This window comes from Anopheles coluzzii, chromosome 3 (assembly GCF_943734685.1).
Source record: "Anopheles coluzzii chromosome 3, AcolN3, whole genome shotgun sequence".
NCBI lineage: Eukaryota > Metazoa > Arthropoda > Insecta > Diptera > Culicidae > Anopheles > Anopheles coluzzii.
In genome coordinates this window covers 80,665,520-80,737,608 of record NC_064671.1, presented here as the reverse complement: position 1 = coordinate 80,737,608, position 72,089 = coordinate 80,665,520, and the positions used below count along the sequence as shown (strand labels likewise).

General features: G+C 46.4%; 1 protein-coding gene across 1 annotated transcript; it reads right to left on the bottom strand.

Moving 5' to 3' along the window:
- Positions 1-15,743: 15,743 nt before the first annotated feature.
- LOC120957066 (protein commissureless 2 homolog) lies at positions 15,744-70,824 on the bottom strand. Its single transcript, XM_040379017.2, has 2 exons — positions 69,223-70,824; positions 15,744-18,841 (listed from the first exon to the last, which is right to left on the bottom strand). The coding sequence occupies exons 1-2, from the start codon at positions 69,770-69,772 to the stop codon at positions 18,171-18,173; spliced, it is 1,221 nt and encodes a 406-aa protein (XP_040234951.2). The 5' UTR covers positions 69,773-70,824; the 3' UTR covers positions 15,744-18,170.
- Between the last annotated feature and the right edge of the window lie 1,265 nt (positions 70,825-72,089).

Genomic DNA, 72,089 nt, shown 5'->3' with positions numbered 1-72,089 from the left:
CGATTAATTCCAGCCAGGCAAGATTTAACGATCGACGGATTAGAATCGTTTTCTTCGCCTCCATCCCGTTTTATCCCATCTGTAAGGATGTCTGAACCGTACTTTTTTTTAACCGTCTTCATCCCAGTTACGGGAATTGTCTGTCGCGGCGAGAATTGACGAGTAACGCGCGAGGGCGAATGCTGCTGGTATGATCACGTTTCTGTAGAGACTCTGCGATTTGATTGGTTTTTCCGAGTTCCGAGCTGATGCACATCGTACAAACATCCTATTACTTCCGGAAGATGCGGGCTTTGAGCGACCTAAAGCTCCCCTTCCTGTCGATTTGTGCCATCGCTTCGTTTTTCAATAACGTTCCAATGGAACGTTGTTCAAGGAAGGAAGAGGATTTTTTTCTATTTGTTAAACTCCAACTCGATTCATAGGCAAACACTCTCGAAGCAATTCACTTCCGTGCGAAATGGTGGTGCATCTCTGCCGTGGAAATTGATTCGAAAAAATTAAATAAATCTCTCCCATCGAGCAATCCTTCCCGTTTCTTTTTTTGGTGAAGGAAATGACACCCCGATCTCAAGCCTGTCACTCGCTCGTCGTGCGAGATCCAGCGAGAAGCATTAGCAATCTGATACCTCCGCTCGGATAAGGATTTTGTAGTTGAAGAGCATGCAAGCTTCATTGAAATGGTATGACTCATCGACAACGACGTCTTCTTGCAAACAATGTACCCTTTCGGTGGAAATCGCGTTACCTTTAAAAGGAACGCCACATAGATCACGAATAGTGTGGCAGGTGAAGGCACACGGTTCACTTTCCTAGCGGGCAGACGAAAAGGTCGCTTGTTGATAGGAGGGGAAAAAGGCGAAGCAAAAGAACACGAAGAAAGTCACTCAGTGATATTAATGTAATAAAATTTTGCATAACAAAACACAAACGACTTCCCCTCTGCGGTGGCGACGGCGTTCTCGACAGTTTTCCCTCATATTACCGTACACACAAACACACATAAACTCAACGCGACTCAGCCACTAAATTGCATCACAGGAGGGTGCTACGGGAGGAGGACACAGGAGTGTATCAGAGGTGACGCGTTGTCTTCGTTGCCCTCGGTACACACATGCACACGTGTAGCCGTTACGCCGCATAAAATAAGAGTAAACAGTTGTGAGCAGCAGCATTTATTGCACTTGCCGCATGTCGGTGAAGGTGTCATGGAATGGGGACTAAATAAAGGGCATTTTCAGTACGGTGATGGGTGTAGTTGTAAGTGCAATTATGTCGTGTGTAAACCTGCAAGCCACTAGAAGCTCATAAGGTCATAAGGCGCTATCCATAAATAGCGTAACATTTGCAGGGAGCATGAGCAATATCTTTCAGCATTACGATTTGTCTTGATTTGGCTGATTCGGCGTTACAGGGTTTTCCAAATCAATTTCAAATGTGCTCATCATAATTCACGGTCTCAAAGATGTTTTCCAACAGCTGTCAAATGGTGTATTCGCATCATAATAAAGTTTTAGTTCTTACACATAATTTTCAACACATCACTAAGAACTGTTAAGTTATAAGGAAGAACTGAACAATTATTGTGATGGAATTACAACATTTGACAGTTGTTTAAACATCTCCCTATAAATGAAAAATCTTGTAGACATTGGAAATTGATTCGGAAAACTCTATAAGTAATTTATAGACGACCCTTACATACAATTTAAACAGGTTTAAATTACCAGCTAAACGAATAAATTACGAAAAAGTATTTAGCCTTACTGGTAATCTAGACAATTTGGTAGTTTAAAGAGTGTATAAGCTTTTTCGGAAGCAAAACTGTAATTCCTACTATTTTCACTGATATTTCAACTTGTGAAATCAAGCACTAGTATTGGAATTGTGTATCAACCCGGATACTAGTAGCCGCAGGATCTTCTTCTTCTTCTTCTATTTGGTGTAACCGTCCTACGCAGACATACATGCAGGTTTGTACAGATTTTCTAGACTTAATTCATTACCACGCAGCCGGATATAGTCAATCCTTGCTACGGGGGGACGGTCCATTCTAGACTTGAGCCCATGACGGGCATGTTCGAGTTGACGACTGTACAGTATCGGACATTAAGATAGGACCCTTTTTTTCAATGCACCGTGCACTTGTTTTACCACGTTACTTGTGTTTGTGTGTGTGTATGTGTGTATGTGTGTGTGTATGTGTGTGTGTGTGTGTGTGTGAGTGTGTGTGTGTGTATGTGTGTGTGTGTGTGCATGTGTGTGTGTGTGTAGTAGTAGAAAGAGAGTGTGCTTTTTAATGTGTATTGTGTCTGAAAAACATAGCTTGCCATGATGTCATATTGCGTTGAAATTATTCTTATTATGTGTGTTATCATGTGAAACATTGTGCGTTTACACTTGGATAAAAACTAAAGTTTGCATCGACAGCAGCGCTTGTTCCTCGGACGAAAACGCAGGTGTGCTGTTTCATGAATGTGAATGCGACACCGGTGCGAAATGGACACGCGCACAATAGCAATGAACTCGGCATTCCCTCACAGGTGTTTCTCCAGTGCACGCCATTGAAAGGCCTTCGTGCATCTCTGCGTTGCACGTTGTGTGCGAATGGTAAACTTTGTGCGTGTATTGAGCTGGCGCGCAGTTATTCTTTTCAATGGGCGTTTTGTTTCATGAGCGCGGCAGTATTCTTTTCTCGATTTTGAAGGGAAGACGCTTATTCGCGTACTCGTTGATAGTTTTTATCCATGCGATGTTTTCGCTGCTCCAAAACGATGTAATGCATCGCGTATAGAAGTATAACGCAGGCAGAGCACGGGATCAGCCGTGTCCAAGTTTTTAACCAGCGCGTTCTTGACGGTCCAAGCAAGCAATATTAGTAACAATAGGTCGAGGTAAACGATGTACCGATTATCAGCGCCATATGTAAAAGCGAATGGCTGCTGCTGGCATTAAGCGCAAAAGGATCGAGTTCGTAATGGAACGATCGCGCACTTTTGTGGCAAACGCGCTTCGGACAACCGAAACGTGCTTAGAGAACTGAAACGCGCTTGGACAACCGAAACGCGCAAGTCAACCGGACGTCCTCAGAAGACCACGGCGAAAGAAGACCGTAACATTGTTAATATATCGAAAACACACTGATCGCGAGGGCGGTGGTCCTGCTTATCACACCAAAAACCTAACCCAAAACACAAAAAAACTACTTACAAATCTATCCGAAACGACCTACTTGTGAAACAAACACACACATCAATACACATTCAAACATACATCCACACACACACACACACATGCACACACACATACACACACACACACACACACACACACACACACACACACACACACACACACACACACACACAAACACACATACACACACACACACACACACAAACACATACAAACCACACATAAACTTGGCCCAACGGGTGCACGGTGCGTTAAAAAACCAATGCCCTATCTTTCTGTCCGATACTGTACCACGGTACCGCCCTCAAGGGGCCGTAGGACCTAAGGCAGGTGATTAAAAAATACATATTATTATTATGATTACTAGTATTATGATGATATGATGATGATCATGAAGAATTCCTACTGGAAATCACATAATAATATAAAAAGGGGTCGATACGATAACAAAGCTCTACCGATGCCAGAGATAACGTAGCACATCACATCACAGAAGTAAAACGTCTTACCGGGGTTTCCAAGTCACTTTCGAATGTGCACATAATTATTCACCGCATCCAAGAAGTTTTTCAACAGCTGTCAAATGGTTTATTTGTTTCAAAATTAAATTTCAGTTTCAACACATGATTTTCAACACACCACAAAGAACTGTCAAACTCATTTCAGCTTGAGTCGTGTTGAAAATCATGCTGAATAAATTAAAAAAATTATGATGGAAATGAAATATCAGATTGATGTGGATTAACATCTTGCACGCGGTGAATAATAATGTTTTAATTCAAAAGTAACTTGGAAATCCCTTTAATAAACTTTTTTATAATATGATGATCTACCAAAAAACCTCACACACACTAAGATACACTTTATAACAATAATCACAAAAAATAATTAAATTTATTGTTATTGCCCTTAACACAATACCAAGCACTGTCCAACGCACCATGGCTCTCCTCTACTCTTACAATGTGCGAGATAGAATATATGGACAGAAGCTAACGAATGAGATGCACCCGGTCCTCGTTCCTCGTACCTCGGTTTGATAGTTTTTCTCTCCAAGCACACACGCACACACACACATCCTCGGAGTGATGCAATTTTCATCATTTCATTTTACCGAACCTGCCTTGTTACACCATTCGTTAACCATACACAGTGCTCCTCCCCGTTCGGGTACAATTCCTTCATGTGCAGGCGCGGTTGCGAAGGAAGTGGAGGTGAAAAATCGCTACAAGCATTCTCACGCCCAACACGCACCGGGCACACGGACCGGGAGCCGGTCGATGGGTTTTCCGCTTGCGTTATTTAAAAAGGGATCAAGCCACATTATTCTCACTTGCGTTTGAGAAGCATGAAATAGAATAATAAAAAAGGAACGCACACACACACACCATCCTCAGGGTCCTTTCTGTTCTGTCGGACTGACGGCCACACGCGCGTACAAACACACACACACACACACACAGAAGGACCCCTTTTTTAGTGCTTTAGTCGCGGCACTGGTTCTGTGGCAGGCCGAACAAAATAAAACCCTGGGCAAACTTCGTCATCGAAGCGAAACCCGACGAGCCATCGAACTTCCAGCAGTAGCAACAAAAAAAAAACCCACCAGTACGGGAAAACCCCATCCCACCTTCGAAAGGTGAAATGATGCGGAAGGGCTTTATATTTTCCGTAGATGCAATTTTCCAGCCCAGAGGGAAAATGTGTTTGGTGCGCAAACGGTGAACGGGCATCAACGGCACCCTTTGGCACAGAAGAACTTCTTCTTCGTTACCGAGCCCGCCACGCGAAGGGAGAAAAAACCTGTGCTTACTTCGATGAGCAAGAGAAAAAAAAAAACGCACGCGCAAACCTTCACACTACCTTACCCTCCCGTTTGGTGTGCGGCGTCGTAGTGTACCCCCGTTGCGTACCACCGTTATTGTGTGACGAAAGTGATCTACAGTTTTTTTGTTGGGGGGGGGGATTAAATTGCGCGACGGCATTTTCCCGGGCGGTGGCGGGATGCGGTATTCGGTGGCATTTCGGTTCGGGCTGTTTGTTTGTTTAATTTTTTAACCAACGGGGTTGTTCGATGCTGCTTCGAATTGCGAAGGGTAATTTTGCTGCTCTGGTCCCCTTGCTCCGTTATGCGGGACGCAATTGGGAGGGTGAGTGATGCAATTTCTTCCCGGCGAGTTCCTTAGCAGCGTAGTGAGGGAACGGACGGAATTGTTACGGACGGAAAGCCCTTGTACCGCTTGGGTTTTGGAAAATATCATTCACCCTCTATGGTATGAATGGCTGATTTTCGCGCGCGACGGCACTTTAGGGAATTTCCGTGCGCGCTGTGTCAGCATTTCCCCCTAATTCGGTGCTGCCACGTCATGCCATGCCATGTGGAGGGGTGAGATTCCGCCGGTACAGGTTGGACGCCTGTTTTTCATTCCGTTGCCTGTGTGCAAATCTTTCCCAATGGTGTTGAAAATTCACCTGAATCATGAGGGGTTTTTTCGCTTGGTGGTTGGTGGTGGTGTGCCTGCTTGCCTGGAGTCAGTCCCCCATCGAAAGTCAATGATATGAGTAATTTGGGGTAGGCTTTAGGTGGAAGCACTTTCCTACTGTACCTTCGCCCCCAGTGCACGCAGTGCCGGTGACACAAGTGGCGCTATCGATGTCTTTGGACAGAACACACTCCTCCCTCTATTGACTCCACTCAAACAGAATAAGTAGATTCGGCACCCATTCTGCTGCTGCTTGTTGTGTATTGTGTAAGGAATTCTATTGTCAATAATCATGATAATCGGCCTCTGGCTAGGTAGAGCGGCAGATGGAAATCTGATTTTCGCTGGAAACGATTCTGATACTCGGTAGCTACTTGTTAAGCAGAAGTAGGAACTGCCGCTGACATGGAGATACCGCTGCGAAAAATGTATATTTGTGCCAATATAAAAAGGCTTTTTTTATGCACGACTAAAAAGTTTTAGAGAAATCTTCTTTTCTGGTTATTCGTAGAAGGATGTTACCATTGGAGCTAACGGACCCAATGAATCCGTTTCGTGCGAAATGTTGTTCGTTTCAGGCGGCAAGTTCCCCGAATTTGTCATTGGTCGTTATTAGTTACATTCTTGCTATTCGCTTTTTATAACTATTTTTTTACATTTGTACAGAAACTGGATCTTTTGCTGTTTCACGTCTTTTCTAACTCTTCGTTTGATTTGACAAAATGCACATTGTAGACATTGATCTGCTGTACAATTGCATTCCTTTTTATTGCGCACAACAAGTATCAAGTACCGAAGAAGTGGTCAAAACCGCAATCAACGTTTTGTGCAGAGGAAATTCAAAAGTTAAATTCAAGATAAATGGTTAGAAGCAATCATGAAGCATGAGAATTCTAATTTCTGTGTGTTGGAACATTGTTTCTGCGCATTGGAGAGAACCCAAAAGATGGTTTCATATGAATTGTTAAAAGCCAATTTGAATGGAAAAGGAATATAATGTTAGGATTCTTGCAACCGTTTTCGCAAAAAATCATGAAGTTTGAGGGACGCTTAAGATTGCCGGATTTAAAACGAGTAAAGATTCTTCAAATCTTTGTGGAGTTATATAAGAGCTCTAAGTAAGATGTGTTTTAGAAATAGAAACTAGAAAACTACCACGTAAACCAAAAGTGTATAATAAATGGTTATAAGGTCTGCTATAAGGTCTGATATAAGCCGTCTGCTGAACATCTGAACATTCGGGATCTGCATATCTCGGGATTTATAGAGGCAATGTTATGTCGTGAAAGGTATATTTATTAATCCTGAAGATCACAATACTAAGAAAAGTATGTTTTTTTACATCGTTAATGCTATTCCTTTTCATGTTTTATGCCCAAAAAAGAAATCCAGTAGCATAAAGTGCATGATTGGATGTTGTAGTCGTTGTAGTTGTAGGACTCATAGGGTTATTCCAAAAAAGATATAAACCAAAGATCAACCCGATAAGAAGTTTAAAGTATTACAGTGAGTTAGGGTCGATTTAACCGATTTAGCACGATCCAGGTAATGTTGTAAGAATTATTCTGCAAGCAGGAAAGGGGAAACTAACACCCTTAGGTAATCACAGGTCAGCTACTTGGGAAGACTATTACTCTAGTGAGTCCTGGCCCATGTGTGAATCGTCGTCTTCAATGTTTGTAATCTTGTATAAAATGCTAAAAATACTTTATCTTTACACATAACTACAGAGATGTTATATTACAATACACTAGGAACTATTTTTGAATTCTACTCATTTTTTACATTTCACTCTTATCGATCTTACTTCAAGTTTGAGAACACACACATAATAGTGCTCCAAATCAATGCATTCTTTGACAATTCTCTAGATTTGTACACAGTATGCAAAGCCTGCTTAGCCTAGTAAGTTGTTTACAAAACCTGGAAGACTTTTCGTTAGAGCTCATGAATTTTCTAGGAATTATTGTATAAAACAAGTGTTTGGAAATATTCTAACCTGATGCTCAGAACTGATTTACTTATTGCTGGTTGAACTATGTACCTCTGTACGGACTAAAACTTATATTTTAATTATATTATGATTATATTCAGCCTGCAGTCGAAAATAAAAACAATTGCTGCAAAACTGCCCGTAAGTTCCCGTAAACAATGAACTCACTACCATCAGACAAAGTTAATTAAAACTAACTTTCCACTTACCAAACACACGCAGGCACACACACACCTAGCCACTGCGTTTGCTTGTGGGTAAAATGTCAACATTATGCTTATTTCCTAGCGTCTTGCTGCGCTTGCTGTCGCCTTGCCGAGTTCCTGCCCCGTGTACAAACACCAAAAAACTCCAACCCAGTGATGCGCATCGTTCCGGAATTTACAAAACTCTCCGTCCGTCGGTAACTTTCCAATCGTAATTTCCTTTGTATCACCGACCGACGGGCATGCCAGCAGGAGCAAGTTGTGTGCTTCTTGTTATTATTACCTTTTTTTCTGTTGTTACAATTGGTAGGAACCCCCGGACAACCTTCACACACCCCCAGCAGCGAATGAAAAACTCATCTACTAAAACGGCCTGGCAAAAACCCATCGAGCGAATTGGCCATTCTCTCGCACACCCGCCGCCTACCATCTATACCAATTTAAATGAACGGTGTATGTGCGGGACAGTTGCCTAGACAGAAGAGGGGAGATCAACGGGAGTCACAGTCCCCTTTTTGTCAGATTTTATTCCCCCCTCTCAGTCTGCTTTTTTGTGTAGGGAAGATGACGAAGATAAACCTACACTATTTCATCTCATAATCAAAGAAATAAAATTTAATCGTAAAGTAAACACACCGGGGAATCCGGTGTAAGTGTGTGGCAAGGCAAGGGGGAGAGTAACTTCTCCAGCAAAACGATTCAGTAGGGGCCCTCTGGGATGGTTCAAACACCGATGGGGGAGGGAGACCCATTCCCCGGAATGTGAGTTGGGGGATGGGATGTTTTCCCTTGGGGGAAAAGCAGGAGGAAAGACACGATGTGCGATAAACATGGAACATGGATGCTCATCACGCAATGAATGTACGTACTTCCAGCGCGCTGGGGTTGGTTGTGTTGAGCCGGAAAAGTACATTTTATTGGTGTGAATATTGGGACGCCCTTTTTGCTGGCCTAGGAGTTGTCGTATTCTAACCAAGTGGAATAGGAGCTAGGGAGGCCCCTGCATTGCCACATTGGGTTGGGCTGGGGCAAACACCCTCATCACGACTTTAATAGATACAACCCTATCAATCTAGTAGCCGAGTAGTCGCCCCCTTGCTTCGGTAGCGTTTCCCGGTTGCCAAAGCAATGAGGAGGAGCAGGTTTTCTTCACACCTTATTAATCAGCAACCCCTGCAGTGGAAGAGCCCGAGATGACAGACTGCTTCGATTGCTGGATGAGCTAGCAGTAGCCACCCAGGAGTGGGGCCCGCGTTTGCTGGCATCAGTTTTAATCGGTCCCTCTTTTTTAACCCACAGCACAGCAACGGAAGTTAATCCATCCGCCAGCGGCGGATGTTTCGAGTGACAGAAGCGGAGACTTACATAAATTACCCAAATTTAGTACAACGCACGGCTCACGGTGCAGGATATCCTTTCTAAAAACGGACACCTAATGAAACGCTGCTTCTCTCCCCCACCCGTCGGTCGGTGAGGGACTCCCTGTGGTGACGAGCAACTGCAAACCGATAAACATCCGGAGCTGCTAAGCCATGGCGTAACAACAGCACACGTTGAATGTAGAAAAACGGCCAGAAAAATGGGGAAAACTCTCTCCAGCACCAAAAACATCCAGCTAGCTCGCAGCGCGCTGCCAATGTCCTTTCGGCTCACACTCTGTCGCCAGCGTTCTGCTGTGGAGCGCCCGTGCCAGCGCATCGTTCGGGACGGGGAGCGTTGAGGCGCCGCACCAGACGCAGACGTTTGCAAGGCAAAAGTTTTCCGTTTTCCGCACCGCTGGTGTGTAATAATCGTTCAACGAGCCATCGGAAAATTCGATGCCTGAACGCTTTACGGGATGGCGCCTCGCAAACCCATTTTGCACAGACCAAGTCCTGTGTGGCTGGTGGGCTGGCTAGGAGATATGGAGTGGAAAGCTTCGTGGAGTTTTTGTTTTCTGTTGATTGGTCGGGGGGATTCTGTGTAACTGGCGCGTGGCGCGCGTTCCACAATTAAAGTCTTCCCCGGGAGTAGACTCAGCATTATTTTTGTGCCGATAAGCAGGACGTTCAATATACGGGAGGAAGGCAAAGCGAGAGAGAAGTACAGGGAGGTGTGGGAAATTAATCAACTTGAGCTGTTGGGGGGAAAAGTTTTCGCTTCCTCGCCCGGGCTGAATGGGAAATGGCATGGTCCAGCCTGATGATTTAAGCGACGCATCCAATAACCGGCCATGGTTGCCTCAGGGGGTTTTTCCATGAATGAGTTAGAAGAGAGAGAGAGAAAGAGGGCGTTATATTTTGGGGTACAATTTGAATTCATAAGCTGATGTAAACCACGGTGGGCATGATTCCTTTTTGTCCATAAACAATTAAATCCGCACATAGCTGGGGGGTATAGTTTTGCTTGATTTCACACTTTAATTGGACGGATTTTAACGGGCTAAACAGTTAATAAATGCCTCAGGTTTTGTTCGGCACAATCGGCAGTTGGGGCGAATCATGCTCGCAGGTCAATCGTATGAATAATTCAACTTTAGATCTCAGATGTTGATGATAAAGGGATTCGGCCTGTTGAAACATTGAAGAACAGCCACACAATCGTATGCTCAATAAATGATACATTTAACTTGTACAGTTGTTTTTGTATGCATATCTGTATGGATGGGTAAAGATGGCATACATTTGGAGTCGACTCCAAATCGACTTTGAACTTGGAATCGTCCAGAATCGCCCAGAATCGCCCAGAATCGTCCAGAGTCGTCCAGAGTCGTCCAGAGTCGACCTGGACGGAACTAGTGGTTCAAATTTTTGCCGGAGTCGGAATCGGACTAACAATAGCCGAAGTTGGTGCTCCAGAGAGCACAACACTAATACATATCTCAACCGGTTCCTGAGCTAGACTTATAATTTAGATACCATTCGGTAGATTATCTACCTGAGCATTTTTTAATTGAAGATCATTATCCTTTGCACACTCAGCAAATCAGATCAAACACCTCACACCAAGTAAATCTATAAATTGTTACCACTAGCAATAACATTTGATTAAGACAAAAACACATTCCAAAACCAAATGTACGAAACCCACAACTTATTTTGAGTATAAATAAAACCAATGCCGTTCATGGCAGGTCAAATACGTTCGGACTGTCAAGAGAAGACAATGGCCTTCCTACATCAATCGATTTCTCATTTAACGAGTTTAGTTATGTCCCCCAACCCAAGGCAAGACCTCTAAACTACACCATCTCAAGTAAGGAAAGCCTCTTAAAGGTTTCTATGATCGCCTGGACGCTCAAGTGTCGAAGGTCCGTTTCGAACAAAGTTTACTTTCACCTCGGCTCATTATTTATATACATTTTTTTTATAGAGACTTTGAGCCGATTGGCCTCGTTTGCCTCTTTATATCCGTTGATTAATTCTAAAACACAAAATATAACCTCATGTCATGGCTCTCATGTCAGCAAAACACTGACCTACCGCGACGTGTACGCACGATCATCACATTACATGGCGACCGTATCCAAATTCAAACTTACTACAATATTTTAACAATTTCAATCTACATTTTCTTAGTTTTTTTTTTTGTAATTTTACTTACAATTTTACTTACAACTATGTCCATTGTTATCATTCCGTCAAGAAACTAAATTCCAATCATGTAAAACAATACATCCTTGCTTGAAAAGAAAAAATCCTCATTGTGTGAAGATATTTTCGCCACACACAATAAGTTGCTGAATTAATAAATATATTATGTAATATTCGGTACTTTCGAACCATCTTTAGAACCATAAACTAATTTCATAAATATATGGCGAAATTGTGTACAAAGAGGCAAGCTGATGAACTGGGTTGATGATTACATTTACTTTTACATTTACAGCATAAAAAAGTCTGATTGAATTCTCATCACATCCGAACTCATCTCGCAAAACATAGTTCCATTTAAGCCTTTTTTACACCGAAGCTTGCCTACTTCAAGGCAACAAGAGCATATGAGATTCCAGCCAGAGGTTTTAGCCCGAAAGGATACATCGGCAACGCATTCGTTTACATGGAATCCGTTGAATGTTTACGTGCTGTTGTAAATGTGAATGAAACAGTAATTAAACCAGATACTTCGTGTATTAATTTCCAGCTAAAACTTCTCCCGTTGCATTACTGAAAAATGCCAGAGTTACAAAAACGATCCGTAAAGTTGATTAATTCCGAAAACAACCTCCACACCCTTATAGCTCCAGAGATTCAGTAGTTCCAGTGATTCAGTAGCGATCGATGCACTGGAACCAACAACCATCAAAAAAAAGCTATAAATCGGATGGAAAATAATAAACAAAAACAATGCGCAAACTTACCTCCCGGCCATGCTGCCGGCGCTGCCGTGCTCAATTGTTACCAATCATTGCGCCATCAATAGCCTTGCACAAAAACAAACCAACCGGTGGTACTAATAATTTACCCAACACGGTTGGCGAAACTTCCCGGAACTTCCTGTAGCAATCTGTCCTCAGCGAAACTTTTTGCCACTCGTTTTCCGTCCATCCTCGTGCGCCCATTTTCTTCCGCAGTATAGAGTGGGAATGGGTAGCGGTGGAGGCTTCAGCTGAGAGATTGGCAAATTGTTTGTGTTTTTGTTTTTGGTTGTTTGGTGCAAAAGTTTTGCTCTAATTGCTACGCTTTAGCAGGAGAGTGGCAGCGCTGGTCCGATAAACACACTGGCACCGCTCTCCCATGCCATGCAACTCCTGTAAGTGACCTTTGGCACGGTGCTAGTGATGGGTAAAGTTGGCAAAAATCCGGAGTCGACTCCGATCCGACTCCGATAAATTCGGAATCGACTCCGGAAGGTAGGTCCGCGCTGCAATATGCGGAGTCGTTCGGAATCGTCCGGAGTCGTACGGAGTCGCCCGGAGTCGCCCGGAGTCGCCCGGAGTCGGAGTCATTCGGAGTCATCCGGAGTCGTTCGGAGTCGTCCGGAGTCGTCCGGAGTCGCCCGGAGTCGGAGTCGTCCGGAGTCGTTCGGGTTCGTTCGGAGTCGTCCGGAGTCGTTCGGAGTCGTTCGGAGTTGTCCGGAGTCGTCCGGAGTCGTTCGGAGTCGGAGTCGTTCGGAGTCGTTCGGAGTCGTTCGGAGTCGTCGACTCCGGACGACTCCGGTCGACTCCGGACGACTCCGAACGACTCCGACTCCGGGCGGATCTAGTGGTTCCATTTTGCCGGAGTTGGAATCGAACTAACAATAGTCGGAGTCGGATCGGAGCCGTGGGTGCGCTCCATACAGCACATCACTACACGGTGCAAAAGTTTCAATATTGTGGCCATTTTATGACAAACTCAACTAGGAAGCTGTCGGAGTTCGTCTCCGCGTTAGAACCGTGGGAGTGTGTAGCTTTGGAGTGGGGACGAAAAAAAAAAGAACGATGGGATCACTTTCATTCAAGTTCGGTTCCCACACACGCTGATGAATAGAGGTGTACGGTCATACACACGATCGGAATCGGTGTGTGCCCTTGGCCACGGCCACGGGTCCTCACATTTGGGATATGCTAATAGAATATTTTTCTTCTTGAGCACGTACTCGTCCCATTGTCCTAAGTAAATAACTCCGTTTTCCCGGACCGCAATCAAAGCAGCACATGTTTTCGGTTTCGGTGGTTTCGCTCCTCGAAGGAGATCGAGGGGGCAGAGGTTTTATTGACGGGGTTGTGGAGAAGTATGGGTTGTATGGGTGAAGTTTCTAAACCGCAGCCCTAAGCTTGATGGGTGGGTTTCGGTTTGAGTTTGAGGTCTCAATTCTATGGGGTGTGCCCAAAAGTTCGGTTGTGATTGGAGTTGGAATCCCCAAAAGCGATGTGCTTTTTTATAGTAGTGTGCTGATAGATTGGACCAATGGTTTACCGAGGTTATCTTACTTTCTAATGTTTTTGGTCAATTGTTTTGTATTATTGTGAACCAACAAATTACACAACATTAAACATTAATTAAACTTTAATACCAAAAGCTGTTGTTTTACAGGGTTTTATACCTAATTTCGCAAGCGGAGCAACGTTGAACGCAACTGCAGCATTTAACAAGACAAGCGCATCAGTTGTTTTCAGAACGTCATAATGCTTAAGAAAACCTTCGCACTTGATATCACAAGTGCGGTACAAAATATTCCAGTGTTGCGGATTCAAGTAAGTATTCAACTACATTTATTTAAATGCTTTCAAGTCAATTGAGAGCTTGCAAAATCGGTTGTTTACAAGTTTTAGAGGAAAAAACAACAATACTTTTTCACGTAAATTCACATTTATAAGGGACGAACACCTTACAATTACTTTCCCATTACTTTAGCATTACTTTGAACACGTTTATAGGCGGTGGTAAAATGATTGCTTTAAGCCGCAAAACCCTTTGTGATATTGTGTACTGTGCTTGTGATATCAAATGCGAAGGTTGTCTTGATCGTGATGACGTTCCGAAAACAACTGATGCGCTTGTCTTGTCAATTGCTGTAGTTACGTTTAATGTTGCTAAGCTTGCGAAATAAAGTAAAAACTCATGTTTTTACAATAAAAAGTCTATAATATTCAGTCAAAATAAAATTAAAAATGTGATAAACGAAAAACATAGAAGATATGAAAAACATAAATCGCAATATTGTAATATTAAAAAAGAAATAAATAATACAGTAGAACGTCGTTTATCCGGGCAGCTCGGGACCGAGCGGTGGCCGGTTAATCGATTTCCACGGATAATGGTCCAAGAAATGTCAAATTCATAATTTTTTTTTAAAATTCACTGGTTTTACTAGAAATTCACATCAAAATAATCGATTAATCACCAGTAGAATATTTTTTGAATCAATAACAATAGATTTAAAATTGTCTTTTATCAAAAATGAAGTTAAAAAGTATCACTAGACACTAGATTGCTGCACAACAAATGTTTTTGCTAACCGGTTCATCGCAGAAAATGTTCGCCAACTGTCAAATTCATGCGCACGGTTAAGCCGCCCGCCAGTTAATCCGTCCCTGGAAAATCGACGTTCTACTGTAGTTCAAATTAAACAATAATCAGTATAGATAAAACTGCTTCTTTGCTGTGCGCCTTGAAGTATGGAATTTAAGTATTATTTTACTTTGTATAGTTTTTAACATGTTTTGCTAAAGTATAAATACAAGTAACGAATCTAATCAGTTTGTTTTTATACATGACATAATATCAACCTTTTACCTCCCAAACACAATCAACCAGACAGACAGACAGAGAAGACTACAATTAAAAAGGTAAAGAAAAGCAAGGATATGAAAAAGATTAAAAAACAACAACGATGTAACAAGAAAAGAGTGTGAAAAGAAGTAAATGAGTAAGTGAATAAGTTCATTGAAAAAAGAGTAAAGTAGATTACATAGAAGTAGAATAAAAATAATTAAACCAAAATAATATTGAATGCCATACAACTAGAAAACACAAAAGAGTATAACATGTAACATGTAATAACATGTATGTTCGATCTGAACGGTTACATTAAATGCTCAAAATAATTACGTCACCTAACAAACACCATCTTTAAAAAAAATAAAATAAAAACCATTTCTTTAAACAAGTAAAAAAGGCACAACTTTTTGCGCTCACCTAACACACACAATACACACACGCCCGAAAAAGTCGCCCTTTTCTAGGTGTGAGTTGGATGGGAGGGGTGGGAAGTGAGGGTGAGCTCATGTGTTGGTGTGCTATAAAAACACTCCACAATTTTGACCCTTTTTCCCCCCTCTTTTTTTTTTGGCCACCAGCCGCAGCGACCGGTGGCCAACGAGTGGCTAACAACCGTGAGGATAAATATGACCAATAAACTACGGCAACCGGTCAATTGTGGGAAAACAGAGAGCAAACAACAAAAAAAACGAAAAAACACAGTACGAAATGGGTTGCTTGGACGAAACGCTCGGCTGTAAAAAAGAGCGACCCGTACCGTTGATTTTTCCTATTCAACCGTATCCTAGGTCCTGGCTGGGCAATGGCTGAACCCGTGGCTGAATGAGAGAAAGAAAGAGAGAGGTAATGGTGTGGTCCTGTGTGGTCAACAGTGAGAACAGTTTTTCATTTTCAACAACCCGCTAAATGCTGCCTTTGAAATGGATACAACATCCTACTTCAGCACAGTCGCTTGGGAGACGGCGATGCAGCCAGACACAGACAGGTCGGGCAAGGATTAGAACAATGTGTGTGTGTGTGTCTGTATAAGCTTAGGTTGGTTTTAGTACAGCCATGTACACACACACACACAATCATTGCTCATAAAATTTATTACCATCACCGCTCTCCGATAAAACGGGTACGATAAAAACCACGCTCGGCAACCAAAGCGAGAGACACTAACGGTGGTGTTAGCGTTTTCCACCAGGGGACGGCGGGCGGGGAGTGAAAAGTGGAAAGCTCTTAAAAGCTTACAGCTTTTTGTTGCCCTCTATCCAAGGAAGTTGCTGCCGTGTTTTTTTGGTTTTCACAGCCGACTGTAAAACGAATCTGCCGACGTGCCCCACAGCAAGGGGCGGAGATTTGTTGCACCACCGCAACCTATTTGCTTAAAAGTTACCTCAATTTTCCACATTGCCGCTCCCCCCTCCCCCATATGCCTTGCCAGGTCCAGGGGTTTTAATGGGCTACGGTTATTGCATGATAATAATAAAGCAAACGTTGTGTACACGCTCTTAACACCCCACACCTCATTTACACACGATCGCCGAATAGAGCCGAACTCCGTAGAAACCCCCCTTTTACACTCCGGCCACTTCGGAGGGAGGAAAACTAAACCTAGCACCAAAAACTAGAGTAACGAGCTAATTTCTTTCCACGATAGAAACACATCAGCATACCGAAGAGGAAGCCACAAACAACAACATACACTCACACATTTTACATAAAATTTGCATCCAATTTTCACTCGCGCAAAACACAATTTATTATATTGAGCTTCCACTTTCCATTTTACACGCTTCCGAAACAGGGTGGGGAGGTTTTTTGTTCCCCCTCAAGAAGGTAACACGTACAAAAAAGTTGTCCAATTTGGGGTGTTCCTTTTTTCCTTTTTTGTTACAATTATTTCTCCAGTAATGGTCTAATAAATTGAAAACCCGTTTACGTCCTTCCCCCCCGAACTATCGTTACCAATTACTAACACATCGTTCTACACAGTCTAATAAAAATGTATCTGCCCGGGGGAACGAGTCTTCGAGTTTCTGGTACATCTCCTCCTAGAACGTGCAGTCTGTTCCGCAGCATAGGGTCTTTTATCTTGCAATAATATATTTAAAAACAGAATGCGTGTGTGTGTGTGGTTGTGTGGGAATTGTTCGAAATGTTCTACACAAAAAAAACTGCAACACAATCTTCTTTGATTTTAATTTTTGTTTTTGTAAATATATGTATATCTATGCATCTAATCTGGCGGTGACTGTTATAACCTTGCTACAATCTCTATACTATATTGATATACATCCCTATCGCACTGGGAATTACACACACACACACCTACACGCTGATCCGAATGGAAATGTGTACAAGTGTAAGAAGTCTGGGTCTCTCTCTTGTCAAGACCTCGCGTCCGTTTCTTAAACCATTCTCAATCGTCTGACTCGTGTTGGGTCCTTTTGCTAAATGCGATATCGATACTAATAGTACCGTGTACATGCGGGAACTGACTGGAAGTCAATTTCGTGCAATGAAAAAGGAGCCTTCAGAGTGTGCGTGTGTGTGTACGGTTGGTACGGTGCTCCTACTTCACGTGTGGTACCTGACTACTGACAGGACCTACCGGGACACTGACTATCAACTTCAACATCGTTTTAACTACATCTAATTGGTCTCCTACGTGCTAAGGGAAAAGATGCAAACTTAGATTGATGGCATTGGAGAATTGGATGCGATTGTTGGGGAACTTCTTCTCCACGATCGAGCAGAAGAGTCGTTTCGCTGTCACTAACCTCATCTGTCAAAGGCCTTTTTTAAGCCGCATGAACACGATACTGTAAGACTCTGAAAACAGGAGTACACTCTTCTGGAAAGACTAAGCCGAACTCATTGCTCACAGCTCTCCCGTTGCGCATCAACTCTGCCTACATCTCTCTCCGCTCAACATCCGATGGAGCACCCACCAAAGTTTACGTTTACTATCTATATAAATTAATCGTTAATAACACAGTCAGTGATTTGTAATCATCTCGAGCGTTTGCGTTTTGCTGCACCGTTTTGTATCTATCCCTTTAGTATCCTAGTCCACTCGCGCAGTGTACCGCATGGTGGCTAGCCGCAGCCGTTCGGTTCTTCAACTGCGAGCCCCCCCGGCCGCCGGTCGCTCGTGCTCGATCGTGTACTGGCAAATGCTCGCACTAGCCGGCTTCTTCTGCGGCAACCGGACCGTGGTGGTGACCATCGGGACCACCGGAGCGTGTTGGGCCGGCAGCTCTACCACCATACTGCCAACGACCACTCCACCGACGCCGGCCGCGCCTGTAGACGAGGCGGTCGAGATGGTGGAGATTTGACTCTTGTACGGTGGTGGCGGTGGCAGTGGCTGCGACGCTGCTGGATGCTGCGATGAACCGGCGGGAAGAACGGTTGGGCCCGTAGTGGTGATGATGCTGCTGCTAGTGGTTGCTTCGGGCAGTGGACCCACGCCGTCCTGTACCGAGAGCGGGCGCACGAAGTTGTACCGGATCTCCTCCAGCTTGGCGGTGGTCGGCTGGGCGGCTGACGTTGCCGGTGGAGCTGCTGACTGGCTGAGGAGATCCTGCGACTCGAACAGCTTCATGACGGAGGGCCGATGCACCTTGACCGGTTCGTAGTACTTCATCTGCTTCTGCTTCAGCTGCTCGATCGCGTCCTGGTAGCTGGGCAGCCCGGACACGATCGTGTAGCTCGGCAGGGATTCCGCATCGTACGGGGGCGGCGTTTCGATGTCCATCGAGGAAAGTGTTTGCGAGCGTGCCGTCAGTACTGCAGAGGGAAGACAAGAAAGAGGTAAAAAAAGAGGTTAGGTTAGTGGTGGAATTGACCATAAAGAAGTAAGGAAGTGCTGTTTGTACGTGTTATATCGATGAGGCAGAGAAGAAAGCAAGCAGCTACGATGACTTAGTTACTGTTGTGGACAGACCGCTGCCTCATCCTGAGGGCTCGCCGTTGACAGCAGGGCTGTCATCCGGTGACGTCCTCAGTGAGGATCGCGGCGCGAGCAGGACCAGCCGTCCTCTCCCCGCATTGCGTGTGTGTTGTTTATATTATTTATTACCAATGTTAATTGTACCCATACCAAAGATAGTGACAAAATATATATTCTGTTTGTGCCGTACACACCACCGTCTCATGTTTGTTTTGTGCGGACACAACAGTGGCGACGAGGATGGGATCCTCCTCGCGTAGGGGGGGATCCTACAAAGGACCGACGCAGCACGGAGGTCACCATCGCGGTTCCACCATCGCGCAACCGCCATCGCGCAGGATGGGCACGCTTGGGCTTGCGTGAAGCCCTGAAGGGATCCTCACTCCGCTGCAGCACTATACCGGACAAAGCGAGGGGACATTCCGCTTTGGACCGTCGTCACACGGCATCACCGCCGCCCGCTGCAGCGTCATCGGACACACTGGTGCAGTATTGTCGTGCGCGGCATCACGGCCGCCCGTGCTGCACCAGCATCATCGTCGAGCCCGGTGAGCAGGCACAGTGCTGAGGCATATCGGCTGCCCCCTGTCCATCTTCATCGCCGGCGCTCCAGCTGCACAGGTGCATCTCGACGGCGGCACCACTGTCGCCCCTGTGCAGCAACATCGTATGTGTCCCGGGTCACAGTCGTCGTGCGCGGCATCACGGTCGCCCCCTGTGTACCCTCATCATCATCGTCAACGTCATCATCATCCTGCGCGCCCTGCACAGCAGTTCACCGGCAGCGACATCACGGTCGCCCCTGTGCAGCGGTTCCGGCTGAGCGGTCGAAGCGCGCGCGGCACCACGGCCGCCCCCTGCTCACCCGCACAGTGACGCCCCATCGGCAGCAGCATCCGGGAGAGCTGCCTCATCATCATCGGCGTCAGGTGCAACAGCCATCGACAGCGGCAGGATTATCCGCTACTGTTGCACCATCAACAACAACACCAACAACAACACCACAGCGGCTGCAACGGAACGAGCGACCGCAGCACATCGGCTGCCCCCTGTTGCAGCCCGCAACGCTCATCCCATTCGAGCGTTAGACACGGAGGCCGGTCATCACTCTCCCCCGTTTTACACAGCGCCACTTGAGCCGTACGCTTGCCACGCCGGTTTTAATTACATTAAAACCGCTGCGTCGGCTTAAGCCGTACCGGCCTAATTAAAACGGGGAGATGTTGTGGACAGACCGCTGCCTCATCCTGAGGGCTCGCCGTTGACAGCAGGGCTGTCATCCGGTGACGTCCTCAGTGAGGATCGCGGCGCGAGCAGGACCAGCCGTCCTCTCCCCGCATTGCGTGTGTGTTGTTTATATTATTTATTACCAATGTTAATTGTACCCATACCAAAGATAGTGACAAAATATATATTCTGTTTGTGCCGTACACACCACCGTCTCATGTTTGTTTTGTGCGGACACAACAGTTACGACTTCCCAAGATCTTCAGGTTCACCGATAAAGTGCTTCTCTTTACAATTCGCCCCACAAAAGCGCTCTCCCTGGATACTAAAGACAAGTTGTCCCCTTTGATTCGAGCTCCGCTCAAGCAAGCACACACTCGAGAAGGAAGGGAATAAAATCGATCTATTCTTTCGGTTAGAGTGCCAATATTAAGTTCCTTCTCACGCTACGGAAAACGTCCAGACGGAGCCGTTTCAGTCGCAGCCGGGTTGGTCAGCATTTTTCATTCTGTCTTTGACGCAAGGACGCAATGCTCATCCATTTAATCCAATGTAATGTGCACCACATATGGCGCAAGAAGACACTTGCGTATCCTTTCCACACTGTTCGTTCGTCTTGCAAGTGTTGCATTCTATTCTGCTCTTTTCGGGGACGCTTTGTGCAATTCCCTTTTGGTGTATCGTGTGTTCTTGCGACAACGAACTTCTACGAAAGGCAGGACGCACACGCTAGGGTGGGCGATGATTTGAACATTCCGTCTCTCGGGAGGCCCTCGGGGTGTCGTATTTCTTCTTCTCCTTAGCGCACTGTACAATGGGCACGCCGCTACCGCCCATGCCCTCCCGGGATCGATTCTTGGTGGTGATGGTGGTGCTTCCAAGAAAGCATCAATCATGCCGAAGGGCTCGACCATTCCCGGGATAAAGAGCGGGGATAAAAAGATGGGTGGCTTGGTTGGCCCGAACCAAAACATTCCCTCACGGCACCCTGTGCCTTTGTATGCCAACTACTTTTTTTCTGTTTGACACCCCTCCCGCTGTAAGCTACGGCGAAATAAAGATGCGCTACTTGGGCGAAACAGGCGTTCGATATGCGCCAAAAACAGGATATTTAGACAATTCCGTAAAGCGACCAAGTAAGGGGAGCAGCGCGATGAAGGCAGCGATCGGGAGCGAAAACGAATCGTTGGTCATTTTTCATTCGCCGGGAAAGTGGCACCGGGGAACAGAAAACCCAGGGAGCCGGTGTGTGATAAAAGTGAACAAAGGAACGATTCTGGCTTGGGAAAAAGGATAAGACAGGAGCGGCTGGTAGTGCGATGCAATTTTTCGTCCGGCAAGTTTTAGCACAAAAGAATGGAATGGATGGCATTGGGCACCGGGCGCCTCTACTCCCTACCTGTTTCTTGCTTCACAGCAACCTAGAGGCCCACAATGCGGGCATCTCTTCTTGCAGGCATGCCATGAAATTCCAAACCCGATAAACGGTGAAAAGCACCCGAGCCGACCACCCAAATTCCTGCCATCCTTGCCAATGTCCGAGCGATTCAATGAAGTGATGCCTTAATGCGTCACCAACGCGCGTAGCATTTTCGTGTGGTTTATTGGGGCGAAAAAAAAATCCTATGGAAGCTAGCAGTAGCCGTCGACTCTCAGTGGGAGCCTTTATTGTGTTTTTCGTTAGGATCTTTGCACACACGCACACACCACACGCAGAGCCACGGCATCAGTTTAATGGGACGACGAAAGGATAAATAAAAGGATATTAATACTAGGCAGCTCACGCCTTACCTAACTTCCAGAGCCAACACGCCTCCATAGTCTGAACGGAATTCTTCGGAACTTCGTGACTGACGACAATTTTCGCACAAATAAAAGCACCTATTTGATGGGATCGATTCGGCTCTATCCAATTCCACAGTTTCCTTCCAGAAGTCTGTCTGACAGCGGTCGAAATGGTAGCAGCGTCTGGACACAGCACAGGAACGGACTAGAAATCGATTTCTTTTCTCCCAAAATCGTTCCCCGGTCACTAGCTCTTTAGCAATCGCACATATGAAGTTGCCATAGCTACCGCGTGGGAAAGAGACGAGCGTGTGCTGTTCTCTTTCTACAAAGCAACGGAACTGACCCGGACGAGGATCAAAAGCAATCAATTGTCAAGAAGGGATAAGCTTGATGAGCAATTCAGTAAAATTTAAATTTAAACATCAATTAAAACCCCTTTTATTTGCTGTTTTCTCCCATCAAGTGCAGTGCTGATTGGTTGTGTAAAAAGTGTACCATTTTTTACTCCTTTCCCCAATGTTTTAGGTCCTCAAATCGATCAAGATGTCCTTTCCGATCTGTCTTTATTACATTTTCCCGGCCGGACATTTTTTGTTGCCCAGTTTGCGTGCGTGTGTGTGTGCGTGTGTAACGGGGTATGCATATAAAGTGATCCATTAATATTCGATCGAACTCTCGTGTGATGATGGACCGGGATGGGGTTGGAAATTAAGGGACCGCCGGCAGTCAAACCCATATCGCCGCAACAATCGAACGCTCTAGAGCAAGAGCAGCAGCAGCAGCAGCACCCACGAAACCCACGAAGAGCCTTCTCGGAACGCATTGGAAATTGGAACTGGTCGGTCGCGGGATGCGCAGCAGCCTCCGTCTGGATCGACAAAAAAATTCGTTGCCCTCTCCATTCGTTATCGATGAAAATGACCGGCCCATAATTTGAAAGTTTGATGACGTGACAGTTTTAGCCGACCGACGGGACGAAGTTCCCGGTTGAAGCCATGGGGTTTACATGATTTTTATGAGCCTCTCTTTATGTGTTGGTTTTTTTCCTTTTTCCGTTTGTAATGTTGTGATTTGATCCTTGTTTTTTCTCCGCTTTCTTTCCTTTTCTCATTTTTGGATGCGCTCCGAAACTCTGGAAGGATTCCAACGACCGTAGCCGCACTCGGCAGGGGTCTACCAACCAAACATGCGGTACAGATCATTACGCACGTTCTTTCTCCCTTTTTGTTTATCTCTGCCCGGAGTTTTGTATCTCCTAACAACCATACGGACGTGATTATGTGATCAAAAACTCGACCGTGAAGGGATAACGATTAGCATTAGTCAGATCTTAGTTTTGTAGCCCGGGGCCCGGGAAACACTTGGAAAACAGGTACACAACAAAACACGTACACCTGCAGAGAGGCCCGTACGAGGTGACAACAATATGGATTCACATAAAACCACACATGTTTGGAAAAAGGGCACGCATTGGGTAATAGGAAGAGTTTATAAAACAACCATTATACATACCGAGGACCATCTCTTGAGAAATACCTGTTCTTTTTTGGGCGAACCTCTGCTCTTTTTCCCACTTACAAAAGCAGCGTCACCCATTGCACTTAAGGATGTATTTCGATCCATTTCTTTGCTGCAGGTTGTCGACCTAACACCAATGGACAGGAGAAAATAAACCCTACAAAAAAAAACCCCATTTCGACAAAGAAAAGGATGCCTCTTTGGAACGATATACAGCAAGATTGATACAAATCAAAACCGAATAGAAACTCCATTAAAGATAAGTCTCCCGAGAGGGCCCCCCGGCTGAAGGCGTAAAGGAAGCCGAATATGACAACTTCTTTGGCATTTCATTTCACCATTCTAGCGTCAAAAATGGAAAAGGGTCGCTTTGAACAAGAATGAGACGAAAAAAAACATACAAACACACCCGCAGATAACACTGAAGTGAACAGTCCACTGTGATGTACTAAATCAAGTAAGCGCTGGGATCTCCTTGGTGACAAGTACACCGTTTGTTTGGTGTCCTTTGATATCAACCCCGACACAAAAGGAGGTTTAGAGTTGTTCCCTCTTTTTGTACGGGTTTTATGAGAAATCTATGAATTATGGGTAAGTTTGCGCACAAAAATATAAACATTTCTTAGGAAAACAGGTATTTCCTGCTTTGTGTTGTGGTTTTTGCATCTGTGAGAGAAAATTGGACAACACAGAGTGTCCTTGGATGGCTGATTCTTGCTCTTGCGAGCCTCACTGATGCAACACACTGCGTACGAGAGTGCGATGATGATGCACTTGCGTATCTGCCTCGTACTGCCGTCTCCAGCAAGCAGAGAAGCACAAGTTCAACGACTTCCGATTCCGGGCGACCTGTCAAGTGGACGAGAGTTCCTCCATTGGGCGTTCTTCTGAGTTGGGGGGCACATTCTTGATCACTGAGACGTGAAATTATGCAATCGATAGACTGCGGTAGTTACGCTCAGGGACACAACCCCTCCAACAGGCCAGCCACCAGCGTTCTTCACAAGCCAGGCCCAAATACTCAGAGCCTGGTTGGTTGTTACCGTGCAACCATGAAACGGTGTGACGGTATCACGGCATCGTGTCTCAAGTGGAACTCCAAAACGTATACACCCACACACACACACCCGCACATCGTCCTCATGCGAGCAGCACAATGGCAACTTATAATTACAGGATGTTGTCGGCAAAAAGGAAGCCCGCACACCGAAAGAGTCTTTGGTGAATGTCAAAGACGGAGAGGCGTATCGAAAACTTCAAACCACGTATAGCACACGTATAGCCAGACGCCAGAGAAGTTTGCTTCCGGCTGGTTTGCTGTCTGGCATGCGAAATTCCCTTCCTCTCTCCAGAATGACTCCCGGTGTGTGTGTGTCTGTTTCTTCGCTGCCGGTGGTGTACGTTTCGGTTGACTGGAGCCCTTTCTCGTCTGCTGCCGGAGCAACGGAACCATCAATGCAGGTGGATTTCTCAAATTTCCAATTTTAAAGCCTACCGAAGCGAACATGCGAAGAGATGACGGCGTGACTCATTCCGGCGCACCCCAAGCACTGCGAAGGCATCAACCGAACCGTACGCAATTCATCTTCCTTACACAGTCGGCGGGATGTCCTTCCACGCCACTATCGCATGCCTCCCTTGCTCTCCTTATCGCCGTCTTGTCTTTCTTATCGGCATCATTTACTTTCGGCTCATAATCCCGCATCTATCCGATGCCATCAGAATCACCCTTGGTAATCTCGGTACGAAGTACAATTCAAACAGAGGACCACACACACACACACTTACAAACCATCGGAACATCATTCCGGAGCCGGTGAATGTAACATTTCAACATTCCTATTCTTGTGCTTCGTTTTTTTTGGCATGGGGAGGCTGGCTGTTGTTGCTCAACACCCTTCACGGTGCGTTTTCCATTTAGGAATGGAAAATAGTTTCACATGTCTTGGGTTGGGAGGGAGTGCGCCAAGGTGGGAAAGGAACCAAACCAAAAACAGCCCAGGCAATATTTATCGTTCGCCTCGACAACTCTAATCCACGTCGAATCGCGAATCCTTGGCGAATGATTGGGAGTAAGAAAGAGGGAAAGCGCCATACTTGGAGGGTGAGGGAACAGTCACTGTGCTGCTGCTACTGCTCTGCTGGATATCAGTTTCGAAAAAGGAAAAATAAATCGAAAAAAAACCTTCGATGAATGTATCATTTCGAGCCGTCCGTTACCGTGGCAAATTCGACTCAAACGAGCGCCAAAAAAAACGGCACGATCTCGGGAAGAAATCCTACATCCGTACATCTGTCGGAGGAGGACTGCCGAAGATGACAATGAATTGTTTGACAGACTCGCAACGCACGCAACGAAAACAACCATCATTCCATAAGAGCATGTGTGCGTATGCGTTCGGTGATAGCGGCAGATACGTACCGTGAATGGATTTTGATTCCGATACCGATGGATGAATCGTCGCCCCCATGGGCAATATTTATTTCCTCTCTTTCCGTTTCCTTCAGCTTGTTTTGCCTTTCTCCCGTATAGGGTAAAACACATTCCATTCGAGCTTTCTTCGGACCGAATTTTGCAACGCCAAGGCACCATGGTGATGCTTCTCTCCCGCTCTTCGCATGCACGTGGTCGTGCGCACCAACCGTCGTGCGCACCCAATCATTCTCGCCTGCTTTGATCGGAAATGTAAGTTTCTTGCTGCTTCTGTTTTGTACTGGACCGGTGGCTAGTGGAAGAGTACAGTACAGCTAGCAGGAAAAAGGAAACATCACCCGAATCCTTGAAATTTGCAAACTCGAACACGAACTTCGATCGAGAGTAAAAGGGAGAGAGAGAGCGTGAGAGAAATGGATGCAACAACAAAAAAACTTCAGCAAACAAATTTTTTCGGCGAAGGTTTTTTGCCCGTTTGTTTGCCTCCCCTGGTGGAAGCAAATAATGCTGCTGCTACTGCTGGCTGAAATGGCTGACGGCATCAATCGGGTTCCTTTTTTCCCTCTTCTTCTTCTGCTGTTGGTAGTTCCGTTCGGAATGTGTGTTCCCTGCCCTGTGCCGCGCTGCCTGCCGAAAACTATTTGCACCGATTGAAATGAATTTCAATTGAAAATGCATTTTTAGCCTCGGGCTCTAGTATGGTGAAATTGCAGTATACGGTTGTGCAATGTGTAAATAAGTTTTTCCGTTCCCAAAAAAAAAGAAATATATTCGAAAATACAGAACCCTCCGTTCGTTTGATTGCACGGGAAGATCCATGTGGATCGTTGGGGGGATGCGGAGAGAGGCGTTGCCTGATTTTCAGCCAGTGAAATGTTGAAGATTAATGGATGTCTATTGCGCCAACAGCATCGATTTTCGACCATTCGTCCTTACGTGTATGTGTCTGCTAAGGAGGCGATATCTTGAATTCGCTGCAACTTTTCTGATGAAAACGTTTGGAGAATTTATTTCCCTCATTTACGAAACACTTTAGCAATACTCGAGGCGATCCTAACGAAAGCGAAGGGGTTGCATAATTTGTGAACGGAAAGTTTCCCCATGATTCATCAGCGTAATAAGGGCATCAGTCTTGAAGAAAGAACTGCCGGGAACTACTGGAAGCCTTACCTTTGCATACGAAAGTGAAACACAACAGTCAGTCAGCAAGCCATTTCCCAGCAGTGCCGGTCATGGTGGACATACTATTGTGGGGGTTAGACTTGGCTAGTTTCGTGCGTGTACGTGTGTGCACTCACGTACACGCTCTAATGGATTGTTTGACTTCATCGATTTGCATATCACATCCGCTGGGCACGCAACCAAGTTCCTGGGACCTGGGAACTTTGGCAGTGCGCCCAAGTGTCATAGACTAATGTTTCACTATTAAACGCACACCCGAGTCACTCCTCTCCTTTAGGTCCTCGAACGCACGTAGAAGGGCGTTTTGGGTGCGCTGTTAGTTAATGTATCTAATCTAAATCGTCTCCACGGTCGGGTGCGTTTAATTTCCTTTTACATTTGCATGCCATCCTGCTGCTGCTGCCTCCGGTGACTTCCGGCTTCGGCGCTGACCTCGATTATCATCCCCTCTTGACCCCATACAACAGCAGGGTTAGCGTTATAGTGTAAGGGATTCAGCCAGCTCCTGAGACTGGGTTGTCTCAGTGTTTTAGTCAGGCACAAATCCAAAATCCTAGGAAGTGGAACAAACTCTTTTGTAGGAGCGCACATATTAGTTTCCGGGACCGAATTTGTGCTCGCAGGACCGAAACTACCTTTGCACAATCTTGCGTACCTGCGTTTTGCGGGTGCAAAGTGTGCGGGTGCCTTTCCGACCGCTCATTACATTCAACCGGAACCGGTATTTGGTGTGTCTAGGGTTAATTGAATTTTTATACAACCCTGAATAAAACGGTTCCGTCGATCACACGTCATTCGCAAGTGACGACAACGACAACCGAAAAACGACGCAACTAAAGCAATTCTCAAAGGGATAATCAAGAAGGTAAAGGAAGGTAAGCGAAACAATTCCGGAAGCCGTCAAATTGCCTGCGCTTATAAACCTGGGTAAGGATACGGAATTTTTAAAAGGCTTCAAAAGGTGTTCCGGGATGTGTGTGTGTATTTTTGGTCTCCTTTTTTCCCTACCGTCACCTTGACATCTTATGTGACGTGGACGTGTTAGTGTGTGTGTGTAGCTCTTATGTGATTGCGTCATTGTTGCAATAACTTTTCAATTTCATACCCCTAAGCCGTACAAGCGGAAAAGCAGCTGCTTTACGCTGTGCCCGCCGCTCAAGTTACCCGCCGTTAGTGCCGTTTAACTATATCAATGTCCCCCTTAGGTAGCGAAAGGGAAGGAGAAGAAGGGAACAAAAAAACATTGCTACACAGTTCCCGTTTCACGGTTTCGCCCGGTACCCGTCGTTTTGGAGGGGTTTATAATTTTTTAAACAAATATTCCCGTTTCCACCGTCCGACCACCACGAAAACCGAGGCGAAGGGGCAAAGAAGAGATGGTTTACGATTGAGCCATCGGTAGTGTGCACAATGCTGGTGTGCGGCTAATGATTTATAATTGTTATTATTGTCCCCCCCCCCCCCCATCCCCTTTTTGGTGTCGATTGAAAGGGAAGTAAAGTTCATGGAAGTGATTTATTGGCACAATAAATGTGTTAGGTAATATTTTTGTCTTTAGAAAATTGTTAGCTTTATCCGGGGAATAAGTTGTCGCTCAATTTGTTCATTCATTCCTTGCCTTGGTTTTTGCTTGTTTATTCTTCAGTATTCTTTATGTTTCATAAATATTATTCAATGCTTTTTTACATATATTTTTAGCATTTTATTATTAATTTTTTCTATTCAAGAGTTGTTTAAAAATGTTAATCAAGGCTTGTTTTTAGTAATTCTTTATTTTAAATTGTCTGGTTTTTAGCTTTTCCACGATTTGATTATTTTAACATTTAATTTTAGACATTTAATCAACATTCTTATGTATTTGTTTATTGGCTCACAAGAAAAATTAACCAAAAACCGTGTGAAGCATATTTATTCACCCAAAATAGCCCCATACCCCGCCGAGACTCATTTAATTAACTTTTCCGGTATGGGGTTTCCATTTCATCCCTTTATTGCAGTTACGGAAAATCAATTTCGGGCTTCTCAATTGCAGCACCAATATCAGTTGTGGGATGGAAGGAGATTTTGGTGGAATTTCAACACCTCCTGGAAAACAGGTGTTCCCTAACAGGATGTAAAGGTTGTTTGTTCTTTTTTTGTTTTTAGTTCGCTATGAATGATGGGTGACATTTGACGGAAAATTGTGCTTTTCATTCAGTCTTTGTGTTCGCTTTAAATTCTAGCGTAATTTGATCGGCTGTTTTGTTGTCCCTTTTCCTACGAACCACAAGCCCCAACATTGTGCGACTGGAATATGACACCCAAGGCCGAGGCCACCCGACATAAACGCTCCAAACTCCGGAAGTGCCTTACTCACACACACACACACACGCCCGCACACGGGTGCCGTAGTGTGTGTGTGTATAAATACATTTTCCCTTACCTTCGAACGACGGCAAAAATGGAAGAAAAGCAGCCACAAAAACGCTTTACGTGGCTTCGTGGAGAGCGAGCCGAAAGGGCGAGTAATTAACCGGAAGAGTTGTAGTTCCGGTACGGTGGCAATTGGAGAACGGTGACGCCCTTGGGCGTCACGCAGGAGGAGCAGGAAAAGCTCGAGTGGGATTGTCGAGCTGGGATGACGATGATGGTGATGTACGTGATGATGGAAAATAAAACAATTTCCTCATTTCTAGCAATCCCCCCCGTAAGGACGAAGCGGCGAGTTGCCAGCGCAAGTGGAACACACAGCGGAAAAAGGGGAATTTCCCAGTCCGAACGAGATCCTTTTTCTACTTTGCCTTGCACCTCTCGTGTGCACTCTGTGTGTAAATCTGCACCGACACCGTTCGGTCACGTAGAATGTTTTCTTATTATTCGTACAAGTCTCCCTGCCCGGGGATCGGATCGTTATTTATCCTTGAAATTGTACCACGTAACAAGGGGAGAGAAAAAACCGTGTGTACGGTTGATTGCAATGGCAAGAAGCATAAGCATGATGCTAGCTAGATTGGTGTCGCTCTATTGTTCAATATTCTGCTGCAGCCTGTAGGGGCCGGGAGGCCCTTTTTTCGAACTTGTGCGCCTGCGAGCAACCCAGTGGTAGTTGAATCTGTGTGTGCGCCCCTCTTTTCAACACTTCTAATTACAATGCACCACTCTTATCCCCGCCCTCCCCTCTTCCCCCACACTCCTCCCTGAAATCCTTCGCATTAGAAATAGATAATGAGTAATTTGGAATCGCTACGCGAATCTTTGCCGCAAAAGGGGCTTTTCGCTGCAGTGGGAGAAACGAACACGCGGAAGCAATAATTTCATTTCTTCGAATAAATTTTCTTCCTTCCTGCATACTTCTGTGCGTGTGCGTGTGTGTGCGGGAAATACAATTTCGTCCAATTCGAGCATTGCATTCGGCGATGGTTTTCCCCCAATTTTTCCTTTGCCTTACTTCGGTTTAGATTAGCTGCGGATTAATTTTTGCACCATTCATCGAAATTAAAAACGGAACCAACGGATGGACATCGATGGGGGCAGGGCGATGGGATGTTAAGCCCGCAACCGCGTAGGAGGTAAATAAATTACAGCCCATTGGTTTATGACACGCTTTCCGATTATTTCCCCGGACGTATGCTTTGCGCACGCGATGCGGAGGAAAATTGGAAGCAAAAAAATGAAGCCACCAAAGGACGCATTCGGTTTTCAAAATACACTTCCGGGAGGGGCTGTAGAGTACGAAATGGTTACAGTGTGGTGCAAAATTATTGCCGAGAATTAATTATAAAAAAGAATGTTATTAATTAAAAGATATAAATTAAAAAAAGTCTTTATAACAGTAGAAGCAAGTTTAAATGAAACTTTTCCTGCGTACGAAACACTTGTTGCGTTTGCTTTGCGCCGCACTGTACTCTGCTCGCAGGGACCGTGAAATAACCTAACTCAACAACTAATTCCATCATGGAAAACCGCCAAACCGCAACCAAAACAGAAAAAAAACAAAAAAACATTTTTTCCCCACTTCTTCGCACAGTTTTTAAACTTCTCTCTGTTTTCAATTTCTCCAAACAAAACACAAAGCGCTGCTAGAGAACTAGAGATGAAATGAAGAAAAAGCAGTGGTTGCAACAAAAAAAAAGGAAATCTACCAGCAGCACACCACCGCAAAACACAACTCTCGTCTTGTATTTAATTTTGTGCGGAAAGTCGGGCTCCATTGCTTCATTGGCAACAACAACAGTAACAAAAAGGACTCCCCGCGGGACGTCGCAAGTGGCACAAGCATCCCAAAAAACAGAAGGCACCAACAACGCGGTGCTTTTCAGCTACTCGCTTTCCTTTTCCTCTGTTTTCACCCTACCTCCTTAAAGTTTCTTTGTTGCTGATTGCTGTCGCCAGTTGCCGACTGCTTGTTTCTTTGCCGTTTTTTATGAACTTGCCATAAAATTTCACTGCTGATGATCGTCCTCCATTATGTAGCGATATTTATAGCACCGAGCAAAACTCCACCAACATCGGTGGGGGGAAAAGGAATAGCAAAAAAAAAAAAGAAAAAAGCTCGCGCGTTTGTCCACGTGGCTATTGTTTTCCCCTTCTTATTCTTCCCAGCATCATCACAAGCATCATCTACAGCATAACTTTCCAGCATCCTCAGTAGCCGGGGTATGTAAACTGGACCACCGAAGCAGGAACCGAAGTTTCCGACAAAGAAGGCCAAGTCTGCTGTAGGGTTTCGCCGCCGCTGTTGTTGTTGCTGCTAGCCTTAACCTACCGAAAAAGTTTTCCCGTCGGCTGACATCTTTGTTGCGCTGTGCGAGCACCGAAGCTTCTGATTACAGATGACGCAACAACAACAAAAAAACAGGTGAGATTACTCAACGCGAGTGCAAAAGATTTGTGCCGCCAGCTTAACCGGTGGCGGCTGGCTTAAGGTATTGCGAGCTTGTGCCGCGCCGAAAAGATATGGCACTCTCTCCCTACAACTCGGTGAAAATTGGGTACCCATTCCTTCCTCCTCCAACAGACAGACAGACGCGCAGAGACAACGGCAGAGGGCATCAACTTTTGGGCGTTGGAATTAAATAAATTTCATTCGACTTTAGACTTTGCTGCTGATTTGTACAGCAGGCGCCGGCAAGGCCTACTGTGCATCGTGTAGGGGAAATAAGGATACCTACGGCAACCTTTATTTATCCCCCTCGGTTGCCATAAGTTACCCCCGCCGGTGGTAGCGCACACAGAGGGTAACAGGTTTTGGATCCGGATGCCAAGCCAAGATGTCGGCTACTGCACAACAGGTTCCTTGTGAGGGTTGCGCTTCAATGTCTTCCTCCACCTGCTCGGGCAGCAGCAGCAGCAGCAATCACCCCATTCCGTAGGGATTACCGGGGAACGGGCGGAAAATGCCCGCACAATGAGGTTTTTGTTTTTCACGCCATCTTGCACACGCAGAGCGACACCCCAAAAACGTCACACAGCGTTTTTCGGCGCGAAAGTTGATGGCGCACTAGGGCACAAAGACAAGGGAGATAGGAAAGAAGGAGAGAGTGAGGTAAAACATTTGTCTACTAGCTGGGGGATTTTTTTGTTGGTCGTTGGAAACTCGGGGATATTTCGGTGAATATTTTGCGGAGGGGACCACTTCCTACTAGGGATAAGTAGCATAACCGCCCGGAATGGAAGGGAGTCACACAAAAAGGGGGAAATGGAAAATGATTTTCAGAAGATGTCGAAGCAACGGAAGCTGGAGCATCCTTGACCGTGGAAAGCTCCGGGAAGACAATAAGCGAAGCCAGAGTGGGGGAACACGGAAAGAGTGTGGTCATGAATATTTATGCCGAAAACTCCCGGCGAGAGGGTGACGCGTGCCCAGAACCCACCGGCGCCGCGTAATGAGCCTGACTGTCAGTCAGTATTTTCGTTTTTAATTTCACGGCGACCTGGAATTCATTTATCATACCATCAAACGAGAAATGGAATACATTGCCAGCAGTTGGAGTTCCAGGTCACTGTTTGAAAAATCCTTCCGCACCAAAGCCGGAAGGAAACGCCTCCCGAGGAGGCCCCCCTTCCCCCTTGGAAGAGCAAGCGTTCCATTAATGGATATTATCGAGCTATATCCGGATGGTATACTGCCCGCACCAGCAGGCCGTCGTCGTTTCTGCAGTCGTTCTCCAGCAAAAGGTATGATAAATATTTCCCGTTTTGCGTACTAATTCAACCCCTTTTTGCCTTGTTGTCCCTTGACGGGGTTGGCGGGTAGCAGGAGGTTGTCCGAGCTTGTCGAGAAACAAGTGGGCGATAACATCAAAAGTGTGAGGAAGCTTTCGTTATAATAATAAGTAGCTGCTTCTTAACCGCGTTTCATGCTGGCCTGTCCTAACCTTCGGTCTCGTCGGGTCACTCCAGCCGAACTTCCCCGCTTCGGTGTGTGCCTAAACTCTGGGGAGATTTTTTGGTTTTATTACCTCCTTCTCTTGTTGTTGTTCTCTTCTGTTCTTGTTCCGGGGGACTACTTTGTTATTCCATCCGTCCTGACATTACCGGAGTTTTACATTGCTTTTCGTGTTGTGCTGTTGGATCCTTCCGATGAATAATAATAAAAGTGTCCTTTCTTCTCTCTCTCGCTCTCTTTGTACTCCTGCTAGCAGACTTCGGAGACCTGCTGCTGCCTCTTCCGCTGCTTGACATTCATGTCACATCAAGTGTAATAAATAATTTTTCCTTACAATTCTTGACTGCCCTTACCCGCTGGTTTACTCCTCTCCCTCCCTCTCTCTCTCTCTCTCTCTCTCTCTCGTGTTTAATTTCTCCTGCGTCAGCCAATATTGTTATTACTGGGGCTAATCTGGCAGAGGCAAAACGAAGGCGTTTTCCGGTGGCGCGTGTTTCGTCGCTGCCCACGGTCACGTTTGCTGCGTTTTATGATGGATTTAATTTTTATTTTAATTTAATCTGTCTGCGCGCGTTCATCCTTTCTGGGCCTTCCATTCTGCTGCGAGCACGTGAGCACGTAGCACCGAAATGGTATGATTTATTTCGACGTTTCCCTTCGCTTTGGTTTGTGCGTCCAGAAGTGTTGGACCGTCCCCAGTCTGGACCGAGTCGTCCAGTGAGCACAACCCGGAGCGAGTGGAGGAGCTGACACAGCCAGCCTCTGACAGAGGTTGGTCACGGTCACACGGTTCACGTTTCGCTGAAACCGAAAACGTGAACTATCGCACTAATGATCAAGGCCATGCTTTCGCCCGTAGCCTTTGGCGATCCATCCGCCTGCCAAGGATGGATGGTAAGAGGGTTCCATTTCCCTGCTCGACCGAAGCAAAGCGAGCAACACAATAGCCTTGGGAAATACGCAACGCCAATGCATCGCCCGCTCCAAACGTCTCCGACCGAAACGACAACTGAAACGACTTTAGTTTCAGATTTGTTTTTCCACGGCGGGCCCGCGCAAGCAACTGGACTCTCCTTCCCATCATGTGACTTCGACTTCGACGCTGTTTGGAAATGTGTCACCGCACCCGTGTTTCACCCCCCCAAAACAGTGTCCCGAGATGGGCAGAAAACTTTCGCAGACACGCAAGCCTCTCCTCCGCGTTTCGTTTCGTTTCGGAAGAAAAAGGATTTGTGTCTGGGATGAGAAAACATCAAACCTCAAACCTCCAGGGGCAAGTTAAATGGAACTCCTAGTGTGTGTGAGTCTAAGCAGCAACTCACTGTCGCGACGGGATGAAATTCGAGAAGGTGAGAAAACGGTGGCTTCAGACGCGACACCAGACAGGCTGTAAACAAACACAGCTTCTTCGTAGCGAGCGATAGATCTGGAGGAAAATCGATCCATGAGATACACACCACTTCTTCCACAGACGAAAATTGCACTCAACGCCAGAGCGGTTGAGGGCGCACGCAGGGAAGCCTTGGTTTGGTTTGGTTTAAGTCTTCTGAAGTGGGTGCGAAGTAAGTAAAATATTGATATTTTTCCGGTTCGAAGGACCAAACTTTCCAGACGATGATGCTGTTACACTTGTTTGTTTACAGCGGTTGGATCGTGCTATTCTCGTGTTTTGTTTATTGGAAGATCATGTTCCCAAAACTCCACCACTAGATTTTAATATTAAACTTGCAACTAAACCCTTCCGGGGTTGTACATCCGAACCAAAGCGATGGGGGTTGAATACAATTTATTTCCAATCTGTAAATCTAATCTCCACACCGGCCGGCGGCCTGCATTGTGTTCCATTGTGTACCGCCGCTCTGCCGTGATGGCACAAAATTTACAGCATCATAATTTACCGACCGAGCCTCATAATTGTACCAAACATCCTTTCAACTGTACATCTCTTGCTTCGTCTCCGCCACCCTCTACCGCCCTAAAAACGGCGATCGGGGGTCATCGAGTTCCGCAAAATCCCACAACAAAGTTAATTACATCTCGCTATGATGCAGCTAACTGCAGCTGACGCGTATAGTGGTGTAGCATCGGTAGCATATAGCAACGGACCAAACGCCACCACACCACACGGTTATAACTGTCGGCAATAATTTAAAGTCATCATTATCTCAATCCCCACACAGGGAGGGTGGCCCTGTTGGTTGGCCGGTAGCCAAAACGGTAACCCAGCAAACTTGGAACGCCAACCAATAAATCAAACATCAAAAAGCATCGGAACCGGAACCAGCACGTACACGGTCAGAATGCTTAGGATGTTCACTGTGTGTGTGAGTGTGTGACTTCGGGGAGCAAACCACACAATTCAAACCGCAACAATGGACGTGTTTTTGGGGTTGGTCACACACCCATGGACGCAGCAGCAATTGGACAGACAGAATATTCTGTGATTCTGTGTAAGCTTGCGTGTAACCATCCATCCCACTTTAGTGGCCGTCCAATCGACAAAACGACAGCTTGTTGACTTCGGGGATTGGGGCACGTCCACACGCTCTCTCAGTGGACGTGGTTTTTGGGTTTCAGGGTTGAACTATACATCTGGAACTACCTGCAGGCAGTGGAAGTAATGATAACGATCGCTACCGCTTTACTAGGAGCCTATACCACAGCACACTCACTCCTCTGCCGATAGCAATCAAACTCTCATAAAATCCCAATCTACATAATTTGATTGTGTTGACATACTTCTAATTATAAATCATTGCTCCGGTGTCTCCCTTCGGCTCCGTGCGTGGAATTAGTGTTTCCATGTGGTTAATTTAGTGTGTTTGCGGTGAATTGGACGAATGCCCGAGGGAGAATTCCACGAATTCCAGTTGATCAATCCCGGTAGATCTCGGCATTGGGGGAACGGCACTGCAGTGTTCTCCAAAAAATCGGTGAACATAACACCCTGCGGCTTTATAATGTCCTAGGTGCACCAGAAGTTGCCCACAGCCCAAATCAATAAAGAAAAAACCTAAACTGAAAACGGCATATGTGTGCTACCGGAGCCACGATCGTAAACTAGTGATGTTCGAGCATCTTTACGGTGGTCCCTCTCGGTAGTTTTTTGTGTTGTTCTACACTTCCACAAGAGATTTTGGGTACCGTGAGATAGCACGCATGTGGCATTACCCTGGCATACCGTGGCCTACATCGTTTCACTTTGGAAGTTGTAGCCCCCGGTAGCTACACCCGGTTGAAAATTAAAATATGATACCCCGATGGGGTATCGTTCCGGGAGCTTCGCGCATCAAACCATCCGCCAGCAGTATGCTGGCAGTGGATCGAATTTCCCTCGTGTCTAGAGCCTTCGTTTGGTCGACTGTGGGCATCTTGCGCTTTCGCACGGAGAGTGCTGTGGTTGTTGGTTTTAGTTCTTGGTCTTAAGAGTAACGGCGCTTTAAAACTTTATCGTTGTTTGTCGAAAGCAAAACCCTCATGATGTGCGCCTTACGACCGGAAGCACCAACCATCATCCCATACGTGGATATTAAATTGGAACCTGAGGCCAAGGCTTTTCCACACGATGATGCCCAGAGCATATCCCAGTGGACAGGCACAGCCAACAGCAGCAGCAGCAGCATGATGAAGTGTGTGATGATGAAGAAACAAAAGGGGAGATTAATTACGAGTTTTGTTGAAGATTTTAATTGCATCAACCAACGAACCGAAGCGTCCTGATCGATGGGAGCGTCGTGTGGTTCTGCGTTCATGTGTCCACGTGTGAGTGAATTTTGTGCCTCTCGTTCCTCCGCTATTGCTCTTCCCCCTAATCAATCGATCGAGCCCAATGCATTATTCAAGCAACGCCTCATCGATTGCCTCCTCGAAATCTCATCATCGCACCTTTCTTTTCGGCAAAGTGTCGCCCCTTCAAGGCATTGTGCTAATGCAAAGCAATCCTCCCTCCAATAATGGGAATGAATCAACAGCATTTATCCCTCTCCAAAAGGGAAAATAAAGCAAGGAGGCTCTCTTTCCTCCGACCTCCGCGGGGAACAAACACCACTTCCAGCGATTGTCCTTGGTCAGGCTGGCTTTTTGTTTTCCGATTTGTCGCAGCCGGGCCCTGCCCGGGGAAGAAAATTCCCCTAGGTACTCGTGCACTCTCCTTGGGAGAATCTCAATCTCACATAGGAGATGGCAAAACCTCCTTCCCCCTCATCTTTTTCGCAAGCCTTCAGATTTACTGTGCTACAGGGGAAGGAACATTTGCTATTTCATGGGTCAAAGAAATTACTTGCTGACACGCACACGCACACACTCGCGTACAGAAGCAGCATCCAACCCCGATTTAGGACAAACATGACTCTTGGCACGTTGGGCAAGGAAAAGCAACAAAGTTTTTGATTGCTTCTGTAAAGGCGGCCGAAAGAGGCCGTAAAGGCGGTAAACAAAACAAGCATTCGTCTGGGAAGACTCGGAAAAAAGGGGGAAACCATTGCTTGCTTCCCATTGCTTCTTCTTGCGGTCTGTGTACTACTGCTACTGTGTCTGTGTGTATCGGTAAAGATGGATGGTCATAATTTTATTTTTATTACATTTCTTCCCGTTTCTCGAGTCTGGGAGGAGAGTTTTGAAGGTTCCTTGTACACCCGAAACTGATGACGACACTCACCATTACCTATCCACCACCCCGAAAGCCCCCTTGGAACAAGCGGCAGGGAATTGAGATGGACCGCAAAGGAGAGTGGGCGCGCGAAGAACACCGCAAAAGCCACAGCAACGAAATGGCATGACTCACACACTTAAAATTTTTTGCCGAATCTCGGTTAATGTTTGCCGAGATCTGCACAACTGAGATCTCGGCAAAGATCTCGGTTAAATTTCTGTTGCCGAAATCTCGGTTAAAAATGCAATTGACATTTTGTTTTGACGTTTACGTTTAACCGAGATTTTCGGTTAGAGCAATCCGAGATTTCAGCTAATTATAAAAACAATCTTTTTTTAATTTTAGTGGTTTTATTTGCGTAAAAAGTTAGTTTGAGTTATAAAAACAAACACAATTATTTATTGAGCCACAGCCATAATAGCCAGAGCCGATGCTGATTGCCGATGTACATTTTCTGCAGCATGATACCACCATCTTATCTGTAGTTGGACGGCAGGAAGTCACCTCCCCACCCCCAAATAATGAGAGTTGTGGTGGGATGGGAAGCGCAGGGACGGCCGCCGGTACAACACCAGATGGTGTACAGCGTCTGGATGTATTAAAGGTGCAGGAAGATGGGCCGGGCATAGAGCGGGCACCGGTACAGACACGGTTCTGTAAAGCGGGCAGAGTGAAACAAGCCTGAGTGAACCTTGATTGGAAGTCACGTGGTCGAGTATTTGGATATTTACCTCGTGAAGGTAACTGGAAATGAAACCTGGAAGTCCGAACGGGCCGGCAAAGGTTGGTCCAATCGGACTAGCATCCGGTAATCCTTGGATAAGGACTGCTTCGAGCGACGATCTTATGTGCACTGGCTACGTGCGTTGACAGAGCTTCCTAGGCCACCCGTGTCCCATCGTACGCTACTGATGATCGGTTTCTTCACGCTGGGTGTCATATGTTCGTTTATTTTTCACACTATTAATTTTATAACACAAAATCACTCCGGAAGGATTCTGCTTCGACAAAATGATGAATGACAGATAGAAAACCGAGCCTCGGCTAACTCAAATAGCATAGCCGAAATTTCGGTTATTTTGACGGATGACCTCGGTGACAGCAGTGTTAACGTACGTAATCGGCATGTTGTGTTGCCGAGTTTCGGTTAAAATATTTGTTTAACTGATATTTCAGTTTTAAATGGTATTGATTATCGGCAATGGGAAATTTTTAACTGACATATCAGCAAGAATCGAAAGAGCCGACGAATTTCGGCAGTTTTTTTAACCGAGGTCGTGAAATATTTTTAAGTGTGCACATTTGCGCGTGGCTGTTGCGCGAACGGTCACAGATGGTACACCACGGAGCGATTTGCGGCTGTGGTTTTCCGTTTAATGCAATCATCCCCATCGCCATCGCTTCGGCCAGATGGTGCAGCGTTTTACCCAGAAGACGTACACGTTCCCTCTCAACATCTCGGCCCGTGGTGTGGTGATTTTTAATTACGTCCAACGCCATCGCCAAGGATTAAGATCGCAATGCAATGCGTACCGGAATTGCTGCATAAAGGATAAGCGTTATTTCTTTTCTGTATGGGTGATTTGTAATTCTTGCCCACACTGCGGCGAGCTGTGTGTGTAATCCTGTGTGCATATTAAAGCGTATCAGAAATGCCCGCATAACCAGCGCGGTTTTGTTTTCGGAGAACGCCGACAGGTGATTGAGCGGAACGCAGGGATGCAACGCATTAAGCCCGGCCCTGAAATCCGGTTGAATAAATCATGCGTTCGAACTGTGGTTCCCGGAATCTAGTGGTACGAAAATGCCGTAACGTGGAATCAATCGAACCAATGGACCGTAACATATTGCACCACCTGGAAGCGGAATGGAGATGTTCCATAAATCCACAAACTCCGTGTTCACTGCCAAACCCGTGATGGGAGAGCTCAGTGTTTGCACCGAGCAAGCACAATTGTCTGGAAGCAACAATTATCTAAACTGTTTGCTAAGCTGTGGTTTCCATTGCCTGTAAGACCGTTTCCAGGAAAGCCCCGAAACCGAACCACTTTTTTGGTCCTTCGAACCGGATAAGCCTCAATTGTGATAAATTATGATCGATAAGGTATGACCGTAGGAAGCGTAGGAGCGCAACAAGATGGAAGGGAGAGGAGAGCATTGTTTGGCATGGCCATATTTTAGAGCCTCCGGTAGCACAGCCCACCACGCGTATGTAAATACACCGCTGCAGAAGAGGCGTTTTGTGGGCCCCGTTCTTATCGATAAATCATCAATAGGTAGCGAGTATTGACGCATCTCTAAGCGGAGTGTGTGCTTTAATATCTCCTACAACTGTACAGTAAACCGCATTCGCAAGAAGGCGTCATTTTCTCTCCCCCACTTTTACCTAGAACAGCTCACGTGATGGATGTGCCCGCCTGTCGAACGTTATTAAAAAGCAACTGTGACAAATCAACGGTACCTCCCGAGCCGTTAGCGCGTAATGTCGCTCTGGGCGGCCCTCAAATGCACCGATTAGCGAGCTGCGGCGTTCGAAGGACGTCCAGTGTCCAGTGAGCCGGACGCGGAAACCACGGAGGCAATGAGCGACCCGTGTACTAGCTGTAATTAAATGTGATACTGTACTGTATAAGACGCCAGAACGAAACACACGAATATCGGTTAGAGCTGTGCAAAATATTTTCTCTTTACTTCCCCGTCCAACACCGTTCGGGGTAAACAACCGTGGAAGTTTACCAGCGCGCGCCCGGTCGATGGTTGTTGCTGCTCATTTGCATTTCACACATCGATTACCTGGAGGTGGGTGGTTAAATCTATTTACTGGGGGAAGCTACTGGCAAGGGAGCAGGGACAGGGTTTTTGATGAGATGTAAAGCTGTCAACACAAATCTGTCCACCGACGCTGCCGGAAGGGTTCGGTGCGCCTTGCTGCTGCTACTTAGACCTTAATTCTACACGTGTACAACATCAGCCGCCGACACGTCAGCAGGAAACAGCGATGGAAGAGGTGGTACATCTAAGCGATAAGTCAACACTAGAACATCCCGAAAAGCGAAAAGTTTTTGGTTCAAAGTTCTCCAACCCAGGCCGGTCTACACCGTGCTGCTGTTGGTAGACTCGGGAGCGTGGAACCCCACCAGTTCGCGTGTCTCATTTATATTCTATATATTCCTTCCCGATGCGCGACCGGTTCATGGGGAAAACGGCGACGCGGGTGTGCATGGCTCAGGTGATAAGCTGCACGATTATGCAAGAGCACGCCGCCCGGTCCTCCGGGCAGGGCATCTGGCACTATCCAGCTGGGTTGCTGGTGGAATAGAAATCCTTTCTTTATTTACCTTATCCAACCACACACACACACGCGCGCGGAAACACCGCCAGAGCCGTGTTAAATTGCTGTAGAAGTAGTTCAATGCTAGTTAAAGCAGCACCGTCAACCGTTATGGTAAGGGAAGAGGAAGGGCTGCCGTAAAAACACTTATGATGACGAAGACGCCCTCTCCCGAAACCCTCGCGTACACGCTGGTTGCGACAGAATCTAGCAGAAGAGGCAGCCAGGGATTTTATTTTCCCGAAAAACACGCATAAAAGGGTACTCAGCGCGTACGAGGAGATTAGGGCTGGCCGGGCGCGTCAGATGTAGCTTGGTGCAGTATGGAGTTTTTCCTTTCTCTTCCTCTCCATTCTCTCTATACTCTAAATATTTATCCACACTACTGAGGACTGAGTGCAGTTAGACAGTGAACCTGAAGCCAAACCACATACCTTACACACGTACTAAATGTAAGGGACGAAGGCACAGAAGGAAAAAAAACCCCGACAAAAAACCCTCAACTCCCCGACAAGTTGTAAAATATGGAAGCCAAATTACTTAGTCACAAATTGCTTCTGGTTTTTTTTCGGCTTTTCGGCTTATTACTCTTTCCTCTCATGGGGAGAGGTTTGCAAGGTGGCAGCGTGTTAGTAGGAGAAGTTACGGGAGGAGTAGTTCCTTCAGTGTCGGGCACTAGTCCCCGCAGGCAACGGCTGCCGGAAGGATCAACACCAAGCGGGACCACTCTTGGGCCGCGTCTTGAGCTCAATTTCCGTGAAGGATATGTTTAATTTCGTTAAAATGTTTCGCTTTTCTCCAGACTTTGGAAAGTAACGATGGTGCCACGTGCTGTTGGTTACCACAAAAAATAAAGACTCAACAAGAAGCCGGCCTGTCTGTTCTCGGGTATGTATGTAAATGCGGTTACGGTTCCTCCTTTCAGACAGATGACGTTAAGCAGATGGCAAACGGGATGGGCAGGAACCCGGAGCACTTACGGTTGGTGGAATTGGCTAAACAGTTTTTAAGGTACTTGCGGTAAAACGGGCCTCAGCTTGACCGGTTCCGTGTTGTAAAGAACCGAAATAGAAACATGTCAGAAACAATGTCCCCTTAATTGCGCCTTACTCTGAAGAATGAAGAATGAGGAATGCCCGTTCTGGCATGTGGTTTCCAAACAAACAGCATGTGCTGCCCGTTTGTTATCACCTGCATGCTTGTGGGGTACTGTTTTTTTGGCAATCGCGAAGCTCCCGAACGTCTCATTATCAATCGAAGAGGTTTTTTGTGTGGGCATTCGAGAAACAAATGCCAACTAAATATAACGCTTTGGTAGCTTCCAGAAGTTCTTGAACAGGTCCTTGAACGAACCGACCCATTCCGGTTTCGCTTATCGGGAAAGACCTTCCAGAGAGTGTTTTTTTTTTCTCTCTCGTTCAAGTTCAAGGAGATCTCTTTCTAATCACTATTTCACCATGATTCCCAGGCCCGATGGTAATGGATGGGGGTTGGGGTTCTGGCAGCTCTTCTAATCTCATTTTCCAATTTCGCTCATTCCTTATCGTATATATATAGGCCGCCCAATGTCAAAGTGATCCGGTCGAAGGGAGGTCGCCGGAAGATGACTAACTGGAGACACACGGGTCCGCAAAAACCAACGGCCGCACTGCCGCTGCGTGCGATGTAATCCAATTTCCCTGTTGCGCCACTGTTGCGCTGCCGTACTCCGAGAATGTCGCCCGCAAGGGATAGGGTGGCGTTCCGCAAAATATGACGGTTTTGATAATGGCAGAAGATGCCTCTCTTCTACTAGAACAAAAAGGACCGCTCGCAAGTACAACAAGTAGCAAAGGGCATAGGCGCCTTTACCATAACAGTATCAGCCAGCATCATCGCTTACACTTTTTACTTCCAGCCTTCCGGTTTAAGGTAATCAAATTAGACCGAACTACCACGACCGCACATGGTAGAACGCTGGGGGGAAAAAGGATGTAATAACGTAAGAGGGAAAAAAGGCAGACAGGCACAACAAAGAACACAATAACAAAATGTCTCTCTCTCTCTTGGCGGGCGGGCGCAACTTCAAAGCGCGTTAGTACCGAAATTCCAAACCAGACCAACTTACTGGCGGTGATCTTCATTTCTCCACTCCATCCTCTTGGAAAACTGTACCCCTTTTCCCTTTTTTTTGTTCTAAGTAGCAGTTCTGTTTTTCTCTTCCTCTTTCTGCTGCTGCTCTCTGTTACTTTCCAAATTTTCTACACGTGCTCACGTGCTTTCTTCGTGAAGGGGGGGAGGAAAAGGGGCATCCGAAGAGGTGAAAGAAGACATTACATTCTACGAACAAGGGAAATTCTAGCCAACTGGGAAAGAAAAACAAAAGGAGCATGCCGCCTGGTACAAATTGTACTTTCCAAGCGGCTTTAAAACTGTCACCAAAAACCGAACAACGGAAAAGGTGGAGAGAGAGAGCGCGTAATGGAGGAGTGTGGGTGTCTGCATTTCCACAGCCCACAGCCCACAGCCGCCACCCATTAACCTTTACACACCGGAGGCTGTGAGGAGTACGCGTGATCCTCTATTCCGATTAAGGTAGGCATTTGCTTGCGAACGGATTTTCCACGAGCTTGCACACACGCACAACACAACACTCATGGGCTCAGCACCGATAGGATTAGGTGTTGGTGGAGTATGCATTACCTTACAGCCGCCACTACCAGGCCCACCGGGGGCCCACCGAAAAATGGGAAAATTTGGTTTGGGGGAAAGAAAATTCTTTTCCAACTTCATATAACCCCGGCCTGCTCGCCAACTGGTAAAGGCAGCAAAGGGCACAAAAAGGGCAGCACAGCAACGTGTACATACACCGTCGAGTGTGTTCCCTTTCCCATGTGTTGCTTCCCGCGCACCCGTCACGTGTGAAGATGGAATTTTCCCGCTCCCCCAAAGGCTGTGTAGGAAGTGTCGGGAAGGCTGCAAGCTCCATTTTGCATTACCGAATACTCTCTCAACGGTTTTTATTTTGTTTATTCTACCCCTTTGGGGACGCTCCAAAACGCTCCAAACCTACCCAATTTTAAGGTTGGGAAATTTATAGCCCATCCATCCCATCCTATGCTGTACATCGCGCCGGTTTGACCGCAACGGGTTGGAATTTCGGTCGGATTTAAGTGCACACCGGTTCGAAAGAGAAGTGGAAGCACCCGGACCCCGAAACCAATGATGGCAATTGGAGCAGCAGCAGCAGCAGGAATTTTCCGATTCCATAAATCGGTGATTTTGGGAGACGCTTGCGGAGCGGAGGGGATGAGTAAATTAACGTAGCAGATGGAATGTCCTTTCTTTTTTTTTTCCTTTTGCAACGAGAACATTTCCATCGCTCGAAATCACATGTGCGGCGGCACACAGTGTCACATAAATACGGATGATCTCATTTGAATATCATTCGCTTAAATGGTTCCGGTTGTTCCCGGTGGTGGTGGTGGTACCGAGGGAGGTTTGGAAGAGATGGACGCTTGAATTAATGAAGACAAACGTGTGTCCGCGGTTCACGATCGCGTTTGATGGTTTTCCAATTACCACGCCCCCTGTTGTCCACTGGGGCATCAAATTTCTGCGCGCGTTATGTCACCATGGTCGTCACAACGGAGCACCATCGACGGGAAAGTCGGTTCGATGAGCCCTTTTTTTAATTACACTCCACTGTTTTATCCCCACACTCACCCCCCTGTTGACCCAATTAATGAAGTCGCTGTTTGGTGGGTTCCAGGATATTGAATTACACTAAAGTGGAGGGTAATATGCTAGGTGGAGCTGGTTATTTTTTACATACACCCCTTTCCGTTTTGATGTTTTTCAGCACAAATAATGGCAATCGTAATTGAATCACACCTCACCAAACATTGAAGGTATGCTCTGGTTGTTTTCTGTGCCACAATCTACTCCTTTTTTGTATCAAAACAGAAAAAAATACCGTAAAAGGCAATGGCAGCGGTAGCTATGCTACAGGTGTTGCACAATCAAAAAACGATTAGCAGCAAAGCGTTATGGCTTTGGTGCTGCGGATTTATGGGAAAATACGAATAAATCCTCCACCAATACTGACCCGAACCATGTGCGCTGGATTTCGTCATTCGCCGCGATCCAAGGGACGTCCTAAATCCTGAAGTGAGCCTAACATAACTCACAGCTTACAGCTAAATTCAGCAATAAAACTCTCCCAAAGCTCGTACTCGATTGCCCGGTCGTACATAAAAAGGGGTAACAGCTTTGATGGATTTTAAATATAAATGAAGAGTTGACGAACCAAGCGACGACAGCTTGTAAACAAGAGGGACACACACACATTCGGCCCTCGGTGCCAAATGTGGGACAGATGTGATCAGGTTCCGCGTCATCAAATAACTGTCGAAACCCGATCAAATAAAATCGTTAAAACAATCCCGGGCGGAGGGACACAACATAAACACCGGCCCAGAACACGGTGGGCGTACACAGCCTGTACCGAGGTGTTTGGACACCATGTCCAGGACGTCCGTGCCATGTCAATAACACAGCAACCCTTCGGAGCGAACACAATACACGATCACACCACCGCGCGGACAGTGCACGCGTGCAGCAGCAGTTAATCTCACTTATCAAAACACTTACTGTCAGTCAGGGAACCCTTTCCGGCACGACCTCCGACCCACCTACCTGGGTGATTCCTGGAGGAACACCTGGTTTGTGCTGTGTGTACCATGGTTCCAATGTGTGAGCAACACAGTATTTTGTCATCGCTCCATTTTCATCGACCAACCCGCGGGACCGCCTTTGTCCTCTGGTTTGATCCAATCAAATCGACCGACCGCCCTTCTTCCTTCCCCCATTTTTTTTAATTCACACTCTTCATAAATGGACACTCTCGGGCACTCTTACCATGACCCCAGCCGTCCAACCCATTGACAGCAAATGCAATGAATGATGTTGCGGGAAAGGAGGAAATGCGACACCCGCACGCACGCTTGTTGACAGAATTCCATGTCCAAAATTGGCATGTTTATTTTGTTCTCACACGCTGTCCCTCCCATGAAGCGGTGTGTGTGTGTGTCTTTTTGGGACAATACCGCAAGGGAATACCACACAAAAAGGGAGCCCAATTTTAATTTGATTATTAAAAGCCGATATCGATATGTGTGCTTGCGTTGGGTTGGTAAGAAAGTTTCGCAAGCGTTCAAACTGATTTTGATTTTTTTTAATATAGGATTTTTGTATGTTTATTTTTCAAAATAGTTCAGCATTTAGCTGAGAAGCTCATCATATTTTGTTTACAAAGAAATCAGTTTTTGACAAAAACGTAGAGTTAGGTTGTAAAACTCAATTAAATAGTACTTATTGCGCTCAATATAGCTCAATGGCTTTCAACGATGCCAACTATAGTAGAACGTCGATCTATTGCACTCGAACATTTGCAGCGATAGTCAAGTTGGTAAACAATTGTTTTGTGCAGCTATCTTGTGTCTAGTGACATTTTCGAACTTCATTTTTGTTCATAAACAGCTGTTAAACCTGTAGTTATTGGTTTAAATAATATACGACTCATGATTAATCGATTGTTTCAAAGTGAATTAATGGTAAAAACATTGAATTTTATAACTTTTATATACATTTGACGTTTCTTGCACCATCGTTTTTTTTTTCACATGGAGTTTGACGTTTGGTGACTGATATTATGAGTACATTTCATTTAAAAAAAAAATCAAACTCAAATATTGTAAACAAATCCTCGTTTGAAGTGTACTGAAACGGTAAGCACCAGGATGGTTTAATGAGTCTTTCGTTGTACCAGCATTTTGTAAAGAAAGGTTAAAGGTCAGTTTCTTTGAAGTGTTTTAAGTGAGATGTTATGACATTTCGCAAAATTATTAAAGCTTTATTAAGCAAAAACAAATAAACCCTTACTGATTTCAATAAAAATGATTGTTTGTATAAATTTGTATAAAATTTTCAAAATTCAACAAAACGCAACTGTCAATCATGTATTAATAATTTGATCCAGTTGAGGACTGTTTGATAAACAAAGGATTTGTCAGGATATGTCAGTTTTGTATTTTATTAATAACAAAACATTCTGAAACACCCAACATAAACAATTCAAAGGTCACGCAATCCCGTACATGTAGGGACTGTTGATTTTCTCTCGCCCCCACAAATTAATGACAAAAATTAAATCACCATTTCAACTCTGCACGGTGCATCAAACGCACCCATCAAAAGGCAAAAGCTCACGTCCAGCCCGGACCCGGTATTGATGGCCTTTGGGTAAGTGTGTGCGTACGTGCGTGCGTGCGTTTGTGACAAAACCAACATACAAAAATTGCCAATCCACCCGCCTTCCGAACACACCCCCAACTCACCCTCATTGCTTGCATGCTCACTTTTATGGCTTTTATTATTTAGCGGAACACATGTATTGTAACACATGTTGTTCGCTATTTGTGCCCCAATCCCAAAAACGCACACAATCCTTAATCGGGCACGATCAACCGGGTACGGCAGAGCAGAATAAAAGGGACGCGACCCAGTGCCTGGACGTACGGCAGCAAAATTGGCAGCAACAAACCCGAAAAACAAAAAGCGCACATCAAATGGTACATATTTGCATCAGAAGCGAGAAAGAGAGAAAAGGAAACATGAACGCTAGCACGATGCATCCACGCTCGCGGCGGTAGCAAATTTAGACAAATAATGTCACTAATGTTTACCGTCGGATTTGCATTCCCCCTCCCCGCCTGCCACCAAAAAAGAGGGGAGGGATGGGAATGGAACACAGGGAAAGGAGGTTACAAACATTTCAGATTGCGTTAGGATAGGATACAACAACCTTTCCAGATTCTAACATCATCATCATCATCATCATAGTGATCAACATGCAAGCAACTTTTATACCATGTGCATGTGCACCGGTGCATCATCACGGTGTGATGGTGGTTGAGGAAAAAACTTTTGCTCCAGCTGCAGGATCCGCGAGCTGAGCGTCACCTCGTTCGCTCGGTGGCGTATAAAGCCATCAACTGCGCACTTCAACATGTCCATCCAGTGTGCCGCGCCTGGTCGGGAGCAATTTCACTCCGAAATGGATCATTCACCGTTTGCTGCTGTTTTCTCCTGTCCCTTTTTTGCCTGCTATTTTCTTGAGATGCATCACACGTGCGCCTGATCCTGGAAATGCCAACCATTACACTAACGATTTGTGACGTTGAGCGCAACGCAAAAGTCCGTGGCCCCCCCGCTCCGGTGGGGTTGAATGATTTATGGTACTGTTTTCTGTTTCTTTTTTTTTTGCACAGTTCTGTTGCTGTGTGTTTTCGTTCGCTCGTCCGCTCGCTTGCTGGAGCATGGAACTGTTTTTTTTTGTTTCTACTCTCCTCACTACCAATGTTACATGTTTACCCTTTACATACTTTCTTGTCTTTGTTTTTTTTGTTTTTTTTCTTGTTCTTCTGTTACTCCTGCAAACTTGCATTTATGCACACTTGTTACCCTGTCGCTTACTTCCGACTCCTTCTGCTCCGGTTATGCATTTATGCACTCATCTTTTTTTTTTACAGCTTTGCATATGTCATTTGCTACACTTCATTCTTTGGGTTTCGTTTCAGTTTGTTTTTTTTTGCTTCTTTCTTTGCTGCTTTCTTTTTCTCCATCGCCATTTCCGCTGCCCGGGTCTTCTGAAGCATTCTTGGCTTGCAGGCTCGCTTTCTTGAGTGCGCACCACACTTTGATGGTTTTTGCTGCAAATCTTCACCACCATCGTCCAGGGCCGCCGGCTTGCCGGTTGAATGCATTTCTTTCAACTTTCGCCCCCACATTCAGGAGCAAAAGCGACAAAACTGCAGCGGAAACCGCACACTCGCGCACACAGCGAACACAAAAGAACCAAGAACGTTATATCATGGACAAGAAAATAATACATCCATCTCCATAGGTTTGTATGTGTGCGTGTGTGTGTTTTGACACTTGACTAGTTTTTATTCTACGTCGAAACCAATGTGCTCTAATGAGTGCCTACGGATTTCGGACCAGAGCAACCAAGTAAAAAGAAACCCACCCGTGTCTCGGGTTCATTTTTCCAGCTCACCCGGCTCATTACCGATGCAGCGGTGGTACAGAAACCAGGGAGGGGAGGGGAGGCGGATGAAAACACCATTCATGCACATGCCAAACATTTGTGCAACTGACAGCGTTTGAAGCGTGTAGAACCGAACGGAAAGCAAATGGGCGAGCGATTGTGCAAAAGGTTAGGTGACCTATGAGGGTTGGCTTAAAGGCGCTTGATCTTACAACGGAACCAGATGTAGCGGATTAGTAAGACTTAAATCAAACAATGATTTACGGGGATTGGGATCTGGCATATTGGGATTGTATACATCATACAATGATTGATTTTCGTTTTCTATAGGAGTTCCAGCAAATCAAAACATATCTAAGCTTTTACGGAGCAGTTAGAGCTATTAGAGCTGTAGAGCTCTTAGAAATCAGATGCCTGTAGACGTACGGTTAATATAAAAATGTCTAAAAACAAGTCAAAGACATCAAGATCTTTCAAAGTCTAGCTAAACGAGACCAAGATCCAATGCGTAGAAGAATTTCAATCTCCAACTCCAATACGCTCCAACATCCTCATGATTCTCGTAGTGATGGGTAATCCGGAGCGGAGTCATGGATCAACTCCGACTCCGGTGCGCATAATATGACTCCGGCTCCGGATCATAACTGAATTCGACTCCGGATCAGTCCGGATCAGTCCGGATCAGTCCGGATCAGTCCGGATCAGTCCGGATCAGTCCGGATCAGTCCGGATCAGTCCGGATCAGTCCGGATCAGTCCGGATCAGTCCGGATCAGTCCGGATCAGTCCGGATCAGTCCGGATCAGTCCGGATCAGTCCGGATTACTCCGGATCACTCCGGATCACTCCGGATCACTCCGGATCACTCCGGAATTATCGTTTAGACAATTCTTGATGAGTTCATTGACTTTCAAGTCGTACATCGAATATACGAAAACTGATCCGGAGTGATCCGGAGTGATCCGGAGTGATCCGGAGTGATCCGGAGTGATCCGGAGTGATCCGGAGTGATCCGGAGTGATCCGGACTGATCCGGACTGATCCGGACTCGGAGTCGATGAGTCCGAGGGTTTTCGCGAACGCACCCCCCCCCCCCCCCCCCCCCCCCGCTAAACAGTCCGGAGCAACTCCGAGTCCGACTCCGAGGGGTGCCGGAGTTGGATCAATCCGACTCCGGAAAAAAATTGTATTTACCCATCACTAGATTCTCGATGACGTAAATGCGTCCACCAAGCTGACCAATATTAAATGATGCCATTATTACATCTCGTCACCCAAAAGGTCACTCAAAGGACCCAACGAGAGCAAGGAAATGCTTATTAATAAATCAAAACATGCCAACCAACCTTCCAAGAAACTGTCCAACAAGTGTTCTTGCTCCTAACAACCTCTCTATAGTTCCTCTAAATCAACTCCACGTTCCTTTTCGACCATCCCATCGTCCGCACATCTGCCACCGGGACACAACAGACACAAAGGCAGAGCGCAGAAGAATAAAACAAAAAACCCAACCTCTCTTGCAGCAACCAAAACATCATAAAACTCATTCATACAACACATTCTTCTCGCATCCCAAGTACAGAATTTCTCGCTCGCTTGGCACACACTCGCGAGCATGACGATTCTCGGGACGTGTTCCGCACGCACCGCCCATTCACCCGTATCACAGTGTCCTTGCGCTACAGTGGCCGTCGGGCTGGCAGCTTCCTGCTAATGCTGCCTGTCTTGTGTCGCTCGGAAATTATTATGTAAACCAAACCCAGAGCGACATTTACGATCCGGTTAATGATGATCGGAGCCGTGGGCAGCGAAGAAACGGTTGTAATGTGAACCGGGGTAGGCAAAATAAACAAGCTGCCCCATCGTCTAGCTGCCCCAGCAATCGCCCCAACAAACAAGGAAATGCAACAAAACACTCAAGGTCTCTCTCTCTGCCTCGGTCCGATCGGCGCGGTTGACCGCTGTTTAATGATCCCGATCACATTTCCGGAAGCTCGTCCGCCGAAAAGCGATTTTGAGCAAATTTAAAGCAAATAAAACGTTCTCCCGGCCGCGTACGTGGTGTCGGCCAGATTTCTTGCGGCAAGGATTGGCGCACTAGGAACCCATGCGCAAAACCTGACCCGGTCCTTGTCGGGGGTTGTAAATGCATTAAAATAAATACGTGACGTGTCTGTGCCCGCTCACTGCTGGTGCTGGTGCTGCTGCTGCTGCACCGCGCGCCCTCACAAAAAGGTTTGTTTACGTTGGTTTGCCTTTACGTCAATAAAATTTAATGCATTATGTATGAACAGTGTTGTGCATTTAATAAAATAGCGGTGACGATTGAATTCGAGTTGAAAGATCTGCTGCACCCCCACCTGGCCTCTCCTACACGGCGATCATGGAGGAGCGTGGGGCACGGGGTAAGTCATTGACGTTTAGCAGGTACTAGTAGCCAGCCCCCTTTCCAATCGGCTGTGTTAAAAAGGTCGCTCGTTAACCGCGCAAAAACAGTTTTAAATTGCAAAAACAATAAATAAACTGTTACTGTTGCCTCGTTCTCTCTCACTCTCTCGTACCGTGTCAGTTTTGTGCCATTTAACCGGTGAGCGGCGATCAAGGAACCCTTGCGTACGTCATCGCGGGATTCGCGCCCCGTTCCAACCAGGAGGCCCATGCCAATCACCCGTCCGTGCGTCCGGGAGCAGTTGCTTCGAGAAGAAAAAGCACTGACGCAAGCTAATGTATTTGCCAAACCAAAACGGGCCATCACCGATGGGAAGTGTTCAGTACAAACTGTAAACACACACACACACACACATGGCACGATCCGGCGCATGGTCTTATCGGTGCGAAAGGAACACACAACGGCTGGCTTGTGCGCATAATCCTATTCCGATTGGCAAGCGCCTAGTTAGATTAGATCCGCTCCCGATGTCGATGTGCGCCGCTGGCTGCTCGACCACCGGTCCAGTCGGCGAAGCGGGTCATCTGTCCGCGCCGTTGCGCAATAGTTGGAAGGTAGTTGGAGTTGAAGTCAGAATTGATTAAAAGAGTAAATCATCCCGAGCACACACGGTGCACGATGCACGATGTCTTCTGAATCTAGATCAACCGCATCAAGACGTCGCCCATTTCGTCCGACGTGTCAATTGTCTAGGGTCGGGGAATTAGCACCTTTCGAACTCGAACATCACCTCGTGCATGCACCATGTTAGCAGGTGCAATTAACATCCGCTTCCAACTAATCAGTATCTTCTTTACGGTGCTGAGAAATTGCGCCTCGCTGTGAGGTTGCTTTCTGCCACGACCGGCGGAACACAGCGAGCGCAAAATTTGCTCAGCTTTTGGAACCACATCAACGGTAGTGGTAAGGAAAGGAAAGGACAGGGCACTTTTGTATACAAATTAATTTTTGTAATCTTTAAAGTACGATCATTCCCGGGCCCGGCGAAGGAGAAAGAGCGCCTTCGCGTTGGGTCATCTGTTTGCCCAAGAGTTTTCCGGGCCCTCGCCTTGAAGACCCACAACAACGCAATGTTTTTCTTGCCTCCTTTCCAGCAGAGGGAAACAACAGCAACAACAAAAAAATGGAATTAATTTCAGGTCGAGCCGTTTGTTTGCCGGACACATGAAGGTGCACGGGGCTTCAACACCACAGGGACTTAACGTCTCTCTCGCACAGCTCCATTTTGCTGAAGTTTGATTGCCTAGGCTTTATTGTTTCGAGCAGAGGGGCGCCACACCATATCAGGCGAGAAGGATCGCGGGCGCATTCCCGTACTTCATCGGCCTAATAATAATCATTGAGGATGGATTGTTTTTTTCTCCGTTCCTCATTACACACTCCACAGCACAGAGCCAGAGGCCGCTGCTGCGTTCTTGCGCTGACCTGCAAGAGCGCCTGGAACAATGTTTGCAGCTGCCCAGTGAATGTGAAGTGAAATTGTTTCCAACCTCCAGTAGGGCAACGAAGAATTTGGGTGTGTTCTTGAGTTAATAGGAATCTTGTTTTTGGAGCAGCTTGTTGCGATGTTCGCCTGTCGCTTCAGAATGGCATTAAAAATTGTAATCTACTACTTTATCTATACCAAAAGGAAGCATCGCAAACTCGTCAATGTTTCAAAATTAACAAGAATAAATCTACATGTATCCTCTCAGTGATGTCCAAGAGAGAAAAAAAAGATTGGAATTCATTATCAATCTTTTGCAAATTAGTTAAACATATAAAATAATTAATGATCATACACAAATACCACCAAAAAGTCTCACCTGAGGTGTCAAGCTCAAACTTTCAGTTGGATTCTAATTTTAATTCTAAGGTTTCAATTCTCATTCATATGTCAAATGTTGCTTTGTATTCTTAATTTCCACTGGGGTCTTAATCATCGTAGATATTTCTTATTTTATAAGAACTAGTGAAGTATGTGGCACTTCTATGAGCTTTTCAGGTTATTTGAGGACTTGTTTGTAAAAAGACCTTGATGATAGGCCATTGAATACAACTTGTACAACAACTTCAAGATTCGCCCATACACTTACCAAGATACATTGAAATATTTTGAAACAATTTAATGTATCTTTGTGACTCAACTGATAACAATAACAATATAAGGCGCGTCTTCTCAAAACTACCCAATCATACCACACAAAATCTTCGCAAAAGACTAACAGATTATAGGTCCCTCTTGAAGGTTTGAAGAGAAGTAAAGAAACAGCTTTAAACAATCCACTGCAAGGCCATTTTCAGCGTGCACTATCAGGCACCCGATCGACCTGTTGCTGCGGGCGGCGCTTAACCTCGACCTCAAACGATTGAGGCTTCTCATCAAAAAACCAATGCTGACAATGCCTTCAACAGCACAGCAAACGCTTCCTTTTCTTCGCAACAACAGCAACAAAAAAAAAAGGAACGAAATACCATCAATGCCATTGAGCGAGTGTTGCACGAGTATCTTATTATTATGAATCAAATTATTATCCTCGACGAACACCACGAACTGGCGGGCTGTGTGTCGTTTTTCTTTTTCTTTTTTGCTTTTCCACTTTGGACCGAACTCTCTGCACACAAATCTGTACCGAGCACATAATTTCATCACGATGACGTTTCTCCCATTCCTGGGGGCATGCTTCTCGCACCCGCGCTTCGACGCTTTTTGTGTGTGTGCATCGAGGAGAGGGATGCTCATCGCTCTGCTCGGTTCGCAAACTCAAGCATCGGTTTTAAGCTACTCGGGAGCATCTTTCTCAGCGTCTTGTGGACTTGGCTGGATGGGTTTTAAAAACTTTGATTTTGATTTCCATTTTTCTCCGGCACTCGCTCAGTCGCCCGTCGGTCGGGCTGTGTTTTATCAGGACAACTTTGCTGTGCAAATAAAAGCGAAACTTTTGCTCGGTAAAGCCTGCCGCAGGCTCGTTTCTCGATGCTTCGGTGCACTGATTTCCACCAACACCCAAGTAGACCACGCTGGCAAAGGAGCGAGTGAGAGTAGGGTAGGCTCGCTTTCCTCGAGGCAGCGGGCGCGCGCGTTCTTGTTTGGCTATGTTCCGTTCTTTGGTGTTTGATTTTCCACAGCGTTCGGGAAGGACTTCAGGGCTGCTCGTACTGCTGCTACTGCTGCTACTGGTGCTCCTGGCACTGTGTCCCTTTTTGTTGGGGTTTTTGGGGTTCTGAGGCTTTACATCGGTTGAAGAACGAAAGCCAGAACATAGAGAGCCGCTGGCTTGTGGTGTGTATGTAGCCTTACCGAGAACCATCAAACCCGGGTTACCCGTACCGTGGTGCATATGTATGCTGTCGTCCTCCTGTTGGCCTGAAACTGTAGCCAACTTCAATGTCCCATAGTTTTTTGGTTTTTTTTGTGCCTCACCACATAGCCCTCACGAGGGGTGTTGTACGGGGCAGGCAGGCATGGACAAGGACGCAAAGCGCACGGTACACGTTCGAAAACAATGTTGATTAAAATTCATAAAGCATAAATTTCGTCCCCGCGCCTTCTCGCGCCAATTCATCATCTAGTAGTGAGGGAGAGGGGAGGGAGACGGCGAGATCCAACCCACCCCGCGCGTTTGATTCAGGATATATTGGATACGTCATCATAGGCTCACCCGCACGGGACCCAGGCGCAAGCGTCTATTTGGCTATGCATTGTGTTTGATTTAGCGTCCAGCCGGGGTGGTGCTCTACCTTCCCCCCAGGTCTCCCCAGGTCTCATCATCTTTCTTTCGACAAATTTTCATTTCATAAACCCACGCCTATTGTGCAGCCGCTGCGGCCCCGTATTTGCCCTTCAAATGCCGCCCTTTTTGCTTCGCAGCCTCTCTCCGCCACTGGCGGTGCTGTAGTGTGTTCGATGGGACCAATTTGGAATTTCAAATAGTTTTTCCTCACATCCTCGGCAGCTGCAATGTTCCTTTTTCTTCCGCTCGCCAGCCTGCATGAGCTCCCGTACTAAAGCCAGTGGACGTTACACAACGCACAGAAGCGCACGATGGATGAGTGTGTCCCACTCTCACATTCTCTCGCCGACGTGTGTGTGTCCTACTCGAGGGGACATCGACATATTTCAGCCGCCTTTTGGACGACGTGTTCGTGGACGTGCGAAATAAATTTGCGATTCGTGCCGGGCATGATCAATGAATGTTTGCCAAGTGGGGGGCTGGGACAGCAGAGCAGTGGGAAGGAACATTTTGGTCCCATATATATTTTTGTACCGCTTGATGAATTAAACGTTTTGTAGCGCCGGTGCACGCGGATTGTTTCGCAACGATTCACGGATTCTGGTTGGTGGTATTTTTTGAGGGATCATTTTTTAAGCAAATTACTTAAAATCCATCTCCCACGGTACGTGTCGGGAGGATGAAAACCAAATAAATGTATCTCTGGATGGTGCTTTTGGTTGTGGAACTCTATCCTTAGGACAATGTGGAAAAATTTGTTGATGTTATTGTCATCCGTATTGTCACGAATTTAGTTAAATAATTTTGTATAAATTCTAAATCAAGATTCGAAGGAATCTGGAATTTCAACAAAATCGCATTTCAAGGAATGTTTTAATTTGTACAGGTTTAGGTCTTCTAAAGCCTATGAATGTTTTCAACGTTAAAAATCCTGGAAAGGCTATTAATGCTCTGCTAATGCAAAGCATCATCCATAGTATTGAAGATGAGTCTAGCTAAGATGTTTTAATCCAAAAAGCCTGCATTATTGTCCGAGGATTCATTCAATCCTGCAAAACCCAAGAAGTTCCACAAGGAGTCATTTGATACATGTAAACTTCCATGTTTACTAATTGTATGCATAGTTCTACATAAGAAAATTTGAGAAATTGAGATAAGTTTTGGAACCTTATGTTTCGATTCGTCATTGAAATGATTTTTCTTCAAAGATTGAAATCTGGATTCAGGATAAATAATTAATGTATAGAATTATTTCCGAAAGCTATCCATAAGCTGCTAAACAAGACATCAAAAACTTTCTAAGGTAACAACACTCTATCCAGTCTTAGGCCGCTTAAAAGCTCAGGCTCGAGAACAAACATAATTTTAATCCGTTTCCCTCAAAGCTCTCAGTCTTTCAATGTACCTCATACATGTATTCCAATCAATGTATCCAAGCATTAACAACAAAAAGCACACAAACCCGATTTACAGAAAAAAAACACTAATATGCAGCACGAGAAGCAAGAACAAAGCGAAAGCAACAGCACTCTATGCATCTTTGCTATTAAATTACAAAACCCTTAAAAAACCCCCCCTCAACCTCACATACACAACTCGATTAGGAGAGCTTCAAAATCCAATCAAACACGGACGTTTTCTCCGTACGGTGGATTACATCCTGGCGTGGCCTGCCTGCTGCGCACACGAAAATGCTTTCAATTTTGCGGGTTCAAGAACACGCGCAAGCACACAGTTTTGCTATTTCTCCCAAATCCTAATCCGTAATTCGATACACTACCGATCCGATACTCCCGGCCCAACGATCGATCGTCACTCCGTCCGGCCACGGCAGCGGCAGCGTAAGAGCAATGATCAAAAACGGTTCTTTTACTGGCAAAGTGAGCGTAGATGTGCATCTGTGTTCTAATTTGTTTCTCGCCTTTATCTCTGTCAGCTGTGCTGTCAGCCCGCCCGCCCGTCCGATGGCTTACGGTACTGATGGACCAAGATCGGACTGAGCTGATACGCCACGGCAGAGCATGTGTACGTGAAGATTATCAAACAATCGAATTTCGTAGATGTCGGGTTTGATGTGAGCTTAAGCTGTGTTTTTTGTGTGTCTCTCTTACGAGAAGGCGCATTCGGGGAGACATAAAACATGAAAAATGCATTCGTATAACTGGCGCGCACAACCTGCTGACACAGAGCTGGAACGAAGGAACACGCCTGAGAATTGAACAAAACTCCAAAAACGACCATTCGGAGGAAATGTCCTTGCAGCTTATCGGCGTGCAGCGATGCGGCAAAGCAGAAGTGCCCTTCTGCCTCCCTCATTCAGCCTTTGGGGGTATAAGACAGCATCAGCGATAGAGAAACCTAATCTGCTGCGCCCGAAAGAGCCGTCTTTCAATCCGGCGGCACAGTGCAATCCCACAATGAAGGATCGATCGGCGTGAGCGAGAATGGATGAAGATCTCCTGCACCACAAACGGACGAAGAAATCATCCACATCGTCGTCACCGTTCTCGCCACCAGGTTCTGACGGGAAGCAACTCCACCACCGGCACTGACAAGTATCGTATTTCTCCCATCGAAATATAGCGTTCTGATAAAGCGTGTGCGAAGAAGGACCCTTATCCCTTGCCGGGGGGCTTGGGTGCAGGTCGTAAAGAATGAAAAAAAAAACTGAAAGAAATACGATTTCTGCCAGCTCGTTTTATTCATCCGCTCGATTTCAGCAAAAGGAACACCACCGTCCTCTGCCTCTGCCTCAGATTCCTCCGCATTGGAGCGGTGGTTTCGGTGGGAATGAAAACTTCTGCTGGAGGTGAAAATTACATTCTCAGCATTTCGCATTTGCACTGCAAACGCGCCAGATCTCCGGACAGAGGAGATGGCGCGAGCAGGACCACGGCGAACCACTTCATCCAGCCAGCCAGCCAGCGAATGAAAGAAGTTAATCAAAGTGTAGAACACACCCTGCCGTTGATTTGTTGGATGGCGCTGAAAGTGATGCAAAAGAAATTGTGCTGCCCAGCGAACACAGCAATGGATCTGCCGGGATCTCTACACCGTTGATGGACAGATATCGTCATCACTACCATCAGCTGCACTCAATCCCATTCGCTGTACGATGATGATGGCTTCTCGCTCGTGATTGTTTCCTTGCAAGCACCATTTCCGTCGCAGACGTAAATCTGTCCGGTAAACATTGTCCGAGCCCGGGAGGCAACAATGCACAGATTGCATTCAATTTCTTCCCCATGTAACACGAGTGGCAGCACTGGGAAAAACCGGATGTAAAACTTACTCCAGGCTTCAAGGCTTCAACAACACATTTCTTATCGGACGGATATCGGGCGTGCTTGGGCGAATCAACAACCAGAGAAACACCCAAACACCCCACACACACAACGACTCTATTTTGCATCTCTGGACCTCAAACTTCCCAAGCAAAACGAAGGCTCCTGATGATGATAGTGGATGGAATCATACCTCAAGACATCTCCTAGTCGGCATCATTGGTGGTGATGATGCACAACCCTGCAAACGGGACGTCATTTTGGATTTGGGTTTTTGCAACTGCCCCAGCCCGTTAACCGCATCCTGTGCAGACGAGCTTCCCGCACCATTTCCGTGGTCATAGTGAGTGTGTTAATGCTGTAGATGGAGACTTTTGCTTTCCGCACACGAACGAGGCGATGGAAAAGAACTCAACAGAGCACACAGGCACACACACATAGAGAGCTGAACCCAACTACTGTGGTTCCGGTAGTTGGTGGTTTTGTGTGCCGGGCGGAAAATCCGAGAAGTTGGTCGGGAAGAATCTCGGATATTCTGAGCGCGAGCTTCTCACCATCGTTCAGAAACCGCACGCCGGCCGGGGTCGGTGGCAGAGCAGCGGCAAGACCCGGGATTTGTGGGTTATGGGTGAACAGAGCAGTCCAATAATTAATGCAAATATACGAACAGATAGTCCTGCTGGATGGAACAGCCAACCGGATGGGATATCTAATGGATTGATGTACGACCACAACACGAGCTGATCGATTCTTGGCAGGGCCGGATGGATGATGGTTTGATGTGCCGAAGCTCGAGCCCGAAGGTGTGCTAAAAAGATGCTCTTTTAGATTCAAATCCATCACCATCCGGATGATGCTTGACCGTTGAGGCCAAGTGAGCAGGCAAGAAGCGGCACTCGGTGGCACATTCTTCTTGACACTGGCGCGACCCTTTCATGTGTACCTGAACGGTACGTGGTGCACATTGAGGGGGTGGGGGGGTGGGGAGGGGGAAGGCTAAAGTATTTCTTAATCCCTATGCCCCATCTTGCGCGTTGCTTCCCGGTGTAATCAGTCAACCGTCGCTTCCTACGCTCCTGCGTCGTTAAAGGTAAGCGGATAAGCGGAGCTGAGAAAACGATGCAATCAGGGCAGGCTCTGAGAGAGAGTGCACACCAAGAAAAATGACTGCTGCTCCAGAGGCTTTTCTGTTCTGCTGCTTCTGCTGCAGAGCCACACTGATGCCTTCGCCCATCTAGAGGCCCGTAACTAATGGACGGGGGCTCTCTAAGGGCTCCGGCGTACGAACACGAACTAAACGAATTCCATTCTTTCATCGTCACCTTTAAGCTACCGCGACCACTGTGACACCGCTGTGGTGCTTGATGTGCCACGGTTTAGGACACCTTCAGTGAGCAAAGACACCTTCCGGTGTTCATAGACCAGCAGCAGCAGCACCGCACGGTACGGTAGTGGGATTAATAGAAATTCATTTCGTAATAATCCACCGTCCAAAACGGAGCCGAGTTCCATCATTACACGCGCTGCGTCACAGGGTTCCGCGCTTATTATCCCATCCCAAGAATTTCTGCCCCACCGCACCGACATTACATCATCTTGGCCACTTTTTCAATGTCTACTTGAGTGGTAGCAGCAAAAAAACCGTCCTCCGTCCAGTTGAAATGCCGCAGCGGTCTGGCGGCTAGGAGAGAAAAAGCACCCCCAGAATACGATGTCCTTCAAAGAATGTCTTGCCCGCGCACGGAATGTCACCTCAAAAATTGCTCGCTGCCCGCCGAGCGGCCGACATTCTTTGTCCTTCAAAATGTGCACACCGGTGTTTGTGCTTGGGAATGCCGGCTGTGTCCCAAAAATATTGGCCCGTTCTTTCGAATTTCGTTTCGACCGGACATAACGGACACAACAGGCGACGTCACGTAATGGCGCGCGGTGAAGAGGGCAAGAAATTACACTGAAACCCTGTACCCGCTTCCGGTTAAGTTCACTCGACGTGCTCCGTGTGCTGCGCTAAAGGTTCAATCAAGCGGCAGCCTCTGAAGCGAGCTGACGGCTTCGTATACATGCCTAATTAGGATTGCCATTTTTCATTCCAGCGAAGATTCTTTGCACCGAAAACGACTGGAACGAAAACCAAACTACGTCAATCATAATCACCCTCCTGTGCCGCTTCTTGTTGCACCATTCGGAAGTAAAACCCGACGCCTCAGCCGTCTCAAACTGAGCCAGAGGTGGCTAGTGCTCCGGCAGCAAAACTGTTTCCATCCATCCTTTTACGAAAACTTGCGCGTTTGCACCAAAGTATGGTGCTCGTTTTTCACCGGTCGGGTTGTTTTCTTCGCTCCCCCTCCCCTGTGTTTCAAAAGTCAGCCAACCAACCAACCTGCGCTAGTCGGCAATTTCCGGCAGAAGCCCTCAAACAACAACAACAACAACAGCAACACAAAAAGCGACCATAAAATTCACGACCTCCCAGGTCCCGTCCCGCTGCTCCGACGTATCATCAACGCCGGGTGGGTCTTTGGGCAACAGGGCCGGCGGATATGATCCTCCTTTTTTTTAAAAGGCACACTGTCCCTCACACCCGGGCAGAAGAAAAAGTACCGCCCCTACTAAAGGCAAGCAAAGCACAGCGAAAGCTCCAACAAAGTTTGTTGGAGAAATTCTTTAGGGTTATATCCTTACGTCAAAGATCCAAGCAGGCAAGGCAAAGTGAGCTTGCTACCCCCAAACGTCTTCAACGTTTCCAGCGCCAAAAGAGGAGGAAAACCAGTGCAGTGGCCAATCAATTTCCAGCAGAATGGAGACGTCTCCCGCAAGAAGAAGTGGCAGGCATTGGGGAGCTTTTTCTTATTTTTTGGCGACAAAAATTTTAAATTGCCATCCTCAAAGGAATTGCTGCACAGTATAATGCGGGACATTCAGGGTGCGTTCTAACAGGAAGGGGAAAGAGCAGCACAGAGACGACGACGACGACGACGACAGTTCCATTAAATGAAAGTCTGTAACGAGTGTTAGGAGGGCCGTTCAATAGTCATTACTTAAGTTTGGCGCATTCGCCAAGGCAGGGGGGGGGGGACGTTTGGCCCTGGTTTGGAGGCCCCCATTTCCCCAAGGTGAACGGAGCGCTATCGGGCATTCAACTGCTGTCGCAGTGTCGTCGGTCGTTGGTGTGCGGCCAAGAAAAATATGTTCCGGTCACTTCCTGTTCCGCTGTGTGTGTGTGTACCGATAATGAACCTCGTGCGGGACGTGCGGCTTCTTGGCACAGGCAAAGGCAGCTTTCGCTACGTGGTCCTCCGAGAGACACGTTGCACTAAAAGAGGTTCTAAAGGGGCTTCATTTCCTTACAGCTTCTCTTCTTTTCTTTTTTTGGTTTGGTCTCTTCGGCAGCAGGAGCATGAAAGCAACGCTATCGTAATCGCTGATCGACTGAGCGGGCGCGGAAAGGTTAAGCGAAAGGTTTTGGGCACAATCTTCAAAGACATTGCAGAAGCTCTCCCAGGAGCCGACACAAGAGCGCTACTGCCAAAAACCAACATTCAAAGCATCAGGAGGGTTGTTGCTGTCGGAGGGGGTGTGGTCGGGACACTGAGACACTCTTCGCTTTTCGCTCGATTTGCGCTCGAAACCAAGTTAGCGCGTTCGATTGTCAACATTTTCTTATCGTGTTCCTGATTGTGCCCTCGCCCTTGCACAGTGTCTCATTGCAGCCTTGCACGTAACACCCACATCCGGATGAATGACAGTGAATATTCATCTGGAAGCCTGACGTTTCCTGAGTTCCCGCATCCCCAGGGTTCCAGTGCGCGCGGGAACGAAGAATTCCAGCCCCAGCAATTCATTGCAAAACAAAGCAGAATACACTCACACACACAAAAAAGACCCCGAAAGGAAACACAGAAAACAACAAACTCTTGGGAAGGTATTTGGCTACACGCTCGCTACTCTGCTGATAAAAATTACTGCCCCGGAATGGTGCTGAAAAAAACCCGAGGATTTCAAGTTCCAAGGTCGCACAGGTTTGGAGTCGCCGTGTGATTACTTTCCAAACAGTCGACAAAACGTGCCCCAACAAAAAAAAAAAGAACGAATGCCATTGAAAACAACGAAATTAAACGAACTGGCATTGATTGATTTCCGAGCTTTCGCTAGAGCTTGCCGGCCCCTTGGTCGTGCCCTGGCCTCCAAACACAGCGCGAATCATTTACGTGTTCATTCTGCTCCTCGCGCACGCTTCAAGAGACTCAATTTGAGACTGCTCGAAATTCAATTATGGAAAAAGTAGTGTACATTCCGCCTTGTTTTTTTTTTCATCCCCGCCGCAGTTCTCCCGTTTCCTCAAATATGTTCCGGGTTAGCTTCTCGACAGTTGGACAATTGACACAAATTTTCACCACCAAGCCCTTGCTCCAATGGTACGCTTCCTCCGTGGGGGTTAAAAGCCAATGTGGTCCAGGGTTCAGGTAGGAAAAAGCCGGTTGAATGAAATTCTTTTCCATCATTTTTTCTGATTCTGCCAATGCTGCGCGGGTTTTGCAGACCCGGGGACAGTCGGAAAGTCAACTGGAAAATGATGAAACATTCTCTGGCCTGTGTGTGTGTGTGTGTTTGATTGGTAACAAAGGACCATCATATCCAGGAGAGATACAATTCCAAAAACGTTCTGGTACTCGCCCAAGTGCTCGCCCAATCGAAAAACAAGCAAAAGGACATTCGCCGTCACAGTTAGGATCGAACGAAGCGCAATCAAACAAAGAGAGAGAAGGAAAGGAAGGGCGCTTCGACACAGCTAATGAAGAGAACAAGGGACGAGGGGACATAAAATATTTTGTCCCTAGCTGGTCTGCCGCGACGGATGGGAAAACGAATCCGAAAAACATATTCGCTCATCATAACAAACAAATTATGAGTAATTGATGAGCCCCGAGCGACCCCGCGCGTTTCGATCGTACATCGTTTTTCGATCGACCATTTTGACACAAGACACAAGGGTGGGCCATTACGGTCCTGGTGGCATGATGACGGTAGACGCGGGCAAGAACAAAACACACATAAAAAAACAAGCAATACCATTTAAGGCTTCCTCCCCCGAACCGGAGCAGCAAAATCGTTTCGAGCTTTGCTTCGAGCAGCTAATAAAGTGGAGAGTTAATCGGGGTTCTGTCGGCCCGTTCTCTGGGGTTCTTCATTTCCACCTTCATTGTCCACACACAACAGTGGAAAACTATGCAACAAAAGCAGCAGAAGTGAAACTTTGTGCTGCTTTTTTGTTCCAGGAATTATCCAATTTTTTTCGATAATGGCTTTTATTCTTTCTATTGCCTTCCCATTGCCTTTAGCGAGTGTTGTCATGGCTAGAGACAGCAGGCAGCGGCGAAGCAAGGCTAGACGCCAATGCCCGCCCCAAAAAAAACCCAAAACCCAAAAGGTCAATAGTTTTCGAGTTGTAGTTTGATTTGAAGTTTAGTGCTTAATCACCGAAAATGGTTCCGGTCTACCCACAATGGCGCCCTTACTATTTTTAAGCTAAACAGGAGAAAGAAGTGAAACAAAAAAACAACAACAACAGTCCCTCCGAAAACCCTACTTTAGACCTCAGGTTCGGCATGCTGAAACGCTGGACGGTTTGCTTCGCGCACGCGTTCCACCACACTGTTGCCCGCGTGGTTGAGGTAGGTCCCGGTAGGTTGGCAATGGCAACATGATTAATGACCCACTTCCTGCTCGCATGAGCAACGGCGTCAACGTCCAGGCGCACAGGCTACACTAATGGGTACACCCCTGCGCTCTGAGGTCACAACCCTCGGTTGGTGTTCTTTCGAATGCAGTTCCTCCAGCGGCACATTCGGTTCTAATTGCTATTATTTACTATCGCTGTTATTGTGTTGCAGAGGATGCAGAGACACCAACAACGACAGCGGGATAAAACGGCGATCGAACTGCCCAACCAACGTGTAGAGAGAGCGACAGGGCGAGTGCAGTCACGTGCAGATGCATTCAATACAATAGTTATTCGAGTTCGGCGTTCGGGTTTTGCGGCGGACAGCTCTAATCGATTCCGGAGCCAATTCGAACATATGTCCCGGAAGGTCAAGGGTGCAAAAACAGGGACCCTTGATGCCGGTGACCGTGACCATTGACCAGTTAATTCAGCCGAGCCCGTGATGCAACTTTATTTGGACATTTGTTCCACGTAGAGACCGGTTACCGAAAGGCGTAATGGTCACGTAATGGGCATCTACCCGAGTCATGCCAGCCATCGTCCAGTCCAGATCGAACTGATTGCCGATTCTAATCACTGCGGTCCCTTGCGTATCAATATGGCGATAGCGATTGCAAAAGCAAAGGGTGCAATTCTGTTTCCAGGGAGCAACAGAGTGGCCTGCACGATTACATTACACTACTAGGTCCAAATTGGGACTACACATTGGCACAATAAATGTGTGAGCTAATGCCATCAGTTTTTTCGCCCGAACGATCTCATCCGACGACTTTCCTCCATTTACGCGCACTATTTGCACACACCTGTACAAGCGTGCCGTTGGGTCACCGGGCCATCAATTCCATTAGCGGGGAGGGACGCGCAAGCGGAAAAGGACCTGAGGAGCTAACAAGAACCAGTGTGGTAGTAACATTTTATTGCGTTTTATTACACACTACCCTGCCCAGAGACATAAGACAGAGTGGCACGTATAAAACAGACAAACAGATAGATTTAGAAACAATGTGGCGTACAACGACCAGGGAGAAGGAGCAGAAAAACACGGAAAACAGGATCGGTTTTACCGGCAGTTGAAGGAAGGTGGGTTCACTTTTTTGTACCAAAAAAAAAACAGGCTCTTTATGGCAACACAACCGGAAGAAGAGAAGGTAAGCGGTCGAGATTGGGACTCATGGTCGCGGGCCGGTATACATAATCCTGGGACAAAATAGTTAAGAGATAGGGACACACAATGGAAATGGTGAAGAGAATGATAGAAAAAGAGAGAGAGCAAGAGAGGAGGATGAGGAAAAAACTAATCCAAATAGAACGAAATCCATTAGTTCCAATTACCATTCCCGGGCGGTTCGAAGGGGCGCTGTGTCGAAGGCGTAGAAGCTTGAGCAATCGTCACTTGGGCTGATGATGATGATAGCAGCACACCATAGCGATGGGCAAAGCATGAATAGCAGCAGCAAAAGCACACAAAAAAGGACATCAAGCTCACCAAAGCCCGGTACGACCCCGGGACGGAGGCGATATGGACCCGGGCAGATAAAAGGATTAAAAGAAGGTAAGACGGCGTAAGATCCCGGCGAACAAAACGATCGAAACCGCTTAGCTGGTGCGAGATCCCACTGTTTTTGAGTAAAGTGGTGGAAGGTCGTCGTCGTCGTCACCGTCATTGGATGTCGGGCGCATCAGCATGCAGCAAGGCAACGGAATGGAGCGGAACTCCAGCGCTCGGAATGATGGAAATTATTGGATTGTCTGCCTGGCTTGCTGGTGAAATGCTGTGCTGCCGCCTATCTGTGTTTCAAGAATGACCTCGGCCGAAGCGCACTTCCAAGGCACTGCCACACCGGTAATAATGAATGATGAGACGACGTAGCCCTTTTCTGCAGCTCTGTGCCCAGTGCCTAAATTCCTGGAGCGTGAGTCAACTTGGTCGTCTTGTGATTCTGTAGCATTCAGAGGTTCAACTTTCACTCCTTTTTTATTTCTTCTTCTTTCTCTTCCTGGAGCTGGGACACTAATGGAGTAGAATTTGTAGCCCCGAAAAAACAAGCGACCCCACAATTTTTGGGGGAGATTAGCTGGGGACTTCGAAACACCGCAGGCACAAAAAAGCTTCCGGAAGCAGTCGCAGATGGTTGCCACAATTGCCGATTCTGCCTGCCTGCCAGTCAGAACCCTAGATCAATCTTCATTTGCAGTTCCAGTTTCAGCAGCACAAGGACACACACACACATACCTCTGCGCTATGTCCGCCCATCACCCTCCGGCCGCCGGAAGGATAATTGACACATTCGATTAGTATTTATGGCGCGCAAAAGCCGGTGCGAAAGCACCGTTAGAAGAAGCTGATGCGAGGCGTGTGAGTGACCTGTGCGGAGACCGTTCGGAATCGATCGCAAAAGCTCCGCGCTCGCACGCTCTCCGGCGTACGTGTCACATACGTACCCAATCCAAGGCAAGCGGGAACCGATTAGTGGTTCGCGCGCACGCCTTATCGAATTGCCGCGAGATGGCGCGGTTAAATGGTAGATAAAAACACAAATCACTCTCGGCAGCAGCTTGGGTTGGGGGCTGTTCCAAGGTTATCATCTCGCATCGGTGCGGCGCTGGTGTGGAAACAGGTTGGTTAACCTGTTTTTTTACTTTTGCCGACAAACCGCCGGCAGAGAGCTCACGCGGAAGTTTGTCGGGCGTTGCGCATACGAATGAGCGATATGAGGGATGGGTGTTTTTTTTCGGGGTTTTTGGCATTTTTTACTGCGAAGCCGCAAAACCAACCCTTACCCCAAAAGTAGTGCCGGAGCGATAAATTTCATCAATAAAATGTTTGGCCAACGAGGAAATCCGTCCGTGCCCCGCTCGCATGCCCGAAATATCCTGGAGGTGATAGGCTGCCCGCCTGCGTTACGAATGCATAATTGAGCAACAAGCCGCGGGCGGCGATTGTGGTTGGAAGTGATCAAACAACTTCTACCAGCTCGTCCCTCCAATGCCGGAAACAGAACAAAAACACTACCCAGAAAAAAAATGCCACAGTTGGCATATTTATGGACGTCGCGGTACGCGCGTATCAGGACGCCCGGAAGGGTACACACCTACACCAAATGCTGTACCCCGTTTGCTCCGTGTTTCGGGTGGAAAAGCAAAACTTTTAACATTTGCAAGAAGAGGAAGTTCGATTTTGCAAACCGGAACCACCACAAGTAAACCAAAAAAGCAAAATTGGAAGCAGTAATCGAGTAAAAACACACACAAAACAATCGATTCAGCCAGGTTTTGTGGTGTACCTATATCTCTATGGCGGGGGGTAGTCTACGAGAAGGCAACCAGAGTGCGGTAGTGCTGGCAGTGTTCTCCCGAGGCGCCCAGAGTTTATCTTAAATTAATGTCAATCAGCTCTGGTGTGGTGTGCACTTCGTGTGTCGCTTTTTTTGGAGAGGTTCTCAGTGTTTTATTCCAACCACCATTCCGCTCTGTTCCGACTGGAAACGGTACACAAACCGTACACAGAGGTATCATTGCCCAACCCGGGGGGATGGTTTTGCCAGCATGTAGCTCACCAAACCCCTACCCAATGCTCTATCCATCCTGCCGAAGGGATAAATTTGATAAGCCACTGCTCCACAGTTCCGTTTGACGATCCGATCCTGCTGCTACCGCGTACGAGCAAGTTTTGCACCACTCTCACTGCCGGAAAGGAGCGTGCTACATTGGGGTGTGTGTGTGTGTGTTGTTGCATCCAACGGCAAATTGTTGTTAGTTTTTCGGGGAAATATGTGTATTGGGAGGACCTTATCTAGAGCAAGGGGTCCTTTTACCTTTTCGAGCAGCTGCACATGTGTGTGTGTGTTCTAGGTTCCCACAGACGTACCTCAGACGTGGTCTAGGCAAACGTGCTTTAGAGAAAAACCCACCGGAGATAGCAGAAATTGTCCTCCTGCTAGAACCTCTGCATACTGTTCTTATCTTCCTGAAGACTACCGAAAACTCATAACACAATTCCAATCAACATTCCAGCTCCGTAGCGTAGCATTAAACACCGGGAAATTGGAAGAATATGGTTCAATTTGTTCCTCAAAAACAGAAGTTTGTTCACTCAACAAAACACCGAAGGTGCATATGACCTAACAGAGCTCTGCCGAAATGTTGTGCGTCCAGAGATATCAAAGCCTGAATTTCTAGATAAAAAGCTCTCCAAACTTTGTAGTCTCCCCCGAACAAAGCTACTGAAGCGTTGGTCTGTTGTCCAACAGTTGTAACGATTGTGCACCATGGCAAACATAAATAAAACAACATTGGAATGCTCGAACTAGGCTGCGCCTAGTTACAGCAATATATTCGTAAAAGTTCTTGCCCAGAGCAGTACTCCGCCACAGTTCCCAGAGTTATTGCATTCCGGGTGCTGTGCAAAAAAAAAATCGATCCTGTTGCGGTGCTACAGGTGAGGGTGATTTATCGCACACTTACCGTTTCGTTGCCACTGGCGAAATTTGTGATACAGGAAGCAGGAGCACATGCAGAAGATCGACGACAGGATCATGAGCGTGAGCACGATGCCGACCCAGACGTCACCGATGAATCGCTCGTACGTCGGGTCGAGCATCTGCTCGGTGCCGGGGCCCACCCCGAGCCCATCCCGGCCCCGGTTCGCGAACGTTTGCAGGCTGTTCAGCAGGCCGTAGTCGCTGCTGCCGTTGCTGTAGTCGATGCCCCCGAACAGGCTCGAGCCGGACGATCCGAACCCACCGCCGAACGGGCTGCCGCCGTCCGAGCCCATGCCGCCGAACGTGGCCGCTGCGGCTGCGGTGGCGGCCGACGCACCGGCCGTACCGACGGCGGCCAGCCGGGCTGCCGCACCGCTGGCGACGGTGCCCTGGTAGTGGTGCTGCTGCTGCTGCTGCTGCTGCTGGTGCAAGTTCTGCCAGAACAGCGTGTAGTTGTTGCCCCGGATCAGCTTGTCAAAGTCGAGATTGGTCGGTATTTCGAAGGTAATCTTGGACTCGAAGTTTTCAATCATTTTCGATCCGCACTCAATAAGGACCGCGCACAACTTTATTCGCAAAAAAAAAACACACGCCGTGTGTCAACAACAACAACACATTGACAGAGCCAGACACCACATGTACTCACGGGCACACTTTGTCGTCGACTACTTGGATGAGGTTGATTGCACGCAGCAATTTGCTCCTTTTTATTTTATTTTCGTTTGAGCAGATTCAGAACACAGATCCACAATTGTTTCACTCCAAAAATCGCTTAATCTCTGCTGTGCGAACTTCGGATTCGAATATTCGTTCTCGACAACAGAAAGGCGCGGGGCACAGATCAACTTGCTCAGCTTTGATAACACAACCAACTGGCACACCGGTTTGTTGTTAGGCTCGGTTTCACAGGGGATAAGCCGGGAAGTACACACACACTCTGTGCAAGAGATTATTTCAGCTCCAACACACAAAACCGATTTGCGTTTAAATGGCGTAAAGGGCAACTTAAACCGAATCCGCCACAAGAAGAAGAGTAAAAAACAAACCAAATGCGTGTGCGTGTGGGTATGTAAAGTGAGTGTTATCGAATTTCACACGTTTGCAAAGGATTTCATCTAGCGAAATGACTCCTTTTCACTGCACTACTGCTTTCTGCGTCTGTGGCTGTTGGTTTTAAATGTGACACTTACTTTTCGCTTTGTTGATTTGATTTATTCACAGTTATTTCGTTTTTTTAATTTGTTTCACGTTTAAAATCGTACGGCAATTTTCGATCGTTTTGCTTTTTTTTTCGTACGTTCGTTTTCTCTTCCTAGCGAGGGCGAGCAACGGTACGGAAATTCGGTCGAGGGAAGCGTCGTATCTACACGTATGCGCACCCGGTCGGTCGCAAGCCTGCTTTCGTACTGAGGGCAGTGCGTGAAGGGTCGCGTCTGATGAGCGCTGCCGGCTGCGCTCGTGCTGTGGCATTTCGTCTCGCAGCTGCACGGTGGGCTAGGTTAGTGTGAATGCGGGACAGAACAACTTTGTTGGTGTTTTTTTATCTGCAGAATGTAACTAGAAGCTTCCTTTTGGTGTCGTTTTATGTTAATTTTATTCTATTGATTTTTAAAAAGTAGTTTGGCAACTACATTAAGGAACTTAAAACAAGAAAAATAAGAAACAAAGTTTATGTTTACGTTTTTAAGCTTATACCCAATTGATTTTACATGGAACAGCTATTTGTCGTTTCAAACCTTTTTTTAATGTAATGAAATTTACATATCCAAATATTTGTATTATTTTAGTTTAGTGTAGTTTGTAGTGTTTATAACAATAGACACTATACAACGAACAGAACATTTACATATAGTTATTGTTGGACGCTTTCCGAACATTTAAAATTGAAGTCAGTTCCGTTATTGTCATTCCAGGCTCATAGATATCGTCAGCTGAATTTAGTAGACGGCACATACAAAGAAGGGGGCTGCGAGAGCCAAAGGTTGTTCGGGTTTCCGCGACTGCCAGCATTGGCCGGCGACGAAGTATTCTGGCAGGAACATAGAAGTGAATCCTTGAAAGCATTAGTTTTAATTATCAAGCAATGTTCTTCGGATGAGATAGGTTCATGTTAATGTTGTAATATTAATTTAAAAAAAATAATAAAAATAGAAAAATAGAAATAGAAAAAAAGTGTTTAAGAATAAATTACTAAGGGACATTAAAACAAAGAACTAAGGCATAGACATAGACACACAAACAGTTTTTTTTTGTATTGTTAATTTTATAGAGCCGGTCTCGTAGTACAGTCGTCAACTCGTACGACTTAACAACATGCCCGTCATGGGTTCAATCCCCAAATAGACCGCGCCGCCATACGTAGGACTGACTATCCTGCTATGGGGGGTATCAATTAGTCACTGAAAGCCAAGCCCACAAGTGGGTACAGGCAGGCCTTGACCGACATCGGTTGTTGAGCCAAAGAAGAAGAAGAAGAAGAATTTTATTGTTTATTGAATTCACATGGAACAAATACACGTTGTTTCAATCAGTTACAAATTTTTGCTATATTTCGCTAATATTTCGCATTTTGTACACGTACACGTATTTCAAATCATTTGAATTTGATATACACACATTTTACTATCATGAAGCGTTTCCTTATGTTTTGTTGTTAATAATCGATGTTTTGTATGTTACAATAACTTATCAATAATAGATACAGATTAATCGCACCAACCCGATGGTTCTCTGAAGACACTTAATGTGTTTTTAAATTATGTTTTTATTTTATTTTTTTCGTTAGGGCCATCTTAAATAAAGGGGTAGAAAGGATAATTTCCTTAATACGTACATTTAATTTTTTTTAAA

Bases quoted from the DNA above. Each gene is read 5' to 3' on its own strand.
- LOC120957066 (XM_040379017.2), bottom strand. From the start codon at position 69,772: ATGATTGAAAACTTCGAGTCCAAGATTACCTTCGAAATACCGACCAAT. The intron at 18,842-69,222 runs GTAAGTGTGCGA...TTCCCTCTGCAG, and splicing joins TCGCCAGTGGCAACGAAACG to TACTGACGGCACGCTCGCAA.